The following is a 71,685-nucleotide window of genomic DNA, read 5'->3' as shown; positions in this document are numbered from 1 at the left end:
GGGCTACACCTTCTGCTGGAGACAATATAAGGACATTGGAAGAAGGGAGTCTAGCTCTTGCTCCTTTGCCTGCTTGCTGCGTGAGACTGAGTAACTGCTAGATCCTTGGACTTCCATTCACAGCTGCGACTGAACAATTGTTGGGAATTGGGCTGCTGACTGTAAGTCATCAATAAATTCCTTTACTATCTAGAGACTATCCATAAGTTCTGTGACTCTAGAGAACCCTGACTAATACAGAAGTTGGTACCAGGAGTGGTTCTAGAGTAACAGAAGTACAAGGATGAATCTTTTAAAATACTGGAATTGGCTTGTTGATCCACCAGCACTTTCAACTATTGAAACCTCTCCAGATTCTCTCCCTCCTGGGAGCTCAGAGAATTTTGAAGACCCATGGTTGAAACTATATTCCGAACTTAAAGAAGCTAATGCCCTTGATTTTCTTAATGAATTAGGTGATTCAGTGCACAAAGCTTTCTACAAGATGGGGAAAAATTTGGAAAATGATTTTACTGGCTGGCTGCTCTTAGTATCTGTGGAAAAAATGATGAATGAAAGGAAGGAGTTGTGTGATAAAATCGAAAGGCTCCAGACACAAGTAAATGATCTAAAAGTTGCTAAGTGTGTCCTTGAGGAGAATCTTCTCTCTTGTAACAATAGAGCTCAAGTTGCAGAAAATCAAACAGAAACTCTCATTGTAAGGTTGGCTGAACTACAGCGAAAATTCAAGTCTCAGCCTCAGAGTGTGTCGACAGTTAAAGTAAGGGCTCTAATTGGCAAAGAATGGGATCCTGTAACATGGGATGTGTGGGAAGACCATGTTGAAGCTGAGAATTTTGAATCTTCAGATTCTCAAGGGTTTGCCCCACCTGAGGAAGTAGTACCCTCAGCCCCACCCCTTGAAATAATGCCTTCCCCACATGAGGAAATTAATTTTGCAGAGTCTGATAAACCAGCAATGACTTTCACTACTGATGTTTCTCAAGGCCCACCAATAGTTTCTTCTAGACCTGTAACCAGACTCAAAGCAAAACAGGCTCCTAGAGGGGAGGTAGAAAGTGTAGTCCATGAGGAAATTTGCTACACTACTAAGGAGCTTAATGAGTTTGCTAATTCATTCAAGCAGAAACCTGGTGAATATGTGTGGGAATGGATTTTAAGGGTGTGGGATAAGGGTGGAAGGAACATAAAACTAGAGCAGGCTGAGTTTATTGACATGGGTCCTCTGAGTAGAGATTCTAAGTTTAATACGGAAGCTCGCATAGTTAAAAAAGGTGTCAAAATTTGTTTGAATGGTTGGCTGAGGTGTTTATCAAAAGATGGCCTACTGGAAATGACTTGGAGATGCCTGATATTCTGTGGCTTAGTGTTGATGAAGGGATTTTAAGACTTAGGGAAATTGCAATGCTAGAGTGGATATATTGTGTAAAGCATAATTGTCCACAATGGGAAGGTCCAGAAGATATGCCTTTCACCAGCTCTATAAGATGCAAATTGGTGAGAGGGGCACCAGCACATTTGAAGAGTTTTGTTCTTTCCCTTTTCCTTGTGCCAGATCTTAGCATTGGAGATGCTTCTGCTCAATTAGATGAATTAAATTCACTGGGTTTAGTTGGATTCCGAGGTAACAAGGGCCAGGTGGCAGCATTGAATCGCCGGAGACAAGGTGATTCTAGTTATTATAATGGACAGTGTAGACAAAAGAATGTTTATAATAACATACCCAGTTATGGTCAGCACAGGAGAGGTGAAATTTATAATGGCATGACTCGGTTGGACCTTTGGTACTGGCTAACCAATCATGGTGTTTCCAGGAATGAAATACATAGGAAGCCTACTGCATATTTGTTTGATCTGTATAAGCAGAAAAATTCTCAAACAAATGAAAGAAAGGCTACATTAGATCGTGGTAAACAGCAATCTCGGCCAGTGAATCAATTTCCAGACTTGAGACAGTTTGCAGATCCAGAACCCCTTGAATGAAGGGGTGTTGGGAGCCGCCCCCACATTCGCCGTCACAAGATGACGCTGACATCCTGTGTTCTAAGTGGTAAACAAATAATCTGCGCATGTGCCAAGGGTATTTTACCACTACTTGTACTCTGCCTTTCCCGTGACGTCAGCTCGGCCATGGGCTGCAGCCAATCAGGGAGTGATGCGTCCTAAGCGAAGGATAACTCTCCTAAATAGGGACGGGGGGTTTCGCTTTCGTTTTTGGGGCTTGGGGTTTTGCGCTCCTGCTCCTGAAGATGTAAGCAATAAAGTTTTGCCGCAGAAGATTCTGGTTTGTTGTGTTCTTTCCTGGCCGGTCGTGAGAACGCGTATAAGAGTTGGTGCTGAAATCCGGGACGAAAAAATACAAGAAAACTCGGGACCGGCGCAAGGAAGATCCCTCATTCCAGAACCAGAACTGCGGGTCACGGTAATAAAGGTTCCCGTAAAACAGACTGTTGAGAAGGATTCAACTGCATGAATTCAGAACTTTTCAGCTGGGGAACAGGAGTACCAGTGAGTACAGCTTTACAAGGTAAGTCTGGTCTTGAACTTTCTAAGGAAAGTCAAGACAGTCTATCAGAAGTAAAGTGGAAAATAGCTTTACAAGGTATGTTTGGCCTTGAATTTTTTCTAGTGTTAGGAGCCCTTTTGTTCTTTTTCACATGTTATCAGGTGATTAAGATAGGGCTGAAAATTCTGGACGAAATTCAGCACAATCTATCAGAAGTAAAGCGGGGAGAGAGAGTAGGAGCAAAGAGAAAATATGGTACACAAAATAAGTATACAGGCCTTTCCACGGGTCTTGAACCTGAGGAAAAGTTTAGGTCAGGTAAGAATACCTGGGGAGAGATTGGAAGGAAGGAGAAGGAAAAAGAAAAGAAAAAAGATCAATCAGCGGAGGCTTCTAGGAGAAGGAGCCTCTACTCATCACTAGATGAGCTCAAGGAGCCAGTTCTTAATAGTTCTGAATCAGATGAAAAGGCTATTAGGGCCTGGAAGGCGCTCTCCCGAGCAGGTGAAGCCACTGGGCAGTTAACAAAGATCGTCCAGGGACCTCAGGAGTCCTTCTCAGATTTTGTGGCCAGTATGACAGAGGCAGGCTCTTGCAGCCTACAAGGTCTTATTGTCCACCCTAAAGTTGTAGATCAAGATTATAAAGGGGAACTTCAGGTTCTCTGTTCTTGTCCTCAAGTTGTCTTTTCTATATCACAAGGGGACAAAATAGCTCAACTAATAATTTTGCCAAGCCTACATGGCTGTTTTTTCTTCCTCTGGTATTCCTAGAGCTGCCAGAGGGATTGGTTCTACTGAAAATGATTCTGATTACTTAATAATGCCTTTAGATTGTTGTCAAATTTTATCTACTCACGTAGGGGTAAACCCTCGTGGCGTCAGGCCATTACAGGTCTGACAAATGGATGTCACGCATATTTCCTCCTTTGAGAGAAATCAATATTTACATGTTTAGATAAAAAGAGATCACCTCCATACCTTAAATGATTTTCAAAAGCTGTTGGGAGATATTAATTGGCTCAGACCTTTTTTAAAGATTCCTTCCGCTGAGTTAAGGCCTTTGTTTGGTATTTTAGAAGGAGATCCTCATATCTCCTCCCCTAGGGCTCTTACTCTAGCTGCTAACCAGGCCTTACAAAAGGTGGAAAAAGCCTTACAAAATGCACAATTACAACGTATTGAGGATTCGCAGCCTTTTAGTTTGTGTGTCTTTAAGACAGCACAATTGCCAACCGCAGTTTTGTGGCAGAATGGGCCATTGTTGTGGATCCATCCAAACGTATCCCCAGCTAAAATAATAGATTGGTATCCTGATGCAATTGCACAGCTTGCCCTTAAAGGCCTAAAAGCAGCAATCACCCACTTTGGGCGATGTCCATATCTTTTAATTGTACCTTATACCGCTGCACAGGTTCAAACCTTGGCAGCCACATCTAATGATTGGGCAGTTTTAGTTACCTCCTTTTCAGGACAAATAGATAACCATTATCCAAAACATCCAATTTTACAGTTTGCCCAAAATCAATCTGTTGTGTTTCCACAAATAACAGTAAGAAACCCACTTAAAAATGGGATTGTGGTATATACTGATGGATCAAAAACTGGCATAGGTGCCTATGTGGCTAATGGTAAAGTGGTATCCAAACAATATAATGAAAATTCACCTCAAGTGGTAGAATGTTTAGTGGTTTTAGAAGTTTTAAAAACCTTTTTAGAACCCCTTAATATTGTGTCAGATTCCTGTTATGTGGTTAATGCAGTAAATCTTTTAGAAGTGGCTGGAGTGATTAAGCCTTCCAGTAGAGTTGCCAATATTTTTCAGCAGATACAATTAGTTTTGTTATCTAGAAGATTTCCTGTTTATATTACTCATGTTAGAGCCCATTCAGGCCTACCTGGCCCCATGGCTCTGGGAAATGATTTGGCAGATAAGGCCACTAAAGTGGTGGCTGCTGCCCTATCATCCCTGGTAGAGGCTGCAAGAAATTTTCATAACAATTTTCATGTGACGGCTGAAACATTACGCAGTCGTTTCTCCTTGACAAGAAAAGAAGCCCGTGACATTGTTACTCAATGTCAAAGCTGCTGTGAGTTCTTGCCAGTTCCTCATGTGGGAATTAACCCACGCGGTATTCGACCTCTACAGGTATGGCAAATGGATGTTACACATGTTTCTTCCTTTGGAAAACTTCAATATCTCCATGTGTCCATTGACACATGTTCTGGCATCATGTTTGCTTCTCCGTTAACCGGAGAAAAAGCCTCACATGTGATTCAACATTGTCTTGAGGCAAACTCAAACTCCTTAAGACTGATAATGGACCAGCTTATACATCTCAAAAATTCCAGCAGTTCTGCCGTCAGATAGACGTAACCCACCTGACTGGACTTCCATACAACCCTCAAGGACAGGGTATTGTTGAGCGTGCGCATCGCACCCTCAAAGCCTATCTTATAAAGCAGAAGAGGGGAATCGAGACTCTACCCCGAGCACCAAGAGTGTCTGTGTCTATGGCACTCTTTACACTCAATTTTTTAAATATTGATGCTCATGGCCATACTGCGGCTGAACGTCATTGTTCAGAGCCAGATAGGCCCAATGAGATGGTTAAATGGAAAAATGTTCTTGATAATAAATGGTATGGCCCGGATCCTATTTTGATAAGATCCAGGGGAGCGGTTTGTGTTTTCCCACAGAATGAAGACAACCCATTTTGGATACCAGAAAGACTCACCCGAAAAATCCAGACTGACCAAGGGAATACTGATGTCCCTCGTCTTGGTGATGTCCAGGGCGTCAATAATAAAGAGAGAGCAGCGTTGGGGGATAATGTCGACATTTCCACTCCCAATGACGGTGATGTATAATGCTCAAGTATTCTCCTGCTTTTTTACCACTAACTAGGAACTGGGTTTGGCCTTGATTCAGACAGCCTTGGCTCTGTCTGGACAGGTCCAGACGACTGACACCATTAACACTTTGTCAGCCTCAGTGACTACAGTCATAGATAAACAGGCCTCAGCTAATGTCATGATACAGGGAGGTCTCATGCTGGTTAATCAACTCATAGATCTTGTCCAGAAACAACTAGATGTATTATGGCAAATAGCTCAGCTGGGGTGTAAACAAAAGTTTCCGGGATTGTGTGTTACTTCCATTCAGTATGTTAAATTTACTAGGGCAGCTAATTTGTCAAAAAGTCTTTTTCAGTATATGTTACAGAATTGGACGGCTGAATTTGAACAGATCCTTCGGGAATTGAGACTTCAGGTCAACTCCACGCGCTTGGACCTGTCCCTGACCAAAGGATTACCCAATTGGATCTCCTCAGCATTTTCCTTCTTTAAAGAATGGGTGGGATTGATATTATTTGGAGATACACTTTGCTGTGGATTAGTGTTGCTTCTTTGGTTGGTCTGTAAGCTTAAGGCCCAAACTAGGAGAGACAAGGTGGTTATTGCCCAGGCACTTGCAGTACTAGAACATGGTGCTTCCCCTGATATCTATGCTTAGACAATAGGTCGCTGGCCACTCAGCTCTTACATCTCACGAGGCTAGACTCATTGCACGGGATAGAGTGAGTGTGCTTCAGCAGCCCGAGAGAGTTGCACGGCTAAGCACTGCAGTAGAAGGGCTCTGCAGCATATATGAGCCTATTCTAGGGAGACATGTCATCTTTCAAGAAGGTTGAGTGTCCAAGTGTCCTTCTCTCCAGGCAAAACGACACGGGAGCAGGTCAGGGTTGCTCTGGGTAAAAGCCTGTGAGCCTAAGAGCTAATCCTGTACATGGCTCCTTTACCTGCACACTGGGGATTTGACCTCTATCTCCACTCTCATTAATATGGGTGGCCTATTGCTCTTATTAAAAGAAAAGGGGGAGATGTTGGGAGCCGCCCCCACATTCGCCGTCACAAGATGACGCTGACATCCTGTGTTCTAAGTGGTAAACAAATAATCTGCGCATGTGCCAAGGGTATTTTACCACTACTTGTACTCTGCCTTTCCCGTGACGTCAGCTCGGCCATGGGCTGCAGCCAATCAGGGAGTGATGCGTCCTAAGCGAAGGATAACTCTCCTAAATAGGGACGGGGGGTTTCGCTTTCGTTTAGAAGGGGGCTTTCGTTTTTGGGGCTTGGGGTTTTGCGCTCCTGCTCCTGAAGATGTAAGCAATAAAGTTTTGCCGCAGAAGATTCTGGTTTGTTGTGTTCTTTCCTGGCCGGTCGTGAGAACGCGTATAAGAAAGGGGTGGCCAGGTTCCGCTGAGGAAGGATCTTGATAAGACACTCAAAGGTTTTGCTGTTACCCTTTCTCCAGTTCTTCCCCAGAGGGACCTACGGCCTTTTACAAGGGTAACTGTACACTGGGGAAAAGGAAATAATCAGACTTTTCGGGGTCTGCTGGATACTGGTTCTGAGTTGACACTGATCCCAGGGGATCCCAAGAAACATTGTGGCCCTCCAGTTAAAGTAGGGGCTTATGGAGGGCAGGTGATTAATGGAGTTTTGACTGATGTCCGACTCACAGTAGGTCCAGTAGGTCCCCGGACACATCCTGTGGTGATTTCCCCAGTTCCAGAATGTATAATTGGGATAGATATACTCAGAAATTGGCAGAATTCTCATATTGGTTCCCTGAACTGTAGAGTGAGGGCTATTATGGTTGGAAAGGCCAAATGGAAGCCTTTAGAGTTGCCTCTGCCAAAGAAAATAGTGAATTAAAAACAGTATCGTATTCCTGGAGGCATTGCAGAAATTACTGCCACTATCAAGGACTTGAAAGATGCAGGGGTGGTGGTTCCCACCACATCTCCGTTTAACTCTCCTATCTGGCCAGTGCAGAAAACAGATGGATCATGGAGAATGACAGTTGATTATCGAAAACTAAATCAGGTAGTAACTCCAATTGCAGCTGCTGTACCAGATGTAGTTTCGTTACTTGAGCAAATTAACACATCTCCTGGCACCTGGTATGCGGCGATTGATCTGGCAAATGCCTTATTCTCAGTACCTGTCCATAAGGACCACCAGAAGCAATTTGCTTTCAGTTGGCAAGGCCAACAGTATACCTTCACAGTTTTGCCTCAAGGATATATTAACTCTCCTGCCCTGTGTCATAATTTAGTTAGAAGGGATCTTGATCGTTTGGATCTTCCACAAAATATCACATTGGTGCACTATATTGATGACATTATGCTGATTGGACCAAGTGAGCAGGAAGTAGCAACCACTTTGGACTCATTGGTAACACATATGCGAATCAGAGGATGGGAAATAAACCCAACCAAAATTCAAGGACCATCTACCTCAGTGAAATTCTTAGGAGTCCAGTGGTGTGGGGCATGCAGAGATATTCCTTCTAAGGTGAAAGATAAGTTATTGCACCTAGCCCCTCCCACAACCAAGAAAGAAGCACAACATTTAGTGGGTCTATTTGGATTCTGGAGACAACACATCCCTCACTTGGGTGTGTTACTTAGGCCTATTTACCAAGTGACTCGGAAAGCTGCTAGCTTTGTGTGGGGCCTGGAACAGGAGAAGGCCCTTCAACAGGTCCAGGCTGCTGTGCAGGCTGGTCTACCACTTGGACCATATGACCCAGCAGACCCGATGGTACTTGAGGTGTCTGTGGCTGATAGAGATGCTGTTTGGAGCCTCTGGCAGGCCCCTGTAGGTGAATCACAGAAAAGACCTTTGGGATGTTGGAGCAAAGCTCTACCATCATCTGCAGACAACTATTCTCCCTTTGAAAAACAGCTCTTGGCCTGCTATTGGGCCTTAGTGGAAACTGAACGTTTGACAATAGGACACCAAGTTACTATGCGACCTGAATTACCCATCATGAGCTGGGTACTATCAGACCCTGCAAGTCATAAAGTGGGACGCGCACAGCAGCAGTCTATTATCAAATGGAAGTGGTATATACGTGATCGGGCCAGAGCAGGTCCTGAAGGCACAAGCAAGTTACATGAAGAAGTTGCTCAAATGCCTATGGTTTCTACTCCTGTTACAATGCCATCTGCTGCCAAACATGCGCCTATAGCCTCATGGGGTGTTCCCTATGATCGACTGACCGAAGAGGAGAAGACTAGGGCCTGGTTACTGATGGCTCTGCACGTTATGCAGGCACCACTCAGAAGTGGACAGCTGCAGCATTAAAACCCCTTTCTGGGACAACCTTGAAAGACACAGGTGAAGGGAAATCTTCACAGTGGGCAGAACTTCGGGCAGTACACATGGTATTACAGTTTGTTTGCAAGAAGAAATTGCCAGATGTACGATTATTCACTGACTCATGGGCTGTAGCCAATGGATTGGCTGGATGGTCAGGGACTTGGAAAGATCACAATTGGAAAATTGGTGAGAAAGACATCTGGGGAAGAAGTATGTGGATAGATCTCTCCAAATGGGCAAAGGATGTGAAGATATTTGTGTCCCATGTAAATGCTCACCAAAAGGTGACTTCAGCTGAAGAGGAGTTCAATAATCAAGTGGATAAGATGACCCGTTCTGTGGACAGTCAGCCTCTCTCCCCAGCCATCCCTGTCATTGCTCAATGGGCACATGAACAAAGTGGCCATGGTGGTCGAGATGGAGGTTATGCTTGGGCTCAGCAACACGGGCTTCCACTCACCAAGGCTGACCTGGCTACAGCTGCTGCTGATTGCCAGATCTGCCAACAGCAGAAACCAACACTGAGACCCAGATATGGCACCATTCCTCGAGGTAACCAGCCAGCAACCTGGTGGCAGGTTGACTACATTGGACCACTTCCTTCATGGAAAGGACAGCGTTTTGTTCTTACTGGAGTAGATACTTATTCTGGTTATGGATTTGCCTTTCCTGCACGTAATGCCTCTGCTAAAACCACCATTCATGGACTGACAGAATGCCTTATCTATCGTCATGGTATTCCACACAGTATTGCTTCTGACCAAGGAACTCATTTCACAGCCAGAGAAGTACGACAGTGGGCCCACGATCATGGAATTCACTGGTCTTACCATGTTCCCCATCATCCTGAAGCAGCTGGTCTGATAGAAAGATGGAATGGCCTTTTGAAGACGCAGTTACAGCGCCAATTAGGTGGTAACAGCTTGGAAGGCTGGGGTAGAGTTCTTCAGAAGGCAGTATATGCTTTGAATCAGCGCTCGATATATGGTACAGTTTCACCCATAGCCAGGATTCATGGGTCCAGGAATCAAGGGGTGGAAAAGGGAATAGTTCCACTTACTATCACTCCTAGTGACCCTCTAGGAAAATTTTTGCTTCCTGTCCCCATAACTCTAGGTTCTGCTGGCTTAGAAGTTTTGGCTCCAGAGAGGGGAGTGCTCCTACCAGGAGCTACAACAAACATTCCATTGAACTGGAAGCTCAGACTTCCCCCTGGTCATTTTGGGCTTCTAATGCCCTTAAACCAACAGGCTAAAAAAGGAATAACAGTGTTAGGAGGGGTGATAGATCCAGATTACCATGGGGAAATTGGATTACCTCTTCACAATGGTGGTAAGCAAGATTATGTCTGGAGTGTAGGAGATCCCTTAGGGCGTCTCTTAGTACTACCATGTCCTGTGATTAAAGTCAATGGGAAACTACAACAGCCTAATCCAAGCAGGATGACAAAGGACGCAGACCCATCAGGAATGAAGGTACGGGTCAATCCTCCAGGAAAAGAGCCAAGACCTGCTGAGGTGCTGGCTGAAGGAGAAGGAAATACAGAATGGGTAGTAGAGGAAGGTAGTTATAAATACCAATTAAGGCCACGTAACCAGTTGCAGAAATGAGGATTATAAAGTAATATGAATGCCCATTGTAAATTTACTAATGTGTTTGCGATTGTACGAGGGATAGTTATATCATGTTAGGCATATTTACAACCTTGTTATTGTTTCATGTGAACATGAGATATTATTTGTGTCAAGTTGACAAGGGGTGGATTGTAGTGGCTATTCCTGGTTGTCAACTTGACAATATTTGGAATGAACTACAATCCGGAATTGGAAGGCTCACCAGTGACCCTTATCTGGAGGCTTGGAGATCCTTATCTGGATCTTGGTTTGAAGATCTTGAGCCACAGTGGCTATGGATTCCAGAAGATTGAATCTCCGAGTTTAAGGAACACACCTTTAATCTGGGCTACGCCTTTCATCTGGGATTAAAGGTGTGGTAGAACACACCTTTAATCTGGGCTACACCTTCTGCTGGAGACAATATAAGGACATTGGAAGAAGGGAGTCTAGCTCTTGCTCCTTCGCCTGCTTGCTGCGTGAGACTGAGTAACTGCTAGATCCTTGGACTTCCATTCACAGCTGCGACTGAACAATTGTTGGGAATTGGGCTGCTGACTGTAAGTCATCAATAAATTCCTTTACTATCTAGAGACTATCCATAAGTTCTGTGACTCTAGAGAACCCTGACTAATACAACACCTAAAAGCTCTAGAACAAAAGGAAGCAAATTCACCCAAGAGGAGTAGAAGGCAGGAAATAATCAAACTCAATGGTGAAATCAACCAAGTGGAAACAAGAAGAACTATTCAAAGAATCAACCAATCAATGGAGCTGGTTCTTTGAGAAAATCAACAAGATAGATAAACCCTTAGCCAGACTCACTAAAGAGCACAGGGAAAGCATCCTAATTAACAAAATCAGAAATGAACAGGGAAACATAACAACAGATCCTGAAGAAATCCAAAACACCATCAGATCCTTCTACAAAAGGCTATACTCAACAAAACTGGAAAACCTGGATGAAATGGACAAGTTTCTAGACAGATACCAGGTACCAAAGCTAAATCAAGATCAGGTTAATGATCTCAACAGTCCTATATCCCCTAAAGAAATAGAAGCAGTCATTAATAGTCTCCCAACCAAAAGCAGCCCAGGACCAGATGGGTTTAGTGCAGAGTTCTATCAGACCTTTAAAGAAGACCTAATTCCCGTTCTTCACAAACTATTCCACAAAATAGAAACGGAAGGTACTCTACCCAACTCATTCTATGAAGCCACAATTACTCTGATACCTAAACCACAAAAAGACCCAACAAAGATAGAGAACTTCAGACCAATTTCTCTTATGAATATCGATGCAAAAATCCTCAATAAAGTTCTTGCTAACCGAATCCAAGAACACATCAAAACAATCATCCTTCCTGACCAAGTAGGTTCCATCCCAGGGATGCCGGGATGGTTCAATATACGGAAATCCATCAACGTAATCCAGTATATAAACAAACTCAAAGACAAAAACCACATGATCATCTCGTTAGATGCTGAGAAAGCATTTGACAAAATCCAACACCCATTCATGATAAAAGTCTTGGAAAGATCAGGAATTCAAGGCCCATACCTGAACATGATAAAAACAATCTACAGCAAAACAATAGCCAACATCAAAGTAAATGGCGAGAAGCTGGAAGCAATCCCACTAAAATCAGGGACTAGACAAGGCTGTCCACTCTTGCCCTACCTATTCAACATTGTACTTGAAGTCCTAGCCAGAGCAATTAGACAACAAAAGGAGACCAAGGGGATACAAATTGGAAAGGAAGAAGTCAAAATATCAGTTTTTGCAGATGATATGATAGTATATATAAGTGACCCTAAAAATTCCACCAGAGAACTCCTAAGCCTGATAAACAGCGTCAATGAAGTAGCTGGATATAAAATTAACTCAAACAAGTCAATGGCCTTTCTGTACACAAAGGATAAACAGGCTGAGAAAGAAATTAGGGAAACAACACCCTTCTCTATAGTCACAAATAATATAAAATACCTTGGCGTGACTCTAACTAAGGAAGTGAAAGATCTGTATGATAAGAACTTCAAGTCTCTAAAGAAAGAAATTAAAGAAGATCTCAGAAGATGGAAAGATCTCCCATGCTCATGGATTGGCAGGATCAACATTGTAAAAATGGCTATCTTGCCAAAAGCAATCTACAGATTCAATGCAATCACCATCAAAATTCCAACTCAATCCTTCAACGAATTAGAAAGGGCAATCGGCAGATTCATCTGGAATAACAAAAAACCGAGGATAGCAAAAACTCTTCTCAAGGATAAAAGAACCTCTGGTGGAATCACCATGCCGGACCTAAAACTGTACTGCAGAGCAATTGTGATAAAAACTGCATGGTACTGGTATAGTGACAGACAAGTAGACCAATGGAACAGAATTGAAGACCCAGAGATGAATCCACAAACCTATGGTCACTTGATCTTTGACAAGGGAGCTAAAACCATCCAGTGGAAAAAAGACAGCATTTTCAACAAATGGTGCTGGCACAACTGGCGGTTATCATGTAGAAGAATGCGAATTGATCCATTTCTATCTCCTTGTACTAAGGTTAAATCTAAGAGGATTAAGGAACTCCACATAAAACCAGAGACACTAAAACTTATAGAGGACAAAGTAGGAAAAAGCCTCGAAGACATGGGTACAGGGGGAAAATTCCTGAATAGAACAGTAATGGCTTGTGCTGTAAGATCGAGAATCGATAAATGGGACCTCATAAAATTGCAAAGCTTCTGCAAAGCAAAAGACACCGTCAATGAGACAAAAAGGCCACCAACAGATTGGGAAAGGATCTTTACCTATCCCAAATCGGATAGGGGAATAATATCCAATATATATAAAGAACTCAAGAAGGTGGACTCCAGAAAATCAAATAACCCCATTAAAAAAAGGGGCTCAGAACTGAACAAAGAATTCACACCTGAGGAATACCGAATGGCTGAAAAGCACCTGAAAAAATGTTCAACATCCTTAATCATCAGGGAAATGCAAATCAAAACAACCCTGAGATTCCACTTCACTCTAGTCAGAATGGCTAAGATCAAAAACTCAGGTGACAGCAGATGCTGGCGAGGATGTGGAGAAAGGGGAACACTCCTCCATTGTTGGTGGGATTGCAAGCTTGTACAACCACTCTGGAAATCAGTCTGGCGGTTCCTCAGAAAAGTGGACATAGTACTACCGGAGGATCCAGCAATACCTCTCCTGGGCATATATCCAGAAGATGTCCCAAACGGTAAGAAGGACACATGCTCCACTATGTTCATAGCAGCCTTATTTATAATAGCCAGAAGCTGGAAAGAACTCAGATGCCCGTCAACAGAGGAATGGATACAGAAAATGTGGTACATTTACACAACGGAATACTACTCAGCTATCAAAAAAAATGAATTTATGAAATTCCTAGGCAAATGTATGGACCTGGAGGGCATCATCCTGAGTGAGGTAACCCAATCACAAAGGAACTCACACAATATGTACTCACTGATAAGTGGATATTAGCCCAGAAACTTAGGATACCCAAGATATAAGATACAACTTGCTAAACGTATGAAATTCAAAAAGAAGGAAGACCAAAGTGTGGACACTTTACCCCTTCCTAGAAATGGGAACAAAACACCCATGGAAGGAGTAACAGAGACAAAATTTGGAGCTGTGACAAAAAGATGGACCATCTAGTGATTGCCATATGCAGGGATCCATCCCATAATCAGCTTCCAAATGCTTACACCATTGCACACACTAGCAAAATTTTGCTGAAAAGACCCAGATATAGCTGTCTCTTGTGAGACTATGCCGGGGCCTAGCAAACACAGAAGTGGATGATCACAGTCAGCTATTGGATGGATCACACAGCCCCCAATGCAGGAGCTAGAGATATTACCCAAGGAGCTAATGGGAACTGCAACCCTATAGGTGGAACAACAATATGAACTAACCAGTACCCCGGAGCTCTTGTCTCTAGCTGCATATGCATCAAAAGATGGACTAGTCGGCCATCACTGCAAAGAGAGGCCCATTGGACTTGCCAACTTTATATGCCCCAGTACAGGGGAACGCCAGGGCCAAAAAGGGGGAGTGGGTGGGTAGGGGATTGGGGGGGGGTGGATATGGGGGACCTTTGGGATAGCATTGAAAATGTAAACAAGGAAAATACCTAATAAAAAAAAAAAAAAAGAAAAGTCCCATGTTGATTTTCTGGAGCTATCATTACAAAGTACCACAAAGTAGATGCCTTAATCAATACAGGATTTTTATCCTCTATTCTGAAATTCAGGAGTTCAAAACTATGGTGACTTAATTTCTTCTCCTGTTGCTGTGATATAATATCCTTAGACAAGGGCTAGCTTTCTTTGCTGCCCAGGCAATTTGCAGGGCCTGCTCTCCTGAGTGCTTCAGCTTATGAGGAGTAGGGACAGCTGTGACACCTGTATGGCCCTAAGTCCTGCTCCCATATCTGGCTCAGGGTTGGGAAATTGGGGACAACATCTCTACCATGCCCACACCACAGCTCAGCTGACAATTGGCAGAATCATCTCTGCTGTACTCACATTCTTGGGGCTGATATGCTGGGTGTGCTGCTCTAACAGCTATAGTTTGAGAGGGGTAGGTAAGCTGTCCCTCTCTCTTGTCCCTCAGGCTTCATTCCTGTCTACCTAAGGTGGCAAAGGGTAAGGGCAGGAAAGGCATCTCCCCTGCATTATGGCTAAGTCACTGCATATGAATGGCAGGACCAGCTCTTCTGTGGTGAAACTGGGAAAGATTAAGAGATGTGGCGTGTGTGTGTGTGTGTGTGTGTGTGTGTGTGCGCGTGTGTGTGTGTGTGTGTGTGTGTGTGTGTGTGTGTCTGTGTGTGTCTGTGTGTGTGTGTGTGTGTGTGTGTGTGTGTGTGTGTGAGCGCTCATGCACGCGCAAGTGTGTTCACTGGGCTCATGGCATTTCTAGTGTCCCTCTCATTCTCAGGTTGAGGATAAAGTTGTAATCTCTCAGCTACTGCTCTAGCACAAGGACTGACTGCCTGACTGCCTGATGCCATACTCTCTAGCCATGATGGCCACAGACACATTTTCTGAAAATTTAAGTTCCAAATATTCATTTAATGGTGAATTTCTTTTGCAAATTTACTGAATTAAGAACTACCTAGTGGGCTAGGTATGGTGGCACATGCCTTTAATCCCAGCACTCAGGGTGTGGAGGGGTGGGAAGAGGCAGTCAGATTTCTGAGTTCTAAGCCAGCCTGGTCTACAAAGTGAGTTCCAGGACAGCCAGGGCTATACAGAGAAACCCTGTTTCAAAAAACAAACAAACAAACAAACAAACAAACAAGAACTGCCTAGTATCTGAATGAAGTAAAACCTACAGATATATGTATGAGGATATTTCCAAAGAAGATTAACTGGTTACAAAGGACCCACCCTGCAGTTTGGTGGCTCAGTTTTATGACCTTAAATCCCAGACATATAATTGAAGAAATATTGTTAAAATGGAAGAACTTAGAGATATTAATTTTCCTTGTAGAAGAGATTTTGACATGCGCTGGAGATACTGTTCTGTTGTTCTTTCCTGGAAATTTTCTACTTTTTTTTTTGATTTCTTCTTTAATATATCATTATCCAGCACTGAGTTGTTTAATCACAATGAGTTTTGTTCTTATTAGAGATTTGTTTGCTATTGGTTTTAAATGTTATGGTACTGTGTTGCAATAGGGTATATGGATTTATTTCTGTTTTGCTCAAATTTGTTTTGTGGCCCACAAATTTCTCTATTTTAGAGAAGAGTCCCTGGATTGTTGAGTAAAATGTTTATTCTTTGGTACTTAGGTAGAATATTCTGCACATATCCGTCCATTTGATGTGTAATATCATTTAATTCTCATGTTTCTCTATCTTTTCTCTTGATGACCTGTGTTCTGGAGAGTAGCATACTGCAAAATAGCTCACTATTATTCAATTGGTATTAATCTGCAGTAACCATAGAAAACAAAAATATAAATGGAGAATATGGGAGTAGAATAGGCTAGTAGGATACAGGTAATAAGGTGATATGAAAAGGAAAATGGATAAAACAGGGAGAGGCTTATTTGAGATGGATGAAGGGGATAATACAGAAGGAGAGGGAATTCGTAGGAATAACTAACACTAAATTGTTTGAAATAGACTTAAGGGGCCATATTAATTTACATATATAAGAAAATTGTATAACACACACATACACAGTCACACACAGTCACACACAGTAACACACAGTCACACGGGGAGAGACAGAGACAGAGAGAGACAGACAGACAGACATAGAGAAAGAGAGACAGAGATAGAGAGAAAGAGAGTTATGCTAAATGTATAAAAATTCTTCCCCAAGAGCCATAGGCTATCGAATAAAAAATCCCAATATAAGGCATGGAAGTCATCCTTTGGCGGTGTTTGTCAGGAGACTCCAAGAGTCTCTTAATGAATAATAGACTATTGATTTTTGTGAGGCCAGAGAGCTAGGGGCTGAGGGAAGCAGGCCTGGAGCAAGAGGCAATTGAGGCATGTCCAGACCCTGGAAATTTCATCTTCAGAGTGACAGCAATAGAATACCTTTTAGAGATTCAGACGGATTATCTGAAAAGGTGTAACTGTATATCATGTAGCAAAAGAGCTTTTCAGAGAATTCTACTGGTTGTAGTGTATAACTGCAGTCATTCATTTCTCCAAGTTGTAGGGTTGGACAAGGTCACTATAAGAAATAACTGTTTATGGACAATAAGAGCTTCTACCATGCTCCAAGCTGAGAACCTAAGAAACTTTACTATTTGCAGCTAATGAAAAATGTGTGGACTTGGGAATGAACAAAGCTTTGAGTTCATTAGGCTCAACAGCCATTTCAGAGAGAAGGGAGCAGTACCATACTCAGGTCTGTGCTGCTGTGTGTAGTACATGTCAGAAAAAGGGAGAGGAGAGCTATGTGCTTCCAGGACAAAGCGTCAAGAACACTTAGGTTGCTAGAATTTGTATTCCATACTATATCGTTTATGTATATTATATTATATTACATTTATGCTATAAAATTATTGTTGTACATCAAGAAGACATTCATCTTCTTAGGAGTTGAAAGACATGAGCAGAGATTAGATGATGTTCCAGGTAAGCAGGGGCAGTGCATTTCCACACAGAGGTGTGTGGGCTTCCCCTCTTGCTGAGGTTGCACCAGGCAGGGCTTCAGAGAAGGCAGAAGCACATCCAGAGCTGCTCAGCATAGAGCAGAAAATGTCTAAGACTGTAAATTAAAACTTGTCCTCACCTACCACCAAGAATATTTAATGGAGGGTTGTTAAGTAAAGTTAAAAGACTTTGAGCAAAACCCTGTAACATGTGTCATCCTTGTTCTTAGGAAGACTTAAACTACAAAGGCCCCAAAGAAACATGGCAACGCTTGCCTTGATAGGCTACTACATCTGAAACTGCCTTTCGACCTTGTCTTCACGGTTGACCACATGTTGTAATTCAGTGCCACTAAACTGCCCCTGTTGGTTTGGGTTTTGTTTGCTTAGGGGCTTAGCGTTTTTGGTTGCATTAGTTTGAGAATTTGATATTTATTTTCTCTTTCTTTTTTCTGGTCACTATTTTGATATTTTGCTAAAGCTGTATACACTGCATATACTGATCCAGCTGAGTAGAGAGAGGTTATTTTTAACCCGTAGTGAGTGAAATGTCTGTATTTTTAAGAATTAAAAAACAAACAAACAAAAAGGAAACAAGTTCAAAGCCTACACACTCAAGCCCAGCGTTTTTAGCCAGGTATGGTGTCACACTCCTGGATCTCCAGAATTCACAGGCCGAGATGGTTTTCTGTAACCTCCAGGCATCATGGTCTAAATCGAGAATTCCCAGTGCTTCACAAGGGTACATTTTGGGGGGGGGCGTGGATGTCATGGCCTACTCTGTGGATAAGCACTTCATGATAGAAAATGGATCTATACTGTATCCTGTAGGTCACATATTTAGATATCCCTAAAATATGGTATATGGCATTCACATGTTCCTGTAATAGTCATGCTGAGCAAATTAATGAGAGTCACAACTCTATTGCTCTAAAGCTTCTTAGGAAATGAATATTCATTTGGGGTTCATAAGAAATCAGGAAACCCAGAGCTATCTGCCTCTCATTTCCTTGAAATACAGCATTGGTGATAACTGTAAAGCAGAAATACTGACTTTCCAGAGAAAGATCTCCCAACTAAACATGTGGAGATTTCCCAGACATGTTGAGATATGGCTTTCGTTTTAGGTAATATTAGTGTGACTACACATTTGATGCCTTTTTGGTTTTTGTTTATTTGTTTGAATTTTGATCATTGCTATTTTTTTTATTTATATATATGTTTTGCCTGCTGCAACCCGCACATGGTACCAGCAAAACCTGCAAAAAGCAAGTCAGCCAGGTGCGAGGAGCAGGCCCCCATGGGCACCCAAAGGGGGCTCTAGAAATCCCCCCAAGACCACATCTGTGCACTAAATGCATGCAATTTCTCCAGAGGCCAGAAGAGGGCATGGTGTTCAACCCAGAGACTCATTAATAGGGTTGTTAGATGCACTCTGGGTCCTCTGGTGGGTAGAGAAATGTTCTTAATGGAAGAGGCTTCTTTCCTGTCCCTACTCTACATTTCTTCTATGTCCTTCCAGATTGTGTGGTTTTTAATTGAACAAGATCATCCACATCAAAGATGGAAGTTTCTCGAGACCTATAGGTTCAGATGCTTGAAATTGGAATTCTAATTTTCCTAGGTTACCTGGCACCCATGCAGAGCTCTTGTGGGTTCAAGATAATGCCATAGAATTGTCAAGGCTGAAGCAAATCTGTTACCTCTCATGTAGGATAACCATGCAGAGTAGGCATGAAGTGCCTAATTGATGAAATGCAGAATTGAGAAGTTCCTCAGTAGGTAGGGTTAGAGGAAGGAATAACCATTTAAGGGCAGCTCACCAGTGTTGGGTTGAAACTTCAAACTCTCCTGCAGGGATGGATCCTGAAATAGAGGTCACATGGCTATGGTGGGGAGCATGTCTGTGCAAGGCTAGGAAGGGAGAGCGATGGATGATATTGATCTTAACCATACTAGATCTCAGAGTTTATTGAAGAAGTACTACTTCCAGTGGATGCTTCATTCTTGTGAAGATCTCCTGGAACAGATCTAATTTCTGAGACTAAATGTGAGTCTGAGAATTAATGTGTGAAAGAATTAATCCCCTGAATCCCAAAACTGGTGCTGTCAAACCATGACTTTTAAGCAGAAGCCTGAGAAGGATTGGGGAAAGAGTTAAGTTGCCTACTGTCTTTTGTCTCCTCTTTCTTTTTTCACAGAAAGGGACAGTTTTAAACACATAGGAAAACAATCATCATCAAGTGATATGGGTCTTCTTGTCCATCTTTCAATTCTCTGGTGGATCCTGAGCCTTATTTACTTGTAGGTCTTCAGTGTAGTGCTTGGCTGTTTTGGTAGATGCTACCTGTTGGGTAGCTTAACCTGATATTTAGTAATGCTATTTGAGCAGGTAGATAACAGCTTGATATCAGTCTTTAAACGACTAAAATGTCCTGAGTATGCAGTGTGGACTGAGACACTTCCTTTACTCTTTCAGATAGATATTCCTAGGCTTGAAAGCATTCTGTCAGCCACTCTCAAGGACCAATCTTGTAGCAGCCAAACTGACTATGGAGTCCCAAATTGCCACTTGCCTTGTAGTTGTTGTAGCAGATGACTGAAGTTACAGGCCTGGAATATAACTCAGGGAACATGGCCTTTTATTAGGTTCAATCATAGCACTGGGAGGTCAAAGAGAAGGAAAAATTATCCCATCTCATCCTGACTTGTTGGAGAAAAAAACTGAGGCTCCATGGAGGCTTTTAAAGTCTGCCACCCTCCTCATAGATTCCTCCCAGAGTCCATTTATTGCCCTTAATTGAGTAGATATATTCTCAGGGGAAAGTTTTCATAGTTGGGGTATAACCCAGAATATAAATACTAATACATAGATCATTAAATTCTGTGTCTGTGGTGACTGGCTGATGAGATGGCTCAGTGGAAAAGGTAATTCGACCAAGCATAGAGACCTGAGTTCCTTCCCTGTGACCCACATCATAGGCAAGAAAAAACTCCATCAGTTGTCCTCTGACTTTCATGTAGGTGGGGGTGCCAGGTCTTAGTAGCTCAATTTTCCCACTGCTCACTTACACTGAGAACTCTCCATCTGATACACACATGTAATTATATGACTCCGTGCACCATTTGAGAGGTTCAGTACTTTTTAATTTTCACTTTTGTTGCCCAGAAGCTAGAGAAACCAAGAAGGCCAGCATCAGACCAAAACCTGAAACATTGGTTAGGGATTATGGATATAGGGAACTTGTAACTAAGGTGTGAACATCATGCGTTCCAAACTGCTCTAAATGGTTTTCAATACATGCATGGTCAATTGTAGTAGATGCTGTTATTTCATTGCTGTTTCTTTGTTGCTATAGTTTTGTTTTACTGTCTACCTCTGATTACATCAAAGAGATTCAAAAACTGTGATGAAATTTGTACTAATCCCTGTGGCCTGTTGAAGCCTCATTAGCTGTCAGAGTCTGCTTTAGTGAGGATGCTGGCCTGGATGATGTACAGCTGCTTCGGGTCACCTGTACTGCCATATGCTAATATCTTCCTCTGACAAAATAGCAGTTATCAGTGACACAGAGTGAAACGATTTACAATGCTAGCACTCCTAGGTTTAAGCAGACACCAGTTGCAAAGTACAAAGGACCCTAAGAGGGAGGCATATGCCCAGGCTGACAACAGTAGGCTATGAAAAGATTAAATTGACCTGGGAGTTGACAGTGGACTGTGAGGTGCAGGCAGAGGCCTAGTACAGAGTGTCTGACAGTTTTCCAGGTAGAAGGTATTCCCACCACTAGAAGGTCTTTGGATCTGTGCTCTAGGCAGCATAAGGAGAGTAATGAAAGTCACTGTCTTGTGAAATTGCTGCTGAGACAATTGCTTCCTCTTCTGAATATACACAGTGGAGTTGGCTCAAGGTCAAGAAGAAACAGCCATAGCTGTAGTTCATTCCTCTGTAGAACATTCTCCTTCTCTTTTCAGCCCACATGGATTAATCATGTACCACCTTGTTGTCTGGACACTCACGTGACAGGGATATGGTCCTACTTTCCTGTTATGTGTACCAGAAGATCACTTTAAAATGGCCCAGATGATCTAGTTCAATCTTGCAAGACACAATGATATAGCCTAGTATGATGGCACTTGCCTTTAATACCAGGAGAGGCACAGGCAGAGAGAATGCTATGAAATCAATGCAGTCTAAACAGTGGGTGGAGATTATGTTTTTGTTTGTTTGTTTGTTTTTTTGTTTATTTTTTATTCAGGATGAAGTCAAATAAGGTCCTGAGGTTGGGAGGTTTTAGATTTACCTGTCAAGGGGACTTTGTACTTGTAGGAAGGGATAATGCAAATATTCACAGATAAATTGTGGAACCCAGGCCTTCTTCAGCTCCAAGGCAAGTGCATCCAGGGGACTAATGAATAATCTGCTTTGGGGATTCTGACCAGCCTAACAGAAGAGTATTAAACATAGTAATTATAATGAAATAGTCCCACTAGTTCATATACAGTAAGATGCATACCCCACATTTGGAAGGGTTTTTGGCACCATGTATTTCCATGACTGTTGTGGGTACATGGTGTCAGGAGACACAGAAGAAGGCCTCACATCCCGTGAAACTGGAGTTACTGACATCTCACACCATTGCTTGAAATCCCAGCACTTAGGAGAGGAGGTCAGAATCAGGAGTTCAGGAGCATCCTTGACTACAGAAGGAATTTAAGTCACCTTCATTACTCTAAGAACTTCATGGAGTTTCCATCTGTTGCTATGTATTGTAATGCTAAATTCTGTTCCTAGGAAGGTCTGGAACTAGGAGAGAATTCTATCAAAAGATTTTGTTGTGCAAATATTGTTGCTTAACTTAAAACCATTGGTAAAATAAAATTGGCTACTGGTGTTTACTGGAGGGATTAGACATATGTGAGGTTTTAGTTATCTGGTTGTGGGTGGAGAAGTGAAAGAAAAGAGGAGAAACTAGAAAAAATGGAGAATGCACCATGGATGAGCTGCACCATGAGGGCATATGGAGGAGAAACAGCAAGGATTTGGGGGGCACCACTGGAAAGGTAGCCAGGTGAGCTGTTAGAAAAGCAAATTAGGGGTCACCCCACCCAACGTAATTGTCTCTATTTTTGTTTTTTTAAGACAGGGTTCCCTGTATATCCCTGGCTGTCCTGGAACTCACTTTGTAGATCAGACTGGCCTCAAACTCAGAAATTCTCCGGCCTCTGCCTCACAAGTGCTGGGAGTAAAAGTGAGCACCACCACCTCACAGTAATCATCAAGCCAAATGATATAAGCACAGTCTGAGTCATTTGTTTGGAAGCAAGTCAGGATGAGTTTACATTGGTTCTACTAAAACTTTGTCTCAAAACTGAAGGTGATGGGGAAGGAGAAGAGCATTGCCTGAAGGGGAGGGGAGGGGAGGGAAGACCATGGAGAAAATGGTCAAAGACATACTTGAACAGAAAGTCTTCAAGAAACAAAGGATGTGCATTTTTTTCATTGAATTATTTATTTATTTCCACCTGATCACGGCCCCTCCCTCTCTTCCCAGTAAGACTCAATGTCCCACTCCCCCCCAATTACCTATCCCCTTCTCCCCAGAGAAACGGACCCTCTTTTTTTTCTAGTACCAACCCACCCTGGCATATCAAGTTGCATCAGGAATAAGTGCATCCTCTCTCACTGAGCCCAGACAGGGCAGCCCAGCTAGGGAAAAGAGGTCTAAAGGCAGGTAACAGAGTCTAAATCCGAGGCAGCACCCACTCCAATTGTTAGTCACCCACATGAAGACCAAGATGCACATCTATTTCATTTATGTAAGGGTCCTAGTTCAAGCCCCTACATGGTGTTGGCTCATTGTTCAGTCTCTGTGAACCCAAGGGCCCAGATTAGTTGACTGTAGGTCTTCTTGATTAGTTGACTGTAGATTAGTTGACTGTAGGACCTCTTGTGGCTTCCTAACCCTTCTAGCTAATACAACCCTTCCACCAACACTTCCACAAGACTCTCTGACCACAGCCTACTGTTTGGCAGTGGGATAGCATTTTAAATGTAAATGAAGAAAATATCTAATAAAATAAAATAAAATAAAATAAAGAAGAGGAAACTTCTCAAGGAGTAGCTAAAAAGCTCTTGAAGGTACTGGACCAACAGTTTTTACCAGTCCCTTTGAATTGTGTCAAACCATAGCAAAGAATTCATAGCCAAACCTTGTCAATAAACAGTGAATGATTTATGAATAGATGGGAAACTTCATGGTGCATGCAGAATTCAGAGTTCTGGTCTCAGGAAGTAAAGAATTTTTCTTGAATGGAAACACTACAAAACTCTCAGTAGAGTTCAGGAAAAGGTGGATGGGCCTCATTCTTACTTTGGGCCTATTGTACCCAAATACAGGGAGGATTCATCCCTATACTATTTGATTGGAATGCCTGCTGCATTGCTTTCCAGGCTCAGAGATAATCAGCTACCCAAACTATAACTATTACTTTTTCATTACCTATTTTCTCCAGTTCTCCATAAAGGTTATTCATCTGACTACCTGAGAGACAGAGTGGGCTTCTGACTACCCCACCATCCCCCCAGACACCTTGGACCTTTGTCATAGTGATATTGCATAGCTCATGATGGTAGACAAAGACAACACAATCAATTTGGAAAGGCTTTACATGATTTTTCCACTATTTTACTGGAGAGTTTAGGTAGCATTTTAGCATGCATTCAGCACACCCAGGTCAACAAGGCAGAAGGAACAGATGTCAATGCCAGAGGCCCTCCTGAAATTATGGATCCATTAAAATTGAGGTTTCACTGGACCCGAGGCCTATTCATCCTCGATCCATCCAATTGAGTCTTAGGTATCTTATGAATACAGAATCATATTATCTCCAACAGACTCAGGCCTAGAACTGGGAACTCAAAAATGTAGAAACTGGAGAAGTGAGAGCTAATGGGACTACGAAGAAGCAATCCAATGTCCCTGTTGGCCTTTGTTCACAGATGCCTATTTTGTCTGGTTGTTTTGGAGATTCTCTATCTCCAAATGTGGGATTTTAGCTTTTGAAGAAGGGACATAAACTTTACAATTTGATGTTGCCCCTGTCCCTGACTTCTTCTATTGCCAAGTACAAGGGTGTTTTCATTGCAAAGAAATGGGGTTGTAAATCAGAGATTTCATGAAAACCCATTGCTCACTTTATTGAAACAATGTCTCCTCTCAAGGCAGTTGCACACTAATACATATACTCCAACTTGTGTAAAGGTAAAGGTGCAGGAGTAGGTTTCTGTCCTCTGGGAAACAGAGACACCTGGGTAAATCGACTGTTTGTTACATGACTGGACCCCAGTAGTAGATTTATATTGGAGAAGAATCTCCCTCATAAAAGGATCCTAAGGAAGATGAGCTAGCCATGCCATGGCACCAACAAACTCTCCCCATTCAAAGCACTGGACTTGTAGTGAAGCAGAGAGAAATCTCTAGCTTTGGAAGGAGAAGTTGCCAAGAGGTATCTCCAGGGGCAAAAGAGAGACTCCAGGAAAGGGCACCTCAGAAACTGGTCAGATGGGGCAAGCTGGTAAGCCGGTAGGCCATGGAAGTTCCAGGTGACATCATCAGTAGCCACTTCCCTGGACAATCTCTTGTATCCAAGAGAACCCTAGAATCTTCTGTGATGTCGCCAGTGTTGTGGTAACCAGCGCAGCTTGTGGGGTATTCCTTCAGATCCTCATGGGTTCCCAAGCAGGCATGTTGTCCATGCTCCTCAGGGTATTTCAGAGAGAGAATAGAATACACACAGACACCAGACCAAGGCAGAAGGAGGCCGGCCGCCCATCATGGTGGGAAAGGGCAAGAAACAACTGGTCATGGAGAAGGCACAGTGAGTCCTGGGCAAGGTTTGGGGAGCTCCCTGGGGGATGTGGGCTTCAGCTGGTCCTTCCAGGAATAGGGATTGTGATCTGGATCCTTCAGATTCCTCAATGGTAGAACCAGAGTCAAGAGTGTCTGATGATTAGTCTTACAGACAGCCTGGTATTGACAAGCCTGCAGGGGCTTTGCTGAGAGATCTTAATTTCCCACTGAATGGCAAATTATGCAAAGACCAAGCTCTGTGAGAATAGAAAAGTGTTGTTCTCAGGATAGAGTGTTCATGTACTTCATCTTTTTTTTTTTTTAAAGATCTACTTATTTATTATATGTAAGTACACTGTAGCTGTCTTCAGACACTCCAGAAGAGGGAGTCAGATCTTGTTACAGATGGTTGTGAGCCACCATGTGGTTGCTGAGATTTGAACTCCGGACCTTCAGAAGAGCCCATGTACTTCATCTTAATATAGTTTCCTCTAAGATACATGAGCATGTGATGCCAAGAACACAGAGGGCTATTCCCCTGCCTATGAATCAAGGTCTCAGACAGTTTGGTATTGAACTCACATGATGTGGACTGATTCACAGTCTGGTTTCCTGTAGCAGTGTACGAGCTCTCATCATGCATTTGAAGAAGACTAGAAAAGTGTTGGCTAGTATGCTGAGAGGGTTGTCAGATATGAGCCGACAATACCCTCCATTTATTCTTGCCTGGCCCAGCTTATGCATTTCAGGGCTAGGGCGATTACAATAGGAAGTCGGGCATATGTTTAGTGATGGTGGTTGTGAACAGGGACATAGCTGAGGAGCCCAGCTTCAAGACAGCTATGATGCACTATCAGGGATTCTCAGTGTCTCTAGATTTTCCTCTTCCTCAGGCTTCTGTGTGGGACAAAGCATGGTTTCCCTTTCCCTGCCCTATTATCTCTACAAGGTTACTAGTGTTTTTCTACCTACAGGGTCTGCTGGGGCAGCATCACCCCAAGCCCCCACCATCAATGATCAGGAGAAGAGACACGAGAGGTTGGAGAAGCTCAAAAGAGAGCTCCAGAACGTAAAAAATGCCAGAGACGAACTTCAGGGAATCCTGGCCAACTACACTAACAAGGATTTAAATGACAGGTAGTCATTATGCCCAGTTCTTTGCTGACTATCTTGGGCCATCCCTGTTAAGCCCAGATTCCCTCATACCGCAGGTGGCTACAACTCCAGGCTGTCTGCATACCCAAATCAATTTTGCTGATTGGAATTTCGATGCAGAACTTCAAGTTCAGATAGGAGTGAGATGGGGGTCACAGGAACTTTTGATTCCTCCAAAAGTAAATCAGAGCCTGTGGCATGAATCACAGTCTGGGGATGAAGGTAGTAATGTGTGAGCTCCCCTCCTGCCATTTAAGAAGCCTACACAGGTTTTGGTTGGTGGGAGTTGCTAGGTAATGTTTGTTTATAGCCAATCCTTTCCATAATTGACCAAGTGGTAATTTGGGTCCAATTGGTCCTGTCAACAGCTGGAGGGGCCTGTCCCACATACTGCCTCTCAGTATGACTGGATTGGCTGCAGTTCATAATGGCTTTTCTCAAATTTTGTTCATTATAATCTCAGATAAACCGAAATCAACTTATTTATTTGGCATTCTGATTGACTGTGTGTGTGTGTGTGTGTATCTGTGTCTCTGTGTGTGTTTGTGTGTGTGTAAAAGACAGAGCTAGAAAGAGACAGAGAATGAGAGAGATACTGGGTGGAAGTGAGCTTGTGTGTGCATTTGTGGATGTGTGTGTTCCTGTGTGTGTGTGTTCCTGTGTGTGCAGCTTAAGATCTAGAGAGTCTGTATCATGTGATATATCCTGAGGTTGTGCCTGACTCCATTTCCAGGCAATAATAGTGAAGAAGCCAGGGAGGTTCATTTTTAGTAGCACAGCACTTAACCTCTGTGCTCACTGTGGATGCACATTGGAATCTCCTGGTAGGTTATAGAGGCTTTTCCCTGTAGATATGATTATGTCCTTTGGGAATTGATGTAGCAATAGAGCCAAGGATTGTCAATTCCGTGTCTAAAACAAGAAGGAGAATCATACAGATTTAATGTGGACCCAGGACTGTGACACAGATTCCTGGAAAGTTCTGGGAGAACTAGTCTATTCTTTCAAACCCCTACAGGGAGCTGAGGCAGATCAGCACCCTGCCTTTACTTCCCTGGGCTTACTGGCCCAAGCTGAAGAGTAATAAGTTTAATAAGCACCAAGTGGAACCGGTAACAAGGAGCTAGGTCAAGTGGCATATATGGGGTGGGGTAGTGCATGATTCAGCTTGAATTGAAATGATCCTTGTATCCTTAGTTCACGGGACAATTTGTTCCTTGGGCCATGCCCTCCCACAGGATCAACTTTGAGACATTCATGCTTCAGATGCAACATGACCAGGTGATGACTGACCTGAAGAGAATGCCCCAGGACATCAGTGAGGCCTTGTACAAGTGCAAGCAGTTGACTAAAGAAAATCAGTTCTACTGGTGAGTGACTAACAGGGTCATGACCCAAGACGTAGGCACAGGACATATCTGCCAATCCTTGTCCTTGAACTAAAGTGAGGACTCAGGTTCTATACTGTTAGTCTCTAATCAATAAGCCTGCATCCTTCAAACAAGGCACTACGATTTTAACATCTTGGATCATTTTGACCAAGTGTGAAGAGACTGGGAGCCCCTCAAGCCACTGTCCTTTCCAACTAAGTATCCTCAAGATCGAAAAGGTGTCCACCATGATGGAGATATCAATAAGCCTTGGTCCTCTTGGGCTCTGAACATAGATTTATAGATGGGGTTTCCAGGAAAGACATAGAAAGATTCTGTGATGCTTGCGTCTCTTCACTCCTAGAGAATTTTGCCCCAGGTGGGTTTTTTTATACCACAGACTTATAAGCACATATAGACCCCATGTTCTTTTCTGAGAGATACATGAGTCCCTGTTGGTGTCAGGGATTTCAAAATACCTTGGGTCTTCTGGAAAGTGGCAGTCCTCTGGATTTGATCTCCCTCTATGGCCAATCTGGATACTTGTTTGGGGCTGCCTGGGGATCAGGGCCAATGATGAAGGAATGGTCTTTGGAGGAATGGGAGGAAGATGGATGCTTCCTGGATTCACCATGTTTTGTTTGTGGCTCAGCTTCAGGAACTGCCACCTCCTGATTGAATCTAACCTCATCCAGCACAAAGTCAGGATGTTGAGGAAGGAGAACAGACAGCTGCTAAGGGAGCAGATTGCATTGGAAGAATGCAACACAGAAACAAAAATACTATGTAAGGAAGGCAGCCAGAAGATCAAAGACCACTATACTAAGCAGCAGCAGGTAGGATGAATGAAGCATCAGGGGCAGAATGCCCTAATGTGTGATCATAAACACAGTTAAGCCTATGTAACCATCCTGCACCTTATCCAGGCTCTCTCCTATTTCTCATCCAGTTTTACACTTCTGTGATCATTTCCAAGACTTTCTGTGGACTTACCCTCTTTTGAAGAAATTGGATTTCTGCCATGCCCTCTCCTCCCCATCCTAGTCGGCCACCTCTAGCTTGCCACTCTAGGCAGAGGAGATCCTGGACCCCTGAAGGCAACCCCTTGAGGCTCTATGGTATGGAGAGGTGCCTCAGGATGCCACTTCCTGAATTATCTAGGAACCAGGTCCTCTGTTCTGCTCTATGGCAACTCATCCTGAGGGGCTTGGGCCTGCCCTCTCCTAGGACAGAAGGGCAGGCTCCAATTTTATTTTGTATATGTGTGTGTGTGTGTGTGTGTGTGTGTGTGTGTGTGTGTGTGTGTGTGTGTGTCATGGCTTGGCTGAAAAGATGCAGCGTCCTTTCACTGTCTCCAAGATGAGGTACTAGCACAGGATGGAAGTACCTAAGGAGCCATAAGCATAGCAGGGCTATTGGATTTTGTTTTTGTTTTTGTTTTTGTTTTTGTTTTTGTTTCCTTCATGAGTATCCCCTTTAGAGTTCAATGCTTACCCTTGGGAAGATTTGCATGAAGCACACTCTTGCTGATGACAGTATCCTTTCAGTGTGCATGAATTTCCTGTGATTCCCAGATAGAGGGGTACCCAAGGAGAGCCAAGGAAGGATTCAGCACTCCAGAAATAATAAGAGCCTTCACTTCAAAGTTTGCTAGGCTCCCTAGAAGGCCTCTGTTTAATGTTAGATTCAGACACTGATACACACTTATTTTTCAATATCAAGTATTTAGACTATTGGAGAAATGTGGTGTTTTACTTTAACTCCAGCACAGTGTGTAGTTCACAATCCATTGTCAAGCAATTTTTTACAGTTGAGAATAACATCCAGGCCCAGGTGCTCTCTTCCCCTTCTCCTATGGGGATACAGGAAAGATCTCAGATGAAAAGTGATACTGGATTGTCCTGCTGAGTAAAGCTGGTATTTGATGGATCGCGGACATGGAAAGATCTCACCAGGCTTTTTTTCTCTTCCTCCCGTAGGACTGAAATATTCTGCAGAAGCTCAAACAGATCAGAGACCAGGTCAAGATCTTGCTCAGACACAACAGTTCACCAGGAGCACTGGGTGTGCAAAGCAAATTAACCACCATTGCATCTAATCCTTGTAACCATGGCAATCTTGGGCTGCATGAGTAATGAGGCCTTTATTTTGTCTAGCCTCTGGTCCAGCAAGACTGCCTGTTTGGAAGGCTTCAGAGAAGTGCTGAGATACATCAAGATCTGCTCGGCATCCAGGAGGGCTCTGAGAATGCCAATTTTGGCTGGTCCTGTTGGGTCATCTAGAATTATATCATGGTGATCAGTCAAGTGAATTTGAAAAACTTTGAGGTATCATCTGTAACATCTCTCATGTTAGCCTTGGAAGGACTAGTCCATCAGCAGAACACCCACCCCAATGAAGTATGCCTATATTCATCCTGAAGAGATTATTACCATCAGTGACTGCCTTTGCACTATTTCACCAAGGCCAGCAAGAGGCTGTAGGTCTGTGCTGAACATCTGCAGCAAGAGAATGATGCTTAGCTTAATTATTTTGTTTAGTTTTGGTTAGAGTTTTGATTTCTTTGTGTCTTTGGTTTTCCTGTGTTTTCATTTAAAGTTTCATTATATATTCACTATCTTTTTGTTACTGTAATTAATTTGCTTTTTTGCTAAGTCTATATACTGTATAAACTGACTCCCTACTTTAAGTTGTTATTGAATAAAATTAGTGTATTGTTATGGATAAAACATCATCTCTAATTATTAATGGGACTCTTCAAGTATCATGTTGTTTAGGCTTCATAAGTAGTACCCAGCCAGCCAGAGCTCCACAGAAAATTGAGATAATGTGTCAAACTATGTGGATCCCAAAGTCAGGATGAAAAAAGTATCCATGCTCTATCTCTATAGTCATAAATTTAGCTACAGTTATGATGTACTCTCCTGTGCATGACCACATCGGACAAACAAATAAGATACACAACAGTATTTCACTAATACATCCCAGGAAATAAAAATATTCACATTGAGTAATTAAAATATTCTGAATTATAAAGTAATTTGGATAAAAATGACCTTCAAAAGTCATTTCATAATTGAATGTTTGATACCTACCTCATAAAAATGTTTTAGGAAGGACTAGTAGATATGGCCTTGCTGGAGGAATTTTGGCACTGGAGGTTGGCATTGAGGTTTCAAAAGCTCATGCCAGTCCCTGCCTCTGTCTTTGTCCCTGTCTTTGTCACTATCTCTCTGTCTCTGTTGATCTCACAATGTTTCTCTCTTTTTCTCTATATCTCAGTCTACACTCTCACTGTCTCTGTCTCTGCTTCTGTCTGTTTGTCTGTCTGTCTGTCTGTCTTTCTGTATCTATCTCTTTCCTCTGCCTCCTCTATATGTATCTGATGTAAGTTCACCTACTCCTCTAGTCCCATGATGTCTGTATGCAAGCCTGCCTGCCTCCTGCCATGATCCCCACCTTGACAATCCTGGATCACCCTTTTATATTGTTGGCCAAACCCAATTGAATATTTTCTTTATACGTTATCCTGGTCAAGGTGTGTCCTAGCAATAAAACAGTGAATAAGAAAGCAAAACAAACTCTTAATCATTGGAAAGATCAGCTACGAGATGGGAGAGGAACTTCACTAAGTGTACATATGACAGAGAGTTCATTTCTAGACAATCGGATGGTGTTAAAAACTATACACCAGGAAACCTGCCTGTTAAACATTAAAACATTTTAAATTTAAACATTTCATAACGTTCTATGGCTGTCCATGGTAGAGCACACCTGTAATCCCAGCAGTCAGAAGGCAGAGGCAAGAAGAACTGCATGAGCCTCTGGACAGTCTGGTCTATGTACTAGATTCTGGGACAGCAGGGATAAGTAGAGAGTCCCAGTCTCAAACACACTCCCTTCTAATGTTCTGTCAAACTGAACAGAATCTTCAAAAGAAGAGAAAGAAATGGATAATAGATATGTATTTAAATGTTTAATATCCTTCATCAGAAAAATGCAAATTAAAATAGTTTTAACATTGTATCTTACTGCAGTCAGAATGGCTATTACAAGTAGACTAAATGACCACAACTCTTGGCATGACTGTGGGGTAAGAGAGTATATATTCACATGTACAGTCATTATGAAAAACAGGAGAAATGTTCTGGAAAACATTGCTAGAGATAGATCTTCCATAAGAACCAGCTGTACTATTTGTGGTGTTTGAATGAGAAGAACCCTTATAGGCTCATAGATTTGAATACTTGGTCAACAGGGTATAGCACTCTTTGATGGAATTTTGAGCTGTGGCCTTGTTGTGGGGGTGGGCTTTAAAGTTTCAAAAGCCCAGCTCAGGGCCAGCATCCCTGCTTCCTGTAGATCCAGATCTAGAACTCTCAGCTACTTCTCAAACACAATGTCTGCCTCTGCATGATTCTGTCAAGACAAAAATGTACTAAAGTTCTGAAATGGGAAGTAGGCCCCCATTTAAATGCTCTCGTTAAAAGGTCCATCATGGTCCTGATGTCTCTTTCTAGCAACAGAACACAGACTCAGACACTATTCCAGGGCATATAGCCAAAGGCATTATCCTAAGTCAGAGACCTGGGTGTGCTCATGTTCCCTCCTGCTTTATTCACAATGGTCAGGACATCAAAACAACCCAGACATAAATATAACTGATGAAAGGATAATGAGTACATGGTTCATATACACAATGGTAAAGAACTATGACAATATAAATGAAATTTACAGGTTAATGGATGGACACATGAATAATATTTTTGAGTGATATAACCCAGACCCAAAAAGACAAATACCACATCATGTGTCTTATGTGGATGGTAAAATTGAATGTCTAGAGATGTGCATTTAAACTGCAGTATCCATAGAAGGTAATGCACTAGTGTTGGGTTATAGGAGGATATTTCAAGAAAATAATAGAACACATAATTTGTGAAGGAGAAAAAGGAAAACAGTAGGACAGAGTGAGGTAAATGTCTTGAGAGATTGCAGAGGAGTGTGGTGGCTTGAATATGGGAGTGGTACTTTTAGGAGTTGTGGCCTTGTTAGAAACAGTGTGTCAGTGTGGAGGGTAGGCATTGAGACCCGCATACTAAACATATGTCCTGGTGTCTCCTCACATCAATAAATCTCAGACTAACACCTGGGACAGTAGACTACCATGTCCAGAATTTGGTAAAGTTGAGTGGGTTGGAAGTCCCAGACCCACAGTAGATGGCAAAAGTGTTACCTGCTTCCTACCAGGCCTCTTTCATGGGACCAAAATCTGTATATAGGAACATGGCCTGTGGTTATTTAGAAGAGAATAGGGTTCTCCCTGCTAATGAGGTAATAGAAGATGGTAGGGTTCAGTCAATAAGCTTCCCTTCCTGGACATTCCTTCCTCAGAAGTTACTTAACTTCTAGTCTAACCTTAAGACATGTTATGCTTTCATTTCCATGAAAAACAATCAATAAACAGTTTACAACCAAGGACTGTCTCTCTCATCAAACCAACTGTGGGTTACATGGAGAAAAAGCCTTTGCCTACAGAGCCTTGCCATCTAAGTCTCCAACAGAAGGCCCCTCAATACTCCTGGGCTAGTCACCTCTGAGCTAATCCAGAATTCCCCATTCCCTGATTTCAGGGCTAGTTCTTAGCCTGCTGGCCTCCTCCATGCTCAGCTCCTCTGAGACTTCTAGCAGTGCCTGCATGTCCAAGATTCTGAGAACCCCTTGCCCAGTTATCCTTGCAGGCCAGCAGGGTCAAACCTGCTGTGAACTCTCTGCAACCCAGCACTGTCTGGATGTCCAGGATTTTGTGGGTCCCTGTCCCCAGACTCCTAAACATAGGCCCGTGGAATTCAGGACAATATACTACCCAATGAAAAGCCCAGGGCCAAGTTTGGGTTATCTTGTTTTGGGTTGCTCATCATTAAGTCTCAAACACTGTCCCCAATCATTAAAGACTACTGCCATTTCCTTCCTTCTTTCCTGGAAGATAATGGTAAAAACACATTGCTGAAGAAGATGGTATCTGGCACAGGCATCAATTCAGGCATCTATCTCATTATTTTCTGTGTGTTGAGAACATATTTATCACTCTTTTGCAGTTACTTGGAGATATTTGGCCCATTACAACCCACCAAATTTCTATAGACGTGGTAATCCCTTGGTAGCCGAGATTGCAACTCCCTGTGTCCCATCACCCTTCCAACATCTGTCTTAAGATCTGGCAACTGTTATTCTAATTTCAGCTTCTCTAAGTGGGCTAAACTGAAGAGGGAGCCCAGGGCCTCATGTATACCAAGCAGCAAACACTACAGGAGAATACACTGTACTTCACCACAACACACTGCACCACACCACACTACAGTATACTACACTAGAGAACCCCCAGTCCTCCTGTTTCTCTGAGATCAACTTTCTTTCTTAACCCTTTCTCAGCCTTCCTGCATGGATTATCTGCCCAAACAAGGTGAATGTAGTAAACGAAAGTGAACATTTTCTACTTTCATAATCCACATTGAAATTTACTGTGAACTCTGTGCAGAGTTCATGACCACCAGGAACACCTGGCCTCCCTTCTCCCCATTGTCACTTACTGGGTTCCCTCTCCATTTTTTCTGTTGTCTTTCTAATCTGAGGATACAGCCTTGGATACTCAGATTTTGGGTACTTTGTCCTTTCCTTCAGACCTCTGTATTTGCTGTGTCTCCCCTTAGGACTCTGTGCATCAGGCTGAGTACTTAGTAGAGCTGTTTCTAACTCTGCATCAGCAGATACTCACAAGAGCTTCTGGCCCTCAGACAGGTGGTTCTTCAAAGCTTTAGAGAAGAGATGTGACTCTGAAGAACACCCTGACTCCTGCAGACGGATGGCTGCTGAACAAACTCCATGACTAGTTGTCCCAGGAGGGTTTTGGGACTCCTCCAAATCTGGCTGCACTGCAGCTTCTCCTAGAATTCAATGTGGATGCCTTACAGGTTAAGAGGATCAGTCAAGTACCAACAAGGTGGCCACATGGACGCATCCAGAAAGGCATGGTACAGGAGAAGCTGAGAGTCCTACATGTTCATGTGAAGGCTGCTAATAGAACATTAATGTCCAGGCAGCTAGGGTGAGGGTTTTGACCACACACACAGTGCCCCATATACTCAAACTTGGCCACTCCTTCTTATGTTGCCACTCAGTGTGTTGAGCATATAAAAACCATAACAAATATTGATGCAAAAATACTCAATAACATCTTGGAAACTGTTTCTAATAACACATGCAAATGATCACTCACCATGACCCAATACGCATCATGTATAGGATGTAAGAATGATTCAGTGTTTTGGAATTCATCAAAGTAATATACTATGTAATAAATTTAAGAAATTATTATTTGATCATCTCATTAGATACTCTATCATCCCAGGGATGCAGGAATGATTCAATATATGGACATCCATCAATGTAATCCACTATATAAAATAACTTAAAATATATTGGATAATCTCATCAGATGCCGAAAAAGTGTTTGACAAAATACAATATAACTTCAAGATAAATGCATTGGAGGAATCAGAAAGTCACGTTTCAGAAAGAAATGAGCAAAATAGAGCAACCCAGTTGCCAACATCAAAATATATGGAGAAAAATTTGAAGCCATCCCATTAAAATCAGAGACAAGGAAAGACTTCCCCCTCTTCCCCTACGTATTGAACATAGTCTTTGACATTTTAGCCAGAGCAATCAGGCAAAAATGCCGATCAAAGTGATACAAATTGGAAGGGAGGAATTCAAGACACTACAATTTGAGGAGTATGGAATATTACACATAAGTGAGCTCAAAAAAATCCAGGAGAGAACTCCTACAGCTGATAAACCACTTCAGCAAAGTCAATGGATACAAAATTAACTCAAACAATCCAGGAACTTTCCTCTACTCAAAGGATAATTATACTGAGGAAGAGATTTTTTAAAACTACATACTTCACAATAGTCACAAACAATATCTTGGTGTGACTCGAACAAAGCAAGGGAAAGATAATAATGAATGACAAGAACATTAAGTCTCTGAACAAAGAAAACAAAGAAGACCTTAGAAGATGGAAAGATCTCCCATGGTCATTGATGAGCAGGATTAATATAGTAAAAAAGGTCCATCTTGCCAGAAGCAATCTACGGATTCAATGCAATCCCCATCACAATTCCAACTCATTCCTTCACAGAGATAGAAAAAGCAATTCTCAAATTTATCTGAAATAACATAAACCCAGTATAGCAAAAACTATTCCTAACAATAAAAGAATGGTTCAGGAAATCACCATCCCTGATCTCAAAATATACCACAGGGCAAGTGATAAAAATGTCATGTTTCTGGTATAGAGAGACAAGTAGACCAACAGAATAGAATTGAAGACCTAGAAATGAACCTACATTCATATGGTCACTTGATCTTTGTCAAAGGAGCCAAAACCATCCAGTGGATAAAAGACAGCATTTTCAACAATTGGTGCTTGTTCAACTGGCAGTCGGCATATAGAAGAATGCAAATTGATGTATTCTTATCTCCTTGTACAAAGCTCTAGTCCAAGTCACTGAAGGACCTCCACATAAAACAAGATACACTGAATCTAATACAACAGAGAGCAGTAAAGAACCTCAAACACATTGGCACAGGGGAAATGTTCCTGTACAGGACACCAATGGCTCATGCTGTAGGACCAAAAACAGTGTCAAATGGGACCCCATAAAATTGAAAAGCTTTGTAAGTCAAAGGATGCTGTCAAAAGGACAAAATTGCACACACATATAGGGAAAACTTCTGTACCAACTCTACATCTGATAGAGGGCTAATATCCAAAATATAAAAAGAACTCAAGAAGTTACACTCCAGAGATCCTAATAACCCTATTAAAGAATGGGGTACAGAGCTAAACAGAAAATTCTCAACTGAGGAATCTTGAATGGCTGAGATGTACTTAAGAAATGTTCAACATCTTTAGTCATCAGGGAAATGCAAATCAAAATGACCCTAAGTTTCCACTTCACAGCACTCAGATGGGCCAAGAACAAAACTCAGCTGACAGGTGATTCTGGCAAGAATGCGAAGAAAGTAGAACATTCCTCCATTCCTGCTGGGACTGCAAGTTGGAAAAACCACTTTGGAGATCAATCTGGCAATTCCTGAGAAAGTTGGAAATGGTTCTACCTCAAATACAGGTATACCACCATGGTACATAAACCCACAAGATTCTCCAATATATTAAAAGGACACATGCACTACTATGTTCATAGCAGCCTTATATATAATGACCAGACTCTGAAAACAACCCAGATGTCCCTCAACAGAAGAATGGATACAGAAAATATTGTACAGTGTACAGAAGTACTACTCAGCTTTTAAAAACATTACGTCACAGCAGCAGCGGTCGCCATCTTGGTCCGGGACCCGCCGAACTTAGGAAATTAGTCTGAACAGGTGAGAGGGTGCGCCAGAGAACCTGACAGCTTCTGGAACAGGCGGAAGCACAGAGGCACTGAGGCAGCACCCTTTGTGGGCCGGGGACAGCCAGCCACCGTCTGGACCGGAGGACAGGTGCCCGCCCGGCTGGGGAGGCGGCCTAAGCCACAGCAGCAGCGGTCGCCATCTTGGTCCGGGACCCGCCGAACTTAGGAAATTAGTCTGAACAGGTGAGAGGGTGCGCCAGAGAACCTGACAGCCTCTGGAACAGGCAGAAGCACAGAGGGGCTGAGGCAGCATCCTGTGTGGGCCGGGGACAGCTGGCCACCTTCCGGACCGGAGGACAGATGCCCGCCCGGCTGGGGAGGCGACCTAAGCCACAGCAGCAGAGGTCGCCATCTTGGTCCGGGACCCGCCGAACTTAGGAAATTAGTCTGAACAGGTGAGAGGGTGCGCCAGAGAACCTGACAGCTTCTGGAACAGGCGGAAGCACAGAGGCACTGAGGCAGCACCCTTTGTGGGCCGGGGACAGCCAGCCACCGTCTGGACCGGAGGACAGGTGCCCGCCCGGCTGGGGAGGCGGCCTAAGCCACAGCAGCAGCGGTCGCCATCTTGGTCCGGGACCCGCCGAACTTAGGAAATTAGTCTGAACAGGTGAGAGGATGCGCCAGAGAACCTGACAGCCTCTGGAACAGGCAGAAGCACAGAGGGGCTGAGGCAGCACCCTGTGTGGGCCGGGGACAGCCGGCCACCTTCCGGACCGGAGGACAGGTGCCCGCCCGGCTGGGGAGGCGGCCTAAGCCACAGCAGCAGCGGTCGCCATCTTGGTCCGAGACCCGCCGAACTTAGGAAATTAGTCTGAACAGGTGAGAGGGTGCGCCAGAGAACCTGACAGCTTCTGGAACAGGCGGAAGCACAGAGGCACTGAGGCAGCACCCTTTGTGGGCCGGGGACAGCCAGCCACCGTCTGGACCGGAGGACAGGTGCCCGCCCGGCTGGGGAGGCGGCCTAAGCCACAGCAGCAGCGGTCGCCATCTTGGTCCGGGACCCGCCGAACTTAGGAAATTAGTCTGAACAGGTGAGAGGGTGCGCCAGAGAACCTGACAGCCTCTGGAACAGGCAGAAGCACAGAGGGGCTGAGGCAGCACCCTGTGTGGGCCGGGGACAGCCGGCCACCTTCCGGACAGGAGGACAGATGCCCGCCCGGCTGGGGAGGCGACCTAAGCCACAGCAGCAGAGGTCGCCATCTTGGTCCGGGACCCGCCGAACTTAGGAAATTAGTCTGAACAGGTGAGAGGGTGCGCCAGAGAACCTGACAGCTTCTGGAACAGGCGGAAGCACAGAGGCACTGAGGCAGCACCCTTTGTGGGCCGGGGACAGCCAGCCACCGTCTGGACCGGAGGACAGGTGCCCGCCCGGCTGGGGAGGCGGCCTAAGCCACAGCAGCAGCGGTCGCCATCTTGGTCCGGGACCCGCCGAACTTAGGAAATTAGTCTGAACAGGTGAGAGGGTGCGCCAGAGAACCTGACAGCCTCTGGAACAGGCAGAAGCACAGAGGGGCTGAGGCAGCACCCTGTGTGGGCCGGGGACAGCCGGCCACCTTCCGGACCGGAGGACAGGTGCCCGCCCGGCTGGGGAGGCGGCCTAAGCCACAGCAGCAGCGGTCGCCATCTTGGTCCGAGATAACATTTGGGATGGAAATACATAAGAAAATCAACAAAGAAAAAGTAAAAATAAAGGTATAAAAATCACAAATGGGGCAACCCTGGAGAAGGACAACTTACAAAAAACATCAGGGTCTACAGATGCAAGCCTCACCAACAGAACATAGAAAAGAGAATCTCAGGCAAAGGAAATACCATAGATGATAATCATAGATGATATTAAAAAGTCACTCAAAGAATATACAGAGTAAAAAATTCCTTACTCAAAACATCTAGCTAATGCAGGACACAATAAAAAGAACAAAACTAAGAATAATGGAAAAAGAAGTGGGTGAGGGATAACAGTTCAAAGACCCAGAAAACATCTTCAACAATATGATTTTTAAAAGTCCTTAACCTAAAGACAGAGATGGCCTTAAATTTACAAGAAACCTACAACACACCAAATCATTTGGACCAATACAGAAAATCATCCTATTACATATTAAACAAAAGTATAAATGTACAGAATAAAGAAAGAAAATATTACAAGCTCTAAGGAAAGAAAGTCAAGTAACATACAAAGAAAGACCTATGAGAATTACATTGACATGTTACCAGAAATGGTAATATCTAAAAGATCTTGGACAAATGTCTTTCAGACTCTAAGAGAACACAAAAGCCAGCCTTGGTTACTATACCCAGAAAACTCTTTATGACCATAGTTGGAGAAACTAAGATATTCTGCGACAAAAACAAATTCAAACAATACCTTTCCCCTAATTCAGCACTACAGAGGATACTAGAAGCAAAATTCCAACAGATTGTGTGTAATTATACCCAAGAAAACACAACAAATGAATAATCTCACAAGACCCCAAAGAAAGGGAAAAGCATGTTGTCTCCATTCCCTGCCCTATTATCTCTACGAGTTTACGAGTGTTTGTCAACCTACATGGTCTGTTGGAAAGGCATCACCCCAAGCCTCCACCACCAATAAGCAGGAGCAGAGAATGAAGAGGATGGAAAAGCTCAAAAGGGATCTCCAGAAGATCAAAAATGAGAGAGACGGACTCCAGGGAATCCTAGCCAATTACACTAACAAGGATTTGAACAACTGGGAGTCATTATGCCCAGTTCTTTCCTGATTGTCTTGGGCCCTCTCTGTTAAACTCAGATTCCCTCATATCACAGGAGGCTACACCACCAGGCGGTCCACATATCCAAATTCATTTTGCTGATTGGATTTTCGACACAGAACTTCAAGTTCAGATAGGAATGATATGGGTCTTAGGCACTTTTGACTCCTCCAAAAGTAAATCAGAGCCTGTGGTATGAATCTTAGTCTGGGGATAAGGATAGTATTGTGTGAGTCCTAATTCTGCATTGTAAGAATCCTATACAGGTGTTGGTTTGTGGGAGATTCAAGGTCCTCTCTGTTTATGGCCAATCATGATTGCAGTTTACATGGAGGTAATTTGGGTCCAACTAGTCCAGTCAACAGCTGGAGGGACCTGGTCCCACATACTGTCTCTCAGTATAACTGGATTGGCCATAGTTCATCACTGCTTTAATCAAATTTTATTCACTATACTATCAGATAATATGTGTTCATTTGGCATTCTGATTGTGTTTGATTATGGGGGGTGGTCAGTGTGTGTGTGTGTGTGTGTGTGTGTGTTCCACTTAAGAGCTAGAGTGTCTGTATAGTATTCTGGGGCATGAGATTTTGCTTGACACAGTTTCCAGCCAAAAATAGTGAAGACCGAGGGAGCATCACTTTGAGCAGCACAGCATATGAGCTCTGTGCTCACCTTAGGTGCACACTGGAAATGTACTATCCTGTAGATACTGATTATGTCCTTTGGGAGTTTATGTAGCAACAGAAGCAAGGATTGACAATTCCTTGTCTACAAACAGATGTGTCATCACAGGTTTAAGGGGGACCCAGGACTATGGCACAGGTTCCTGGAAAGTTCTTGGAGAGCTAGTCTATTTTTCTTGCCCCTTCAGGGAGATAAAGTAGGTCAAATCCCTGCCTTTACTTCCCTGCCTCTACTGACCCCAGGCAAAGAGTAATAAGTTTGATAAGCTCCAAGTGGAACTGGTAACATGGAGCAATGTAGTGGCATATATGTGTTGGGGTAGTCCACGATTCTGCTTGAATTAACATGATCCTTGTATCCTTAGTTCATGGGATTATTTGTTCATTGTGCCATGCCCTCCCACAAAATCAAAATTAGGACATTCATGCTCAAGATGCAAGATGACCAGGTGATGACTGACCTGAAGAGAATTCCCCAGGACATCAGTGAGGCTTTGTACAAGTACAAGGAGTTGATTAAAGAAAATCAATTCTACTGGTGAGTGACTAACAGGGTCGTGATCCAAGCACTAGGCACAGGATATGTCTGCCCATCCTTGTCTTTGAACCAAAGTAGGGGCTCAGTTTATATACTGTTTGCCTCTAAACCAGAAGCCTGGCTCCTTCAAAGCAAGGCTCTAGGATTTTTACCACTTAAAGTCATTTTGGCCAAGTGTGAAGAGTCTGTGAGCAACTCAAATCATTGTCCTTTCCAACAAAGTATATTTGAATGTAGATACATAGATAAGGTTTCCATGGGACACCTAGAAAGACTGTATGTTGGTTGGGTCTCTTCTCTTCTCCTAGAGAAGGTCTGCCTTCTACCTACAGGTGATTTTTAAATAACATGGACATATAAGCACACATGTGTTCCAGGTCCCCTTGAGAGATACTTAAGTCCCTGTTAGTGTCACAGTTTACAGATGTACCTCGGCTTCTGAAATATGGCTGTCCTCTGGATTTGACCTCTCTCAATATGATGCTCCGTGGCCAATCTGGACAGTTGTCTGGGCTGCCTGGGCACCAGGGTACATTGTGGCAGGGATGGTCCTTGGAGGAGAGGGAGGAAGATGGATGCTGACTTGTGTAATCATTTGTTTGTTTGTGACTCGGCATCGGGCACTGCCACCTCCAGAGTGAATCTAACCATCTCCAGCACAAAGTCAGGATGTTGTGGAAGGAGAACAGACAGTTGCTAGAGGAGCAGATTACACTAGAAAATGCTCCAACGAATCAAAGAGGCTGTGTAAAGAAGGCAGCCTGAAAACCAATGACATATGTACCAAGCAGCAGCAGGTAGGGTGCATAAATCATGAGAAGAAGGTTGCAGTCATGTCTAACCTTAAGCACAGTCAAGCCTAAGCAACCATCCTGTACCTTATCCATGCTCTCTCCTATGTCTCATCCAGTTGTTCATTTCTGTGATCATTTCCAAGACTTTATGTGCAGTTATCCTCCTTCAAGAAACTACATATTTGGGAAGTAAACAATCCTGCTAAACTAAAAGCTGCATTCCTTATGATAGATAGGTTGAACACATAGTATACAAGTACATGCCAGTATGTAAGTGGGTTCTATGTGCTTGCCTTCATTGTAGTAGCACAGAATGTTGATTGATGAAGTCATTTGCTTCTTAGGGTTCATGTGAGATCACAGGCAGGACAAAATTTGCATGTATTAGATGCCAGTGGAATTGCCATATGAGTGGAAATCATTGCCTTGGGTGGGGGGCTTGTATGCTTTCTCTCCCCTTTTCCTGCATTGCAAGATGGTCTCATCACTCTGCCTAGATCTTGGCTCACACTGAAAGACAGTGAGCAGGTACTTGTCAGTCCTGTTTTCTGTCAGTGTTGCTAGAGTTCTTTACTAGAGATTATATTCTGGAGCTGACTGATCAACAGGGATGTGAGAAAGGCTTCTCTCAGCCTGAGTGTTGGTGTGAGAGATGTGAGGCTTCAAGAATGAAATTTCACTAACACTCTCAACCTAGTCTAAGAAATGTGCCCCCTGAGAAATGTCAGTGCCCAAGGGATGGACAGCAGAGTCCTGTGTCTCACATTAAACATAAGCCTTCCATAGTCCCCATTCAACTGTTTTTCTACCATCCATTGTTATCTCCTCATACTTTTCTACTCACTTATGATTTTTGGACAGAGAGAGCGACAGGTGTATATATATATATATATATATATATATATATATATATATATATATATATATAGAGAGAGAGAGAGAGAGAGAGAGAGAATGTGTTTGTGTGTGGCATAAGCATGTGTGTACCAATATGTATATTGTTGGGTGTGTTGAAAGTCCAGTTATTTATGTGAGGTTTTGTTCAGTTTTATTTTTTTGTTTTATTTATTTATTTATTTGTGTGTTTGTTTGTTTATTGGGACAGCTTTTTTTTGTTTGTTTGTTTTTTATTCAGCCTTTCTGTAACATATTCCCTGGAAACCAGGTCTGTCACTGAACCTGAGACTTCCTGTTTTGTTTAAGCCTTCTGACCAGCATCTGTGAATCTACTGTCACCTCCCAGGCAGAGATCTTTGTAGGGTTTGGTCTCAATTAATTGTTTGGAGATTCAATTGCTCATAGCTAGGAAGATCATGGTGTTATTTTCTATAATTTTATACAAACATTTTAGTGTTTTGGGTTTTTTTATTTGTTTGTTTTTGTAACTGCCAATTCATTAACAAGGAGGAAGACAATGCTGTCTGCTTCAGGTGCCAGACACACAACTTGACTCACTGTGCCTTCTCATGAGTTTTATCTCATCATGATGGAAACTTCAGAAAGTGGTAGTAGGGAGGGTGTAGACCAGAGGTGGTCTTACCCAAGAAACCTGGGCTATATGTTTTCCATAGTGGAGTGTTTCAACAATTAATGCCTTTCTTAACCAAGAGAAACCAAGTTGCCAACATTTAAAAGTGAATGAAAACATAGATAGTCCAGCCCACCTTTTCCAAATCTTACCATGTGACCTCAGATTCCCCTTCCCAGTCCTTCCCTCATTCATTACAACTTCCAGACCCTGGGTTTGGAGGCCCACCCATGAGAGAAAAAACCGCAAAGCAGGCATGGTACCCTTGGAATATGAGTATGATATGGGGAACAAAAGGAGTGCTCAAAAACAGCTAGCTGAAGAAATGAGACAAAATGGGGCTCCAAGGATCTCGATGTTCCTATTGAAAGAACACTTAGGAACCTAAAACAACAGCCTATCCTTCTAAGATGGAAGTGTAGGGCTCTTGGAGGTCATAGGGCAGGAGTCCAGGCACCCAGGAGTCACAAAAGATGGTTCCCTGGCCTGGTGGGAAAGCTTTGGTGTTGTTTGAGGAACCACAGAAGCCAACTTACCTGGATTATCGTGGCACTCCATCCACTGGTCCTCAAACTCCAGGGGCCCTGGGATCAAGCTTCTTCGTGAAGTTCCACTTCTGTGTCTGTCTTCTGCTGCAGGGCCTTCACAAAGCACTCTTTCTCTTGCCTGCCTCGTGGATGCTGGCAGGGATCACAGGAGATTCTCAGACCCCTGTGTCAGGAGGTGAGGACACCAGGCCAGATGTGACCTTCGTGGCCACTTCCAATCCAGCCACATGCTCTTGTCCCCCTCCCAGTTGGTCACTGCTAGCTTTCCTTCTAGGCAGAGGAGTTCCTGGACCCCTGACAGCAACCCCTTTCAGCTCTATGGTACGGAGAGGTGGCTCAGGATGTCACTTCCGGAATTATCTAGGAACCAGGTCATCTGATCTTCTCTATGGCAGCTATCTCAGAGCAGAGCTTCTCGGGCCCAATACACTCCTAGGACAGAAGGACAGTCTCCAGTTTTATTGTTTTCTAATTAAACTCTTTAGTAATAAAAAGTTAAACATGTAAGCATTTTAAAAATAAAACTTAGACTCCTTCGCCTTCATTGCACTAAGATAAACCCCTGGAATCTAATGAGTGTCTTACTGTCTTCACCGAGTGGATTCATGGAATCCTACACTGCAACCCTTTGCTGATGTTGTTTTGCTGAGTGTATCATAGACATGACTTTGCTTCAGTACAGATTCCCTCTCATTGTTTTGCAGAATGCTGCATTTAAGAAAAATCAAGGCATGTTAAGTCACTAACCTCTTTTTGGCTAGCATTATTCAAGTGTGTGTGTGTGTGTGTGTGTGTGTGTGTGTGTGTGTGTGCGCGCGCGCGTGCGTGCACATGCACAACTGGTTTTTAAATTGGGTACTTTCTTTACTCACATTTTCCCGTTTCCAGGTTTCCCCTCATTAAAAAAAAAAAAAAAAAAAAAAAAAACCTCCCCCAATTCCCTTTCCACTTCCCTTTTTACCTTCCTACCCATTCCTGTTCCTGGCCCTGGTATTATATAGCATGAACTGTAATGTGTTGAATTGCAGCTACTGGATAATATCTATGGCTAACTGTTTTTATTGGTGCTAGAGAGTCTTATGAGAAGTAGCTAAGCTAGGTTTAAAGAGCAGAATATATTTCATCTTGGAGCTTGCTGGAGGACGTTCTTCTGAACTCTCTTTTTTAGAACTTTGAATCTTGTGTGGACCCACTTGTGTGTTCAGAGGACCGATTTGTCTGTTTTATATCATACTTGTAGAAGCAGCAAATATCTGCATGGAAAAAGTTCCTGAAAGGAAATCAGCACAGGCCCAGGCAGCACAAGTTGGGTTAATTTAAGAATCGATTACACAGCTCAGGTCCTAATACTTCCTCAGTTGTCAGGAAATGTGCTGTAATATAGCAGTGTTTTCATTGGGGTGTGTGTGTGTGTGTGTGTGTGTGTGTGTGTGTTTGTGTGTGTGTGTGTATATATATATCTTTGTTTGTGTATGTGTTTTTGCCCAGGTGTTTGTGAGCATGTTTATGTGTAATATTTATGTAATGGTAGCTGCTTGTTGTAGGTGCAAGTATATAGTACTGTTCATTCATGTATTCTTTTCTTTTATATGTGTGTGTATGTATATGTGAAGGCACGTATTCATGTGTCTCTGTACACATATGTACGTATTTGATTGTATATATTCACATAGTCACTCTGTGAGCAAACACCTTAAATGATATAATAGAGGACAACTTAAAAGAGAAAAGTACTCTGTCAGTTCATTTTGCATTGGGGAAACAGCTGGTCATCATGCCTCTCCACCTAGCTCACTAGAACAAATGGAGACAAACATGGTGTAAAGTCAGATTTTGAAGAGTTTGTATAGGGAAAAGTGCTTATCTGTATGAAATCATTTGTAATAAAAGAAAGGAAGGTGAAACCTGGAATTAGCAATGAGCCTGCTGTGTTAAACCCATTTGGCTGAGAGTGAAAAAGGCGGGCTAAGCCTTTGAGTTCCCTTTCTGTACATCATGAATAGTGACTGCACAGTGGAGGACCAGGGGTCTTCTTGCATCTTCTTGGCATCCTAGTTTATTTTCATCCTTGCCTGCTACCATTTTCTTTCCAACTTTGTCTATGCTTCTTTATCTCTTTTGTCTCCCTTCTTTGGAGATTGTTCAGGGTGTTATGATTTGAAAGATTGAGTTGTTTGGATTTGAGACTGTCCCAAGCCAAAGGGCCATAAGTATGGTGAAGTGTAAGAACAGGGCTGCCTCAGACAGCCCCTTAGGCTCATGATAGTCAGAAGAGCAAACAGTCTGTTCTGTCTGTAGCCCTCTGTAATTCCTGTTATTAAAAACAGCTTTAAAATTTCACCAGCTCAGGACAGGTATTCTTGCTTCCTGGAGTTCCAGACACAGAATTCCCAGCACCATGTCTGCCCATATGATGCCATGCTTTTGCCAAGACAAAAATGTACTAAATTTTTAAAAATATAAGCCCAGTTTCAACCTCCCACATCCAAGGCTACATTTTCCTACCCTCTAAGTAGTGTAGCTGCATTTCCATCCAGGTCAATACCAGACAGTGGGCTTATGGCAAATATAGTCTAACATCTCTGCATTTGGTCTGCCCAGTGGCTTTTCCACACCTTTACTGCAGGGCAAAAAAGCAAAACCAAACTAAGAGAAGGAGGTAGTATGGGGGTGGGATAACTGACTGAAGACTTTTGAAAGGGTACATGGAAACCAACAATTGTAGAACCATTATAATACACAAATCCATATAAAGGACTTTAAATAGAATTAATCTCTTATGCTGACAATGCCTCCCCTAAATCCCATAAACTATCAAATGAAAAACCCAGGGGCAGTTTTAGGTTATTTTGTTTTGGGTTGTTCATCATGGAAGTCTAATACCCACTCAGGAAACATTAAAGGCCATTGGGATTGCTCTTGGATACTTTCCAGAAGTCAATAGTAAGATCACATTGCTGAAGATGGTAATTGGCACATCCATCAGGTCAGACGTCTGTCACATTAGTGTGTCTGTGTGTGTGTGTGTGTGTGTGTGTGTGTGTGTGTGTTGTGTGTGTGGAAAACATACCAATTTCTCTTTATCAGTTGCTTGGAGATATTTGGCCAATTGTTGCCCACCACAGTACTTCTACAGAAGAGGTAATCCATTGGTAGCTGAGTTTGCAACTCATTGCGTTCAGTCTCCCTCTCAACATCTGTCCCAAGATCTGTCACCTGCTCTTCTGATTTCAGCTTTTCTAAGTGGGCATTACTAGAGAGGGAGTCCAGGGTCTCAGGCACAGTAAACATTAAGCATTACATTATACTACACTTCACTACTCTACACTAGCCAACCCCAGTCTTCCTGTGGAGAACTGAGCTGAACACAAGCAAGCACTCAAGTGAGCTAGTAAGCATATATGTGTTCATTTCTCTCTGTTTTGGACTGTCAGTGTGATGAGACCTATAATGTGAACCACCAGCTGTTATGACTTCCTGCAATGATAGACAGTCCCATGAAACTGTAAGCTAAATGAACTGTTTATTCCCTAAGACACTTTTTGTCTTGGATATTTCATCACAGCAAGAGAAATGAAACTACCACCTCTAATGAGCCTTTTCATTTGTCCACCCTGTCACATCTTTTCATTTGGAGACTTTGAACTATTTAGTTAAGTTCTCCATAAAATATTGAGTAAGTTTCTTGGGAGTGAACTTTCCCTCTACAGTGTTAAGTACTAGAGTATATTTCTAGAGTATATTGTAATTTGAAATCTCTTACCTAACAGTATCCATCTCCTTCCTTCTAAACAAATCTCGGCAACAACCATCTCATCAACTCTGAAATCACACCACACATCATACATCCTTGCTCTACTCCCCACACAACCTATGCACTAACCACACCATAACCATAGCTTATGTCTTTTGGCCAAATTATATCCTAAGAGGATATACAGTGGGGTGATACATGGAGGAGAGAAAAATACGTTTAAATAAAGGAAGACCTGGAAAGATGACCCAGACAGTAAGTACTCTCTGCAAGTAATAGGACAGAAAATAATAGAACAGGACACTTCATGTTCTTATCTGACCTAGACATGGCACAAATGTGTGTATCCCTCCATGTTAAAATGTTCATGTTTACTACATATATCAGACACACACACACACACACACACACATTTTTATAAAAATTTTTTATCTAACAACCACTGAAGAATGTCATGCCCTGTCCCTGACTTTCCATTCTTCAGAGAACGATGATCTGTAAGCAGAGCCAAAAGTTAGAAATGCATAAGGCATTCAGTACTTACAGAAATAAATGCATAAGGCATTCAGTACTTAGTGAAAGGCTTTGGTTCTGGGTAACCCCCTAGGCTGCCCCTACTGTTTTGATTGCATGTCATCTACTCCTCACTATCATGGTGCCTTTCTTCTACTCTGTACAGCTATAGTACTGTCGTCTCCGCATACTTGAAAGACCTACTGAGATTTGTTAAAAGTTTCTTTTTTTGTGTTAATAATCAAAGGAAAGTAGACTAGAATAAAACCTGTGTTGCTGTAAATCTCTCCAACCCAAATATATCCCAGCAAGGAAGAATACAATATGATTACATGCAATGCACCTAGAAGGGCATATCTACTGCTACAATACCATCTTTCAGAGCTTATGAGACACCTTCAAACTGGCAGTTTCTCCAGACCATGTGCATCTGCTCCACTTTTCTCCTTCTTCCTCCTCCTCTGTGTCCTCTCTGTCTTCCATTTTCTCCTTCTCCTCCCCCCTCCTTCTGCTCCACCCTCCCTTTTACCTGCCCAATCATCAGCTCTACAAATTAAAATAGGAATCAGGTTTACAGGAAATCACCTGAGTGCTGACTCATTCCTTGTTCACAACCACTCACAGGAGAACAGAATTAACAACTTATATAATTAGCCCCAGGGCTATCCACAACAAACTTGTGATGGGAATATCTCCAGTTTCTTCTCTATTATTCCTGCTGGGAAAAACCAGGGGCAATGCCCTTGAGCTTCAGTGAATGTCAACCCTGGTGATGCATGCTGACCTCTGGAGGTGTCTTTCTACTAAAGGCTCACCCCTATACTCTACAATCTTTGACTCTAAACAGCAGGGATGGGATCAGGCACAGGTGTCTTCCAGGAAGCTCTAATGACTATTCTAATACTCAGGCACTGCTCTAAGCCACAATGTTACCTTCTCCCTCATTAGAGCAGTATTCTGTAATCCCAAGAAAGAGAGATTTGGAGCAAACTAATAAGAGGTCATCAGGACTTTGAGACAATTGGTCTGGGGAGGTGCTACGTACTCTGGTGGAGTCATCTTGACAGGCAAAAGTTTGGAAGCTATCTCATTAGGAAAAGAGTTTCAGGAAAGCTTCCTCCTGGAGTCTGGTGAAAGCCATGTTCTCCAGTTAGGTCAGTTTGACAAGCGGAAGCTTGGAAGCTGGCCGTGAGGAAAAGAGTTTCAAGGAAACTCCCTCCTGGAGTCTAGCGATCCCCCTAACCCATAAAATTAATTTTCCACTCCCGCGTTAGTCTAGTGTATGGATCCACGTGCCCTCTTCTAAGCATTATCCTATTATAAGTGCCATTTAAGATTGAATTCTGACATAGCTAAAGCCTCTCCCAGTGTTCCAAGATTCCAGATTACAGCGAGGAGTTTAACCTATTCAGTAACTAATTAAGCATTACAATAAAATGGCCATTAGCCCAGTTGATCTGCAGAAAGTGCCTGGGAATCTCACTGAGATAGAAATCTTTACTACAGGCTACATTCCATGCCAAGAGCAAGTTGATATACTGTCCTGATAAATGGGGAATTTTCCAGACAAGATAAGATTTTACAAGGCCTAGGAATTTAGGGATCCGTGACACTACAATAATCTTGAGGCCTGTCAAGAGTTAAAACCCCCTGGTGCTATTAACACTAAAGTGTGAAATTCTTGCCTGGCATTAGGCTGATCCTAGGCAGGGCTGTTGATCTCTATTGTAAACATTTATCCAGTTCTTGCAAATTCCTTTTTTGCTTGTTTCTAGTAAATTTCAGTGTACCTTGTCTTATTGTGATTTGTAGCTCCTGATAATTTGCTGTATTATAAAATAGTCTAATGCTCGACCTGTCATTACATTCAGATTCAACACCTCTCCTGTGTGTGTCTGTTTGTCAATTTAATCCTAAGCTTTGCCCACTTACTCTAGAGACCCGTTCTACGCAGACACAGGGGCCCAGAGGGTCTGCGGCAGGGAGGAAAGGGCAAGATTAGAAATTTTGCATCTGAGGCCCCTTCAGGAGGTGTTCATGTTTTTAAAAAGCCCTTGCACAAACAGTAAAGATGCAAGCCTGGTACATTCTACAGGAAACAAACAGATCCCATGTGAGTGAAGGCTGACATCATTTTCCCTGAAATAAACTTCAGCAAATGTTTGAAGAATAGCCATTTGAAAAGTCCCATGTTGATTTTCTGGAGCTATCATTACAAAGTACCACAAAGTGGATGCCTTAATCAATACAGGATTTTTATCCTCAATTCTGAAATTCAGGAGTTCAAAACTATGGTGACTTCATTTTTTTTCCTGTTGCTGTGATATAATATCCTTAGACAAGGGCCAGCTTTCTGTGCTACCCAGGCAATTTGCAGGGCCTGCCCTCTTGAGTGTTTCAGCTGGTGAGGAGCAGGGCCAGGTGTAACACTTGTATGGCCCTAAGTCCTGCTCCCCTACCTGGCACAGGGTTGGGAAACCTCTCTCCCATGCCCATGCCACAGCTCAGTTGACAAGTGGCAGAGTCATCTCTGCTGTACTCACATTCTTGGGGCTGGGTCACTGTTGCTCCTGCAACCTGGTTCAACTCTAGTGTGCAGCCCAGGTGATATGGTGGGTGTACTGCTCTAACAGCTGCAGTTTGTGAGGGGTGGGTAAGGTGTCACTCTCTCTTGTCCCCTGGGCTTGATTCTTGTCTATCTAAGGTAGCAAAGAGTAAGGGCAGGAAGAGTATCTCCCCTGCATTCTGGCTACCTCACTGCAGATGAGTGGCAGGACCAGCTCTCCTATGGTGAAACTGGGGAAGATTGAGAGATCTGGCATTAGTGTGTGTGAGTGTGTGTGTGTGTGTGTGTGTGTGTGCATGCGTGTGTGCATGCGTGTGTGTCCAGAGGGCTCATGCCATTCCTAGTGTCCCTCTAATTCTCAGGTTGAGGATGAAGTTATAATCTCTCAGCTACTGCTCCAGCACAACGACTGACTGCCTGACTGCCTGATGCCATACTCTCCAGCCATGATGGCCACAGACACATTTTCTGAAATTTTAGGTTCCAAATATACATTTAATGGTTAATTTCTTTCGCAAATTTACTGGATTAAGAACTTCCTAGTGGGCCAGGCGTGGTGGCATATGCCTTTAATCCCAGCACTCAGGAGGCAGAGCTCTGAGTTTGAAGCCAGCCTGGTCTACAAAGTGAGTTCCAGGACAGCCAGGGCTATACAGAGAAACCCTGTCTCAAAAAGCAAACAAACAAACAAACAAACAAACAAGATCTACCTAGTATCTGAATGAGGTAAAACCTACAGATATATGTATGGGGACATTTCCAAATAGGATTAACCAGGTACAAAAGACCCACCCTGCAGTTTGGTGGTACAGTTTTATGGCCTTAAATCCCAGACATATAATTGAAGTGAAAGATCCTGGCAGAATGTAAAGGGTCATAGAAGCCCTGAAATTGGTAAAATAGATTTTATTGTTAGTAGAACTGGCTTCATTGATTTAGAAAAATAGAGGTGCACAATGCTTTGGCCACTCCTTGAACCTGTGTGTCTGCCAATGTTCTGACCAGGTGTGTGCCCATTGCTGTACCTTCATTAGATTCTTTCCTTGTTTCCCTCCCATACTCATTTCTTGAGGAATCAATCATTTTAGAATAGATATTGTTTAGATCTGGAAATCCCCTAATCTCCCCCTTCTCCTTTCCCCCCGAGGGCCTATAAAAACTGGAAACTCTTTTCCCTCGAGGACGACTCCTCTACCCCTGCATGGGATATGAGTCGTCCCCAGAGCTCTGGCTTTCCCTGAATAAAGCCTCATGTGGTTTGCAACAAGCTCGGTCTGTCGTGAGTTCTTGGGTGTCCGCTATTGTCCTGAGGCCTGAGCGAGGGGCTCCTCTCGGAGTCTTTCATTTGGGGGCTCGTCCCGGGATTGGCGTGACCACCCACGTCTCCGAAGACCCACTTGGAGGTGAGATTTTTTTGTCCAAAAATATTTCTGTAAGCCAGCTAGGTTCTGTGCTGAAATTTGCAGCCGCGACGTTTCGTGAGAAACAGAGACCTTTGCCTCAGGATGAGGCACTGAGTGTGAACAGCAGACGTGCTGGAATCACCGGCTGCTGCTCGCTCTGGGGACACCCTGAGCGAGGGGAAGGACTCTAGGAGTCCGTCTGGGGCGGGGAGTGTACTCCCTCGACCATCTGTATTTCTGAAGCTCTGAGCGAGGGGAAGGACTCTAGGAGTCCGTCTGGGGCAGGGAGTGTACTCCCTCGACCATCTGTATTTCTGAAGCCCTGAGCGAGGGGAAGGACTCTAGGAGTCCGTCTGGGGCGGGGAGTGTACTCCCTAGACCATCTGTCAGTGTGTGTTTGCTTTTTGTGTCTGTTTTCAGGTACTTGTCAGTGTATGTATGTGTGTTTTTTGTGTTTTTTTTGTGTTTTACGTAGTGTCAACAATGGGAAAGACTATAACGACCCCCCTAAGTTTGACTTTAGACCACTGGACTGAAGTTAGATCAAGGGCCCATAATCTTTCAGTAGAAATTAAGAAAGGACCTTGGCAGACTTTTTGCATCTCCGAGTGGCCAGCTTTTGATGTAGGATGGCCACCGGAGGGGACTTTTGATTTGACTCTTATTTTTGAAGTTAAAGCCATTGTCTTTCAGAATGGACCTGGGTCCCACCCAGCTCAACAGCCTTACATTACTGTTTGGCAGGACCTCGTCCAGAATCCTCTGCCTTGGATAAAACCATGGATTCCCCAGCATAGGTCAGGCTCCCGAGCCCTGACTCTACGAGAAGCAAAAATGAAACCACAGGCTCCACCCGAAACGGAGCCTCCTTTTCAACCCACAGCTCCCCCCAAGATCTATCCTGAAATTGAAGGGCCTCCCGAGTGGCCAGAGTCCCCTTCCCCTCCTCCCTATCCTCTGCCTCCGCAGGTCCCTGCGCCAGGCTCTGGGATTGCTGCCAGTGCAGTCGGAGGGCCAGCAGCTGGGACCCGGAGCCGACGAGCCCAGAGTCCCCCAGCAAATAGAGTTCCTGACACTACTTCTGCTTTTCCTTTATGGGCTGTGGGTGACCCGCCCACAGACCTGCAGTCTCTGCAGACCCTCCAATATTGGCCTTTTTCATCGGCTGATCTGTATAATTGGAAAGCTAACCATGCCTCCTTTCCTGAGAATCCGACCAGCCTTGTGGGGCTGGTAGAGTCTCTTATGTTTTCTCATCAACCCACTTGGGATGATTGTCAGCAGCTCCTCCAGGTTCTGTTTACTACTGAAGAAAAAGAGCGCATTCTCCTGGAGGCTCGGAAAAATGTTCCTGGAGTGAATGGAGCCCCAACCAACCTACCTAATGAGATTAATGCTGGGTTCCCTCTGGATCGACCAGATTGGAACTACAACACGGCTCAAGGTAGGGAGAGGCTGGCAGTTTACTGCCGGGCTCTGGTCGCAGGTCTAAAGGGAGCGGCAAGACGCCCCACCAATTTGGCTAAGGTAAGGGAAGTGATGCAGGGCCCTACCGAGCCCCCATCTGTTTTTCTGGAAAGATTGATGGAAGCTTATAGACGCTATACTCCTTTTGACTCGACCTCTAAGAGCCAACAAGCTGCAGTTGCAATGGCTTTTATAGGACAATCAGCATTAGATATTAAGAGAAAGTTACAGAGACTAGAAGGATTACATGCCATGGCTTTACAGGATTTAGTTAAGGAGGCAGAGAAGGTGTATCATAAGAGAGAAACAGAGGAAGAGAAGAGAGAGAGGGAAAAGCGAGAAGGAGAGAGAAACAGAGGGAAAGAAGACAGGAGAGGAATCTAAGCAGGATTTTGGCCACAGTAGTAGGGGAATGTGAAGGAAGGAATAGGCCAGAGAATAGACAGATAGGGTACCTGGGCAACAAGGAATCCAGATCTGGAGGAAGAAGATCTGTCCAGAAGATTTTAGAGAAGGACCAATGTGCCTATTGCAAAGAAAGAGGACATTGGGCACAGGAATGCCCAAAGAAGGGAAGGGCCCCTAAGGCCCTGACTCTGAAAGATGTTGAATAGGGGAGACGGGGCTCGGACCCCCTCCCCGAGCCTAGGGTAACCCTGATGGTGGAGGGGACCCCCACGGACTTTTTAATTGACACAGGGGCAGAGCATTCTGTGCTGAAACATCCACTGGGAAAAATAAAAAAATAAAAGAACCATAGTGATTGGAGCCACTGGTCAGAAACAATACCCCTGGACCACTGCACGCACTGTAGATCTGGGGAAAGGCCAAGTGAGTCATTCCTTCTTGGTCATTCCTGAGTGTCCCACACCGTTTCTAGGAAGAGATCTTCTGACTAAATTAAAGGCCCAGATCAGATTTACCCAAGAGGGGCCGAGAGTAACTTGGGAATCTCCCACCTCCATAGTCTTAGCCCTGCAGCTTGAGGAAGAATACAGATTGCATGAAGGCATAAAGCAAACAGAGGTGCCAGACCTACAAGACTGGTTGACTGCTTTCCCTAGAGCATGGGCAGAGACTGGAGGCATGGGAATGGCTGTCAGAGTTCCCCCTGTGGTTGTGGGACTGAAGACAGATGCAACCCCTATAGGAGTGCGCCAATATCCAATGAGCCGTGAAGCAAGAGATGGAATCAGGCCACATATTCAGAGACTATTATAATTAGGTATTTTGGTATCGTGCCAGTCACCCTGGAATACTCCTTTACTGCTGGTAAAGAAACCTGGCACGAGTGACTACCGACCAGTCCAAGACCTGAGAGAGGTCAATAAGAGGGTCCAAGATATTCACCCAACTGTTCCTAATCCCTCTAACCTCCTCAGCTCACTCCCTCCAGAGCGAAAATGGTACACAGTACTTGATTTAAAAGATGCTTTCTTTTGCCTGAAGTTACATCCCTCCAGCCAGCCCATATTCGCCTTTGAGTGGAGAGATCTTGACACTGGACAAACGGGACAATTGACCTGGACACGGTTACCCCAGGGGTTCAAAAACTCCCCCACCCTTTTTGATGAGGCTCTACATCGAGATTTAGCCTCCTTCCGAGCTGAAAACTCCCAGGTAACCCTGCTCCAATATGTTGATGACTTGCTCCTTGCTGCAACCACGGAGAGAGAATGTTGGCAGGGGACCAAGAGATTGCTTGTAGAACTGGGTGAGTTGGGTTACCGGGCCTCTGCTAAAAAAGCCCAGCTATGTCAGATGGAGGTAGTCTATTTGGGATATATCCTCCGGGATGGAAAACGGTGGCTGACAGAGGCTAGAAAAAGGACTGTGACTCAAATACCAACACCGGCTACTCCAAGACAGGTGAGAGAATTCTTGGGCACCGCTGGGTTCTGCAGACTTTGGATACCTGGGTTTGCAACACTGGCTGCCCCCCTGTACCCCCTGACCAAGGAAAGTGGAGAATTTAGATGGACATCAGAACATCAGAAAGCCTTTGAAAATATTAAGAAGGCCCTGCTGACTGCGCCAGCTTTGGCACTGCCAGATCTAACCAAGCCCTTCATCCTCTATGTTGATGAGAGGGCGGGGGTGGCCAGAGGAGTTCTTACTCAGGCTCTAGGGCCGTGGAAGAGGCCGGTGGCATATTTGTCTAAAAAGCTGGACCCAGTGGCCAGCGGATGGCCCACATGTTTAAAGGCCGTTGCTGCAGTAGCCCTACTCGTTAAGGATGCTGACAAATTAACTCTGGGACAGCAAATAACTGTGGTAGCCCCCCACTCTCTTGAAAGCATTATCCGTCAGCCCCCAGACCGATGGATGACAAATGCCCGGATGACTCACTATCAGAGTCTGCTGCTGACTGAATGGGTCGTGTTTGCTCCCCCCGCTATTCTCAACCCTGCCACCTTCCTCCCTGAAACGGATGATTCCTCACCCGTTCACTGCTGTGCAGACATCCTTGCGGAGGAAATTGGGATCCGAAGTGATCTACGTGACCAGCCGTGGCCAGGTGTTCCAAATTGGTACATAGATGGAAGCAGTTTCCTAGTAGAAGGTAAGAGGATGGCAGGGGCAGCGGTGGTAGATGGTAAGCAAGTCGTGTGGGCTGGCAGCCTGCCAGAAGGTACGTCAGCTCAAAAAGCTGAATTAATTGCCCTGACCCAGGCCCTTCGGATGGTTGAGGGGCAGTCCATCAACATTTACACCGATAGCAGGTATGCTTTTGCTACAGCCCACGTCCACAGTGCCATCTATAGACAAAGAGGGTTGCTGACATCAGCAGGCAAGGACATAAAAAACAAAGAGGAGATTTTGAGCCTCCTTGAGGCTATTCATCTGCCTGCCAAAGTGGCCATTATACATTGTCCTGGACATCAAAAAGGACACGGTGCTGTGACAAGGGGAAATAATATGGCTGATGTTAAAGCTAAACAGGCTGCACTCGGCCCTAAGATTCTGCCCTTCAGGACTCAACAGATAGAACCTTTCCAGAAAGTTGCTCTGCCAGAACTGGAACTGTGTAGCCAGAGTTTTGAGTATACACCTGAAGATATAAAACTAATGGACAATTTAGGGTTTACTGCAAAAAATTCACAGGGCCAACGAGCAGCCAGTAATGGTAAAATAATATTACCACAAAAAGAAGGGAAGAGATTTATTGAAAATATACATCGGCTGTCCCACCTGGGAGTCAAACACCTGCAAACACTGGTAAAAGCATCTGCTTTTTATGTTTTAAGACTCTCTGATGTTGCAGAAGCAGTAGTTAAGAGCTGTGTACCGTGTGCCATGACAAATGCAGGACATTCGAGATATCCCCCAGGGAGAAGACTACGAGGTGATCGCCCTGGAGCCTATTGGGAAGTAGATTTTACTGAAGTAAAGCCAGCTAAGTATGGTAATAAATATCTTTTAGTTTTTATAGATACTTTTTCAGGATGGGTGGAGGCCTACCCAACAAAAAAGGAAACAGCCAATGTTGTGGTTAAGAAAATCCTAGAAGAAATTTTTCCACGATTTGGAATACCTAAAGTAATAGGGTCTGACAATGGACCCGCCTTTGTTGCCCAGGTAAGTCAGGGACTGGCCATCCAACTGGGGATTGATTGGAAATTGCATTGTGCTTATAGACCCCAGAGTTCAGGACAGGTAGAAAGGATGAATAGAACTCTAAAAGAGACCTTGACTAAATTGACAGTAGAGACCGGCGGGAATGACTGGACAGCCCTCCTTCCCTTTGCTTTGTTCCGTGTTAGAAACACACCAGGAAAATTTAAGCTTACTCCATATGAAATTCTGTACGGGGGGCCTCCCCCGCTCACTGAAGTAGGGAGAGTGATGGATTTTCTAGAATTTAACCCTGGTTCTTCATTGTTTACACGCATGAAAGCCCTAGAAGTGGTCAGAAACACCGCCTAGGAGCAGCTCAAGGAGGCCTACGAACCAGGAGATTTGATGGTACCTCACCAGTTCCAGGTGGGAGATACAGTTCTCGTCAGACGACATCGAGCTGGCAATCTAGAACCTCGTTGGAAAGGCCCTTACATCGTGCTACTGACCACCCCCACTGCTGTCAAAGTAGAAGGCATCTCTGCTTGGATTCACGCCTCTCACGTAAAGCGAGCTCCTGGAGAACTTCAAGATGAATGGGAATTGGAAAGGACTGATAACCCTCTTAAGTTACGCCTACGTCGTCGGCGCCATCCTGAAAGAGAAGAATGACAACCCACACCAGCCTATGACTCTCACTTGGCAAGTGTTATCCCAATCAGGGGAAATACTATTTGCCACCTCAAAATTAGAGCCTCCGGGGGCATAGTGGCCAACCCTGTATTTTTGCCTCCGCCAAATCATTCCTGCAGCCAGGATTACTCCTCCTAATGTGGTTCGAAGCTATGGGTTCTATAGCTGCCCTGAGCACCTTAAGAGCTCCTGGTGTGGGGGGCCTAGGTGGTACTTTTGCAGTCAATGGAGTTGTGTTACCTCAAACGATGGAGATTGGAAATGGGCCGTTGAGCCATCTGGGGATGGATTAGAATTTTCTTTTCAAAATAAGGGGCCAGGCAAGCGTGCAGTAATGAGGCTATACAGAAATCAGGAATGTAAGCCTACAGATTTAGACCGTGTGAAACTGCAGTTCACAAACATGGGAAAGAAATATGCTCTTGCCCAGTGGATTGGAGGCATAACCTGGGGAGTTGTGTTCTACAATTATGGTAGTAGACCTGGTACATTGCTCCATGTCCGTCTAAACATTGAAAGTCCTCCAGCCCTGCCAGTAGGCCCTAATAAGGTGCTCCCTGAGCCAAATCGACCTTTTCTCCCAAGACCAGCCCCGACCTTACCCCACACTCAAAAGACTCACCAAATGTCTTCCCCACAGAAAAATGTTTCGAGTCCTGTTCTGTACTCTATAGCCCCAGAGCAAGTTGAACTATCACCCACCCGACAAAGACTGTTAGGCCTCCTCCAAGGAGCTTTCTCTGTGTTAAATGGTACCAATCCCAATGCCACCAAGTCTTGCTGGCTGTGTCTAACATCTGGACCTCCCTATTACGAGGGGATGGCAGTAATGGGAACTTATAATAATACCACCAGTCATGATCACTGCAGTTGGGGACGTAGCCACACACTCACCCTCACTGAAGTATCTGGCAAAGGCACATGCATAGGAAAAGTGCCTCTGAGTCATCGACACTTGTGTAATGTTACCTATGAGAGCCCCCGGACCAAATTGACTTATTATTTGTCACCTGGTCCCAATAAGTGGTGGGCTTGCAGCACTGGATTGACCCCCTGTGTATCGACGTCAGTGTTTAATGACATTAGAGACTATTGCATCCTGGTGCAGTTAGTGCCCAGAGTCATCTACCATCCCTCAGAAACTTTTGTTGATGAGTTTGATAGACGGCTGACTCGCCTTCGCAGGGAGCCTGTGACTATGACTTTGGCCGTGCTTTTAGGGGTAGGAGGAATAGCGGCAGGAATCGGAACTGGAGCTGTGGCCCTAGACAGCGTGCCCCGCTATTATAATCAGTTAAGACAAGCAATGGACACTGATATTGCGGCCCTAGAACAGTCTATTACTAAGTTAAAAGAATCTTTAACATCCATGTCAGAGGTAGTTCTTCAGAATCGCAGGGGGTTAGACCTGCTTTTCCTTAAAGAAGGAGGGTTGTGGGCTGCCTTAAAAGAAGAATGTTGCTTTTATGTAGACCATTCTGGAGTCATAGAAGACTCCATGAGCAAGTTAAGAGACAGACTAGAAAAGAGAAAACGAGACCGAGAAGCACAAACTGGATGGTTTGAAGGACTTTTTAATAAATCCCCTTGATTGACCACTCTCATTTCTACCTTGATGGGCCCTCTAATAATTTTGCTTTTACTGCTGACATGTGGCCCACTAATTCTTAATAAACTAATGACCTTTGTTAGAGAGAGGATTAGTGCTGTTCAGTTGTTAGTATTAAGACAACAATATCAGTCTTCATAGACCCTTGAAGAGGTTGCAGTTTAGTTCTAAGATTAGAACTAGTAACTAGAAGAAGTGGGGAATGAAAGATCCTGGCAGAATGTAAAAGGTCATAGAAGCCCTGAAATTGGTAAAATAGATTTTATTGTTAGTAGAACTGGCTTCATTGATTTAGAAAAATAGAGGTGCACAATGCTTTGGCCACTCCTCAAACCTGTGTGTCTGCCAATGTTCTGACCAGGTGTGTGCCCATTGCTGTACCTTCATTAGATTCTTTCCTTGTTTCCCTCCCATACTCATTTCTTGAGGAATCAATCATTTTAGAATAGATATTGTTTAGATCTGGAAATCCCCTAATCTCCCCCTTCTCCTTTCCCCCCGAGGGCCTATAAAAACTGGAAACTCTTTTCCCTCGAGGACGACTCCTCTACCCCTGCATGGGATATGAGTCGTCCCCAGAGCTCTGGCTTTCCCTGAATAAAGCCTCATGTGGTTTGCAACAAGCTCGGTCTGTCGTGAGTTCTTGGGTGTCCACTATTGTCCTGAGGCCTGAGCGAGGGGCTCCTCTCGGAGTCTTTCAGAAGAAATATTATAAAAATGGAAGAACTTAGAGATATTAATTTCCCTTGTAGAATAGATTTTGACATGTGCTGGAGATACTGTTATTATGTTCTTTCCTGGACATTTTCTACTTTTTTTTCTTTTTTGATTTCTTCTTTGATATATCATTATCCAGCACTGAGTTCTTTGATCACAAGGAGTTTTGTACCTATTAGAGATTTGTTTGCTGTTGGTTTTAAATGTTACTGTACTGTGTTGCAATAGGGTATATGGACTTATTTTGGTTTTGCTCAAATTTGTTTTGTGGCCCACAAACTTGTCTATTTTAGAGATGAGTCCCTGGATTGTTGAGTAGAATGTTTATTCTTTGGTACTTGGGTAGAGTATTCTGCACATATCTGTCCATTTGATGTGTAGTATCATTTAATTCTCATGTTTCTCTATCTTTTGTCTGTGTTCTGGAGAGTAGAATACTGCAAAAAAGCTCACTACTATTCAATTGGTATTAATCTGCAGTAACCATAGAAAACAAAACTGTAAATGGAGACCGTGGGAGTAGAATAGGCTAGCACGATACAGGTGATAAGGTGATATGAAAAGGAAAATGGATAAAACAGGGAGAGGTTTAATTTGAGAAGGATGAGAGAGAGAGAGAGAGAGAGAGAGAGAGAGAGAGAGAGAGAGAGAGAGAGAGAGAGAGAGAGAGAGAGAGAGAGAGATGCTACTGGGAAAAAGTCTTCCCCAAGAGCCATAGGCTATCGAATAAAAAGTCCCAAAAGTCCCAATATAAGGCATGGGAGACATCCTTTGGCTGTGTTTGTCAGGAGACTCCAAGAGTCTCTTAATGAATTGTAGACTATTGATTTTTGTGAGGCCAGAGAGCTAGGGGCTGAGGGAAGCAGGCCTGGGGCAAGAGGCAGTTGAGGCATGTCCAAACCCTGGAAATTTCATCCTCAGAGTAGCAGCAATAGAATACCTTTTAGAGATTCAGACGGATTATCTGAAAAGGTGTAACTGTAAATCATGTAGCAAAAGAGCTTTTCAGAGAATTCTACTGGTTGTAGTGTATAACTGCAGTTATTCATTTCTCCAAGTTGTAGGGTTGGACAAGGTCACTATAAGAAACAATTGTTTATGGACAATAAGAGCTTCTATCATGCTCCAAGCTGAGAACCTAAGAAACATCACTATTTGCAGCTAATGTAAAATGTGTAGACTTGGGGATGAACAAAGCTTTAAGTTCATTAGGCTCAACAGCCATTTCAGAGAGAAGGGAGCAATACCATACTCAGGTCTGTGCTGCTGTGTGTAGTACTTGTCAGAAAAAGGGGGAGGGGAGCTATGTGCTTCCAGGACAAAGCATCAAGAACACTTAGGTTGCTAGAATTTGTATTCCATACTATATTGTTTATGTATATTATATTATATTATATTATATTATATTATATTACATTTATGCTATTAAATTATTGTTGCACGTCAAGAAGACATTCATCTTCTTAGGAGATGAAAGACATGAGCAGAGGTTAGATGATGTTCCGGGTATGCAGGGCAGTGCATTTCCACACAGAGGTGTGTGGGCTTCCCCTCTTGCTGAGGTTGCACCAGGCAGGGCTTCAGAGAAGGCAGAAGCACATCCAGAGCTGCTCAGCATAGAGCACAAAATGTCTAAGACTGTAAATTAAAACTTGTCCTCACCCGCCACCAAGAATATTTAATGGAGGTGAGTTAAGTAAAGTTAAAAAACTTTGAGCAAAATCCTGTAACATGTGTCATCCTTGGTCTTACAAAGACTTAAACTACAAAGCCCCCAAAGAAACATGGCAACGCTTGCCTTGATAGGCTACTACATCTGAAACTGCCTTTCTACCTTGTCTTCACGGTTGACCACATGTTGTAATTCAGTGCCACTAAACTGCCCCTGTTGGTTTGGGTTTTGATTGCTTAGGGGATTAGCGTTTTTGGTTACATTAGTGTGCAGATTTGATTTTTATTTTCTCTTTCTTTTTTCTGGTCACTATTTTGATATTTTGCTGAAGCTATATACACTGCATATACTGATCCAACTGAGTACAGAGAGGTTCTTTTTAAATCCATACTGAATGAAAAGTCTGCACTTTTATGAATTAAAAAACAAACAAACAAAAAGAAAACAAGTTCAAAGCCTACAGTCTCAAGCCCAGCGTTTTTAGCCGGGTATGGTGTCACACTCCTGGAGCTCCAGAAATCACAGGCCAAGATGGTTTTCTGTAACCTCCAGGCATCATGGTCTAAATCAAGAATTCCCAGACAGCCAGTGCTTCAAAAAGGTACATTTTGGGGGGCGTGGATGTCATGGCCTACTCTGTGTATAAGCACTTCATGATAGAAAATGGATATATACTGTATCCTTTAGGTCATAGATTTAGGTACCCCTAAAATATGGTATATGGCATGCACGTGTTCCTGTAATAGGCATGCTGACCAAATTATGAGAGTCACAACTGTATTGCTCTAAAGCTTGTTATGAAATGAATATTCATTTGGGGTTCATAAGAAATCAGGAAACCCAGAGCTATCTGCCTCTCATTTCCTTGATAAACAGCATTGGTGATAACTGTAAAGCAGAAATACTGAATTTCCAGAAAAGTACCTCCATCTACCCATGTTGAGATTTCCCAGACGTGTTGGGACATGGCTTTCTTTTTAGGTAATATTAGTGTGACTACACATTTGGAGCCTTTTTGGGTTTTGTTTATTTGTTTGAATTTGGAGCATTGTTTTTATTATTATTATTATTATTATTATTATTATTATTATTATTATTATTATTTATATGTATGTTTTGCCTGCCACAACCCGCACCTGGTACCAGCAAAACCAGCAAAAAGCAAGCAAGCCAGGCTTGCAGGGCAGGACCCTAGGGGTGCCCAGAGGGGGCTCTAGAAATCCCCACAGGACCACAACTGTGCCACAAATGCATGCAATTCCTCCGGAGGCCAGAAGAGGGCATGGTATTCAACCAGAGACTCATTAATAGGATTGTTAGATGCACTCTGGGTCCTCAGCAACCCTGTAGGTGCAACAACATTATGAACTAACCAGTACCCCGGAGCTCTTGACTCTATCTGCATATGTATCAAAAGATGGCCTAGTCGGCCATCACTGGAAAGAGAGGCCAATTGGACACGCAAACTTTATATGCCCCAGTACAGGGGAATGCCAGGGCCAAAAAATGGGAATGGATGGGTAGGGAAGTGGGGGGGAGGGTATGGGGGACTTTTGGGATAGCATTCTAAATGTAATTGAGGAAAATATGTAATAATAAAAAATATTAAAAATAAAAAAAAATTAAAAAAAAAGAAAAATGTTCTTAATGGAAGAACCTTCTTTCTTGTCCCTACTCTATATTTCTTCTTTGTCCTTCCAGATTGTGTGGTTTTTTAATTGAACAAGATCATCCACAATCAAAGATAGAAGTGTATGGAGACCTATAGGTTCAGGTGCTTGAAGATGAAATGCTAATTTTCCTAGGTTACCTGGCACCCATCCAGAGCTCTTGTGGGTTAAAGATAAGGCCATAGAATTGTCAAGTTTGGAGCAAATCTGTCACCTCTCATGGAGGATAACCATGCAGACTAGGCATGAAGTGCCTAATTGATGAAATGCAGAATTGAGAAGTTCCTCAGTAGGTAGAGGTAGAGGAAGGGATAACCATTTAAGGGCAGCTCACCAGTGTTGGGATGAAACTTCAAACTCTCCTGCATGGATAGATCCTGAAATAGAGGCCACATGCCCATGGTGGACAGCATGTCTGTGCAAGGCTAGGAGCAAAAAACAATGAAGAATCTGTCATGCTAGAAGACCAAATAATTTAGAATATGCAGTGTAGATGTTTCGACTGAGAAATTCAACTCTAGTATTCTTACTAGAGAAATAGAAACCTCTAGAGAACATTCTTCTTAGTCAGAATGAATGGTATATATGGAGAAATTTTTTCATGAAGCCTCAAAACTCTCACACCAAACCTGAGATTGTGAGAAGCCTTTCCTACATCCCTGCTCATTCAGCCAGCTCCAGACCACAAGGCCCAGGAACTCCAACTCCAACAGCACTCAAAGAAAATAGGACTGGCAAGCTGCTAGTCAGTCAGTGTGAATAAAAATCTACAGGGGAAACGGTGGGGGTGGGGGACAAAAACTTCCAAAAGGCAACATTAAATCCACTTATTTGTCAATTCCACTAAGCTATCATCCCTGCAAATTACTTCCTACCTGGAATCTCACATGATCTCCATAAAGCAAATGGGCTACAAGCCTTTACATCTTCCTTCAAAGCTCTCTACTATTCTAAAGAAAGGCTCTAGCCCAACACCATTCAAACTTAATAGCATGTAGAGTTGTGATGTGTAATCAACTAATCTCCCCTAGTGAACTGCAGATTATATCAGGGCAGAAAAATTTGTTTGCTAAACATGCAGTTTCTTGAAAAGTCTACCTCCACAGAAAGCCTTGTAGATGATCACCTAAATAAACACTTGGAGGAGACAGAGGTGAGTGCCTGGATAAGTTGGTGGACTGTTAAATTGGATTGTCTATATGTATGGTTAGCCATGAGGGCAATCTGCCTCTGATACACATCATCCTACCTGCTGCTGCTTTGCACTTGGGATGTATGTTCTTGCTGGTCTCATCACAGAACTCTTTTCTTCACCAAAGGATGCCTCCTGGTCAGCCTGCTCTACCAGCAGCTTTCTGTTCTCATTCAGCAACATCCTTACTTTTTTCTTCAATTGATTGCATTCTTTCAGGAGGTGGGTGTGCCTGATGCTGAACCACAAACAAATAAAACATAAATGTTGATTCCCAGCTATCTTCGATTTGCCTGCCACTCTTCCAAATATTATGATCCCTGCAAGGGTTCTGATCCCCAGACAGCCCGAGACTAGAGTCCACTGTATATCCATAAGTACCAAATAGAGGCAGGTCAAATCCAGAGATCAGTCACATGTAACAAGTCTCAAAATATTTCTGATAACCCTACACCAAGAGTGTTCCATATACATCACAGAAGAGGAAAACTTCCTCGTGGTTGCTCATATGTGTGTAGTACCAGAAAACCATCAGTATGAAGAGGGCAATGCCCTCTTAGGGAGGACAGAAGACCCAAAAGGTATAAACTCTTTCCATTTTTTGTCATGGATCCCAGATCTTGTAATCTGCTGTCACAACCCTAGAAGTTCAGGGTTGCTTGAGATTCCCAGCATGGTGGAAATGGTTTCTATGCAGAAGATCCTGAATTTGGAAGAATAAAGACTGGAGGGTCTTGGACAATATTCACACTTAGGAAAACTGAGTCCAAGAGGTACAAATCCAAGACCCATGACTCAAGGGAGGGCTCCTATTAAGAAACAGAGAGTATAGAACTAGAGCTCTCACTTTTGTACAAAGTCCTAGAAGGCCACAACCATTCCCTGCCTAGTGCTGGGTCTCAGCTGTGTCTGGGACTCACCTGTAGGAATCGTTATCTTCTATGAATTCCTTGTACTTCTCAATGGTATCACTTATTGACTGCGTCATTTTTTCCATATCCAACATTGTCTTCTCATGTTGTGATTTAATGATGGTGAATTCAGTGTTCATCCTGTGGTAGAGCATGGCCCAAAGAGTAAATCATCCTCTGAACTAAGCAATCAAGTATCATGTGCTAAAAGGCTGTATCTGGACTACCCAAGCCAATTGTATGCCACATCCTTGCTCCTTTAAAGTGGGTCCTATTGGTGCTGATTAAATATCTTGGGCAGAAGACAGCAGATCCAGGGGATCAAATGGAGATGGGTGACCTTCAAGAGCTTCTTACATGAGCCTCAAGGAATATACTAGTTCTGTGAGATGTTTCTACTAGACTGTCCCACAGGCTTTGGTCCTTAGATATAAGGCTTTTTTCTCCTCTTAGTTTTAAGGCAGGGATAATCCTTGGATCCTATTGCTACTTGAATTCTCAGAGGACATAACTAGTATTTATAAAGAAAAAGGTTTTTTAACACCTCCTACCCCAGGAGATTCCTATGTGATACCAAGATAAACACAGGAAACAAAGTACCCTGATGATTAACTTGGGCCTCTAAGGACTCAACACTATCACTCCCTACAAACTGTGTATCACACAAAGCCTCGACCCCATCAAAGGTCTCAGAACCCCAGATCCTGAACAAAACACACACAACTAATTTCACACACACACACACACACACACACACACACAAAATTAAAACGCCAAATAAATCCAGGTAGGTTCCATAGTCTCAGAGTACAATGAACAAGATTAGAGTAAAGCAGTAATGGCCTGCAGACATTGCACTTTTACACAGTAATGCAGTATTGTGACCAGGTCCTTCCAGCTGTTGACAGAACCACTCAGACTCCAATCCCCACAAAAGCAAGTACAAAAGAGGATGACCATAGAACACACAGTACTTATCTCATCAAACAATTAAACAACTGTCAAGACTTCTTATATTGAATGTGAGAGATGACACACTCCATTATGAGAGAAAATGTGGGTTTACAGAGAGGACACAATACAGTCAAAAGGATACAGGGCATAATTTTACCTGTAGTTCAAATCAGTATTCAAGTCAATGTCCAAGATTCGAAAAAGTTCTAACCTCTCAGCATTTATCTTCCTGATATAAAATTTCATATCATCTAGTTTATTCATATTCTTCATATGATTAGTGATGTTGCAATTTTGGAATGATGTTTTCCCAGCAGACACTGAAGATAGATAAACACAAATGCATTTGCATAGTTGATGGCCGAGGGCAGGGGAGACCATTCTGAGTCCCAAAGAGAAGGTTGAGGAAGAGAAAAGCTAGAGAAAGGATTAATCACTGAAGAAGCAGAAAGGCTATATTTGAGCTGGTCTGCTAAGCTATATTCCTCTTCCCAACCACCACTGTTGGTCACAACTAACACACACTCTTTATTACATTACCCCTTGCCCTGAAATCCATAACCTGCCTCAGATATGAAGATTTGGAGAACATTTTCAGCTCATGTCATATGTTATGCCAAGAAAACCTGAAGTTCATAGTGCTTAGCACCATCAATACCTAGTCATGTGTGTTCAAACTCAAAGTGTCTGAGACCTCAACACATGACCAGGTTAGAATCCTTCTCTGTTCTCTGCATCAGAGACACATGTATCCTACAATAATCTAGAAGATGAAGTGCTTCAACTCCCTACCAATAAGGGACACATTGTTATTCCCATAGTCCCTTCTCAGGGCATTCTTTGACACTTTAAATGAAATTAAGTAGCGACTACAAAAGGAACTGCAGACTTGTCAATTCCTGCCTCTGTCAAATGAATTGTCAGAAATTCTAGTCTCTTGGTCTGTCATTAAGAAAGTCCAAGGCTCCAGCTCTTATTATCTACTCAGGGAAGACTCAGCTCAAGCCTACCTGTTCCAGAAATTTCCCCAACTCTGCCCAGGACTCACTGTGCCTTCCCCAGAATGATTTCATTCTTCTGTTTTTACAAGAAGGGATGGCAGATTCCTTCTGCCTTGGTCTTGTCTCTCCTTGATCGCCATTCTCCCTGTGAAATAGCCTGCGCAGCCAGGAAAACATGCCTGATTGAGAACGCAAAAGGCACTGAAGGAATATCCCACAAGCAGCTTTTGTAACCACAACACAGGTGACATCACAGAAGATTCTAGTTCTCTCCTAGATACAATAGAATGTCCAAGGAAGGCATTACTGATGATGTCACTGGGAAAGGCTAAGGCCTATTTGATATCTAGTTCTCCTCAAACTGACCAGTTTCTGTTGTGCTTTTCCTGGAGCCTCTCCTGTAACCTGGCAAATACCCTATGGCAAAAATCTCTTTCTAAATTCAGAGCTTTCTCATCTGCTTCATTAGAAGACAAGTGCTTTCGATGGGAAGCATTGATTAGGACCCTGACATGCATAAGAGATTTTTGTTAGCATCCAAATCTCTAGGGATGGTGAATGTAAGAGATATTTCTCAATAATAAATATACTATCTGAGTGAATTCATGTGACATACGGTCTACTTCCCCAGGTTTTCCCTGTTTCACAAAGGCCAATATCTTTCTCCTATACCTTTAATTGTATAAAACCTGGACAATATTTTCTTACTGTGCATATCTTGATAGTTGGCATTGTTCCTATATACATATCAATGTGTTTCACAAAATCTCCCATTTACAATCCCATCTTTTGCAAGGAAAAACTCCCTTTTCTTTGGAACATACAAGCTCAGCGACAGGACAATTATAAAGCTGTAAACCTTCCGTCCCATCTTCAAATTATTAACTTGCACACCCTCCCTTTCTAAATACATCAAGACAATTAAAGTGGGCATCAATGAGAAAAGGTCAACCTGGACTGTACTGCATTGTAGCGTCATAGCCATCAGTTCTCTAATATCAGTCTTCCTGAATTCCCAAGTGCAGGCATGAGGATGCTGGGGTTGTATCATAATACTCTACTCATGGCAAACATAAATCTCAGGAGGTAGGGCAAGGAGTAGAATGGCCTGAGTTCAGGTTAAACTTCAATTTTCATGGGTCCATAAGTTCAGGATGGAGTCCCTTTGGCTCTGTCATCTGAGGCTTCTGTGTTCTTATGCTGGGTGTGCTGAATGTGTGCTATAATGCAACCTGCCCTCAGAGATGCAAGATGAAAAATCATGTATATCTTTTGCGGGAAGACATCTGCCTTTGACTACCACCTGGAGTCACACAATACCAACATGCAGAGCTCACAATTGAGGGGGTGGATATTGTTGATAACTTAGAAGTTGAGGGCCTTTTCTTCCAATATGGAGCCCATATTTTGGCAATGTGATTTTTCCTTTGGTTTTTCACTATCTGTGGCTTGGTTGTTTCCTGGCCTAAAGGATTCTGGATGCACCAACAAGGGGTCTACTCCATACGTGCTCTTTTTTATCAAGAAAAGGATTGTTGCAGAATCATGCCATGCCAGTAGGAAGGTCAACTAGGCTGTTCTTAGGTCCAGCTCACCTGGTACAGGACTGAAGACCTGAGGCATCTGGGGAAAGGAAGCAGCACACAGTATCACACAGCTCCCTCTACGGCAACTGCGAGAACTGTAATAGGGTTGTTTGTATGTTTTTTATTACAAATAAAGCTAGCCAGAGTGGAAACATGCCTTTAATCCCAGCACTCAGAAGGTTCTTTAAAAAATGTTGTTAGTATTCCCATTGTTTCCTTTGGTTTTTGTTGTTAACTCCCCCAGCTATTTGCACTGTACCTAGAACGTTAAGCCCATGCTCTGTACAGTCCTATCATTCATGTTAGTCAGGAGTGGTTACTCCTCATATGATCGATCTCATTACTCACTTTCAAATAAGGAAAACACTCACAGAGACATTAGTTACCTCGTATGGTCTCATGTAACCAACTCACCATGACTCTAGAGTGGTATCTCAATATTTTGGATTAACTTAGCTTCTGTTTTTGAGATGACAGGCCTTTGTGGAAGTCTCCATTTAGGTGGCAGAGGGCCTGGTATAGCTGAAAGAATGGCTGCCTCAGAAGGCCAAAGCTGGCCCTTCAGTGCCTCTGAACCCTGAGGCAGAAGTCTGCCAGCAACACAGGAACACATAGCCAGAGCATGTTTGGTACTGTATTATGGATGAGCCCTGAGACCAGGATGAAAAGAAGCCTCCAGATTTCTATTAAAGGTGGCACAGTCAGTTTGATGTGAGGGGAGTAATGGATCTTTGGGATGTAAGTCCTCCATTTTATTCATCTTTGCTATGTACACAGTATGTGTCAATGACACAGTCACCCTACTTTACAACATCTAGCCATTCTAGATGTTAAAGTGTTTGCCAGTGTATACATACTAGAGTTAGTAGAACAATATATTTTGCCCCATTTTGATAATACTTTAACTTTGTTTTAGTATTAATATAGTTTTTGCTCATTCACATTACATGATGCTTACTGCAACCCCACAATCACAATGTTTCCCCAAAATTCATGAACTCTTATTCTCTGATCAGATGAGGGGCAACTATCTCAGGACATCTCTTCTTCTACCAAAGTCAACTTACCCCGTCCTGTGAAAAGGTGTTGAGGGTGCTGGAAATGGATGCCTTCTGCTTGGCTTTCCTCTTGCTCCATTTCCTGGATATGAGAAGTTCATACAGAGCTGTCCTGGAACATGGTGCTGCATTCAGATGGTTCACAAGAAGCCCTGGTTTTGTTAATGTCCCATCAAACCCACTCCCACTAGTGTCCTAAGCCTGGCAAAGGCAATGAGACATGAGGCATCTATTCCAGGAGTTTCCAATTGTTCTCTGAGCAGCAGTACAGCAGCCCACAAAGCTGGCAAAGTTAAGTGAGGTCAAACAGGGAACCTAAGAGCATACTGCTTCTTTCATAAAGTATCTCCTAGAGGTTTACCATATCTAAACACACATAGTTTCATGAGCACTGGACACTAAAATGCTCAACATACATTGCCTTTGTCACTCAGTTTCCCCAAATATTAGAAGTCCCCAGATTTGGAGAAATTTGAAGGAAAATATATGTCCCTGGGGCTGGCAGTACCTCAAAAATGTGTGAGGACAGAGAACTGTTTGAGAATCAAAGAGACCTGGGCTGGAGAGATGGCTCAGCCATTAAAGGCGAGGCTCACAACCAAAAACATAAGAGAATCAAAGAGAACAAATGCTTACCAAGATCAAAGTCGAAGCCCAATAGGAAGATCTAAATAATAAGCCACTGGGTGAAACATGAAATTAGGAAGCCATAGACCACGAAGGTAAGTCTTTGGCCTTCAGGCAGATCTATTTCCAATTTTCTGAGTTACCTCCAGATTGATTTCCATAGTTGTCATAGCACTTTGCACTCCCACCAGAAATGAAGTTTTGTTTCTCTTTTCTCACATTCTCACCAGCATGTGCTTTTACCAGTTTTTGATCTTGGCCATTCTTTATTGGAAATTATACGGTCTTATACCAACCTCAGTACTGTGGTTTTCATTTCCCTGAAGACTAAGGACTTTCCACATTTCTTTAAGTGCTTCTCAGCCATTCAAGGTTCCTTGTTGTGAATTTTTTTTATAGTTCTTTATGACATTTTCAGACTGGGTTCTTTTCTTTTTGGTGTTTAGCTACTTGAGTTCTTTAGATATTTTGGAATGTAAGGTTAGTGAAATTTTGTCCCAATATGTAGGTTACCAATTTGTCCTACTGGCTATGCCCTTTGCCTTACATGAGTTTTTTAGTTTCATGAGGTCCCATTTATCAATTTTTGATGTTAGAACCT

The 71,685-nt window shown here is 43.3% G+C and overlaps 2 protein-coding genes and 1 pseudogene across 6 annotated transcripts; 2 read left to right on the top strand and 1 right to left on the bottom strand.

Moving 5' to 3' along the window:
- The first annotated feature begins 24,964 nt into the window (after positions 1 to 24,964).
- Positions 24,965 to 30,538, top strand: Gm17124 (predicted gene 17124). 3 transcript variants are annotated; one of them, XM_017316263.2, is made up of 5 exons: positions 24,965 to 25,186; positions 26,268 to 26,430; positions 27,687 to 27,818; positions 28,471 to 28,654; positions 29,798 to 30,374. In XM_017316263.2, exons 1-5 carry the CDS (start codon positions 25,171 to 25,173, stop codon positions 29,801 to 29,803), a joined length of 501 nt encoding a protein of 166 aa, XP_017171752.1. In that variant the 5' UTR covers positions 24,965 to 25,170; the 3' UTR covers positions 29,804 to 30,374. The 3 variants fall into 3 exon arrangements, with proteins under 3 accessions (XP_017171752.1, XP_017171751.1, NP_001365664.1); NM_001378735.1 differs by having other exon boundaries at positions 25,163 to 25,321; positions 29,798 to 30,538; XM_017316262.2 differs by lacking the exon at positions 29,798 to 30,374 and having other exon boundaries at positions 28,471 to 28,750.
- Positions 29,458 to 70,787, bottom strand: Gm8032 (predicted gene 8032). 3 transcript variants are annotated; one of them, XM_011245278.2, is made up of 8 exons: positions 70,467 to 70,787; positions 67,861 to 67,970; positions 66,970 to 67,132; positions 65,868 to 65,999; positions 65,005 to 65,185; positions 64,090 to 64,180; positions 44,122 to 44,265; positions 29,458 to 30,096 (listed from the first exon to the last, which is right to left on the bottom strand). In XM_011245278.2, exons 1-8 carry the CDS (start codon positions 70,586 to 70,588, stop codon positions 29,897 to 29,899), a joined length of 1,143 nt encoding a protein of 380 aa, XP_011243580.1. In that variant the 5' UTR covers positions 70,589 to 70,787; the 3' UTR covers positions 29,458 to 29,896. The 3 variants fall into 3 exon arrangements, 2 of the variants coding, with proteins under 2 accessions (XP_011243580.1, XP_017171745.1); XR_003951232.1 differs by having other exon boundaries at positions 29,526 to 30,096; positions 44,122 to 44,565; XM_017316256.1 differs by lacking the exon at positions 67,861 to 67,970 and having other exon boundaries at positions 70,467 to 70,583.
- Positions 52,853 to 58,096, top strand: Gm46450 (annotated as a pseudogene).
- Positions 70,788 to 71,685: the final 898 nt, after the last annotated feature.

The sequence above is a fragment of the Mus musculus genome, chromosome 14 (assembly GCF_000001635.26).
Source record: "Mus musculus strain C57BL/6J chromosome 14, GRCm38.p6 C57BL/6J".
NCBI classification, from domain to species: Eukaryota; Metazoa; Chordata; class Mammalia; order Rodentia; family Muridae; genus Mus; species Mus musculus.
This window is presented reverse-complemented; position numbering and strand designations above follow the sequence as displayed.

What these genes read in the sequence shown, in the direction of transcription:
- Gm17124 (NM_001378735.1), top strand. Translation starts at nt 25,171, where the DNA reads ATGGGTTCCCAAGCAGGCATGTTGTCCATGCTCCTCAGGGTATTTCAG. An exon ending in CTGGTCATGGAGAAGGCACA is followed by an intron (nt 25,322 to 26,267) that starts GTGAGTCCTGGG and finishes TTCTACCTACAG; the next exon opens with GGTCTGCTGGGGCAGCATCA. An exon ending in AAAGAAAATCAGTTCTACTG is followed by an intron (nt 27,819 to 28,470) that starts GTGAGTGACTAA and finishes TTTGTGGCTCAG; the next exon opens with CTTCAGGAACTGCCACCTCC.
- Gm8032 (XM_011245278.2), bottom strand. Translation starts at nt 70,588, where the DNA reads ATGCAGCACCATGTTCCAGGACAGCTCTGTATGAACTTCTCATATCCA. An exon ending in ATCATTCTGGGGAAGGCACA is followed by an intron (nt 67,133 to 67,860) that starts GTGAGTCCTGGG and finishes ATCTATCTTCAG; the next exon opens with TGTCTGCTGGGAAAACATCA. An exon ending in GAAGTTTCATCCCAACACTG is followed by an intron (nt 44,266 to 64,089) that starts GTGAGCTGCCCT and finishes GATCCCTGCCAG; the next exon opens with CATCCACGAGGCAGGCAAGA.